The sequence below is a fragment of the Alligator mississippiensis genome, chromosome 2, assembly GCF_030867095.1.
Source record: "Alligator mississippiensis isolate rAllMis1 chromosome 2, rAllMis1, whole genome shotgun sequence".
NCBI lineage: Eukaryota > Metazoa > Chordata > Crocodylia > Alligatoridae > Alligator > Alligator mississippiensis.
Window position 1 is genome coordinate 141,007,616 of NC_081825.1, and position 71,822 is coordinate 141,079,437.

The window sequence follows — 71,822 nt, forward strand, 5'->3', positions numbered from 1 at the left end:
TTTCCACTTTTTATGTGCTCCCCTTTTGGCCCTTAGGCTGCCCTGGATTTCTCTGGTCAGCCAAGGAAGCCTCCTGGCCCCTTTCCCTCTTTTGCCTCGCTTGGGGATCGTCTTGCTTTGTGCCCGAAGGATCGTTTCCTTAAGGCACAGCCACCCTTCTTGGGCTCCCATCCATTCAAAACTCCTACTCTGCAGTGCTTCCTTGACTAATCGCCTGAGTTCATTGAGATCAGCTTTCCTAAAGTCTAGCACTTTCACCCTACTAGTTACCTTACCCACTCGCCGTCTTATGTTGAATACTATTATTAGGTGATCACTGTCTCCCAAATGGCTACTGATCTGGAGGTCCCCTACCATGTCATCCCCTGTTGCCAATACCAGATCCAGTATGGCATTCGCCCTAGTGGGACCATGCACCGCCTGTGTCAGGTGGAGGTCCTGTACACAGGTTAGAAACCTGCGTGAGCGGTGGGACTGTGCTGTCTGCGTCTCCCAGCAGATGTCCGGGTAGTTTAGGTCCCCCATGACTACCGCCTCTTTAGCTTTTATGGTCTCCGAGAGTTGCCTCAGGAGCCCCGCATCTATTTCTTCCCCTTGGTGTGGGGGTCTGTAGCAGACCCCTACCACCAAATCCCTTTCTCCTTGCCCCCCATGTAGCCTAACCCACAATCCTTCTATTTCCTCAACCTTGGATTCTGTCTTGATGAGGGTTGATGTATATTGCTCACTGACATAAAGTGCAACCCCCCCCCCCCTTTCTTCCGCAACCTGTCCTTTCTGTACAATCTATAGCCCTCAATATGTACCGCCCAGTCGTGGGATGAATCCCACCAGGTTTTTGTTAGCCCCACTAAGTCATAAGTGTTAAGTGCAAGCAGGAGCGCTAGTTCATCCTGCTTGTTCCCCATGCTCCTAGCATTAGTATATAGGCACTTGAGCCCTGTGACTGGTGCCTTTGCTGCCCCCCCGCTCCGAGTCCCAAGGGGCCCATTGTTTCTTACCTTCTTGTTTCTTACCTGTGCTGTAGTGCTGGTCTCCTCATGGCTTTCAGGTTCCCAATGCTCTCTTTCTTCAGGCTGGGCTGTCCTTGTGGGTGCCACATGGTTTGGTGGTCCACAACTTCCCCTGCCCTCGTACTCCCCTCCCCCCGACGAGCCTAGTTTAAAGCCCGTTGGAGGAGATCCGCCAACCTAGAAGAAAACACATGCTTACCTTTGGGGGACAGGTGAAGCCCATCCCAGCTGAGCATGTCCCTTGTCGTGATGTGCAGGTCATTGTCCAGGAAGCCGAAGCGTGCCTCGAGACATCACTGCCGAAGCTGCCAGTTGGTTTCTCTGATGCAGTTCTTCTGCCATCTTCCTCGTCCGCTCACTGGTAGGATGGAAGAGAATACCACCTGTGCACCGAACTCCCTCAGCACGCCGCCCAGAGCACTGTAGTCCGCCATCAGATGATTGGGGGTTCTCCTGGCCGCATCATTAGTACCCACATGGACTAGGACCATGGGGTAGTAATCGGTGGGCTTGATCCTGGCCTGGATTACCTCCGCCACATCCCGAATCTTTGCTCCAGGGAGGCAGCATACCTCTCGTGCCGAGGGGTCCTGGCGACAGATGGGTCCTTCCGTACCTCTCAGGATGGAGTCGCCTATGACGAGCACTCGTTGCCTCCTCCTCTGGGTCCTCGTGGATCTCTTGACCTGTTCGGAGTGTGAAGAACGTGGCGTTTCTTCTTGCCCAAGGGTTTCCTTCTCCCCTTTGATCGCAGGGTTGCCAGGGCCTCGTACCTGTTCACCAGTCGGACTGGAGAAGCTGGTACCGGTTTGCTGCGAGCTGCTTCGGTCCTGGCTGTGACCGTCTGCCACTCTGCTGTGGAGGGCACTCCCCGGGCTGCTTCTTCCTTGGGTGCCTGGGCCTGCAGGGAAAGGAAATAACTGTCAATTTCATCCTCCGCCTCCCTGATCCCCCTCAGCCTGCTAACCTCCTCCCGGAGCTCCCTCACCTGCGCCTCCAGAGCCCTAAGACGGGCACCTGCCGGACAGGTGTGGGGGCCCCCAATCTCTGCCCCCCCCAGCCCTGCTGGGGATCCCCCACAGGCCAGGAGGTAGGGGGACATCAGCTCCCCCATGGGCTCGGTCTGGGTGGAGGCCTCGGACCAGCCCCGGGTAGCCTTGTAGCCCTGGGTAGCCTAATCAGTGAACTCTGAGCTCACCAGGTAATTGGGGCAGGGTCTGACCAGAGCCCCTGCTTTTGCACGTCTCCAAAGCCTGTGGGTGAACATTGCTGCTGTTCAGCCATCCCCTTTCTCTCCCCCTTCCTTTTTGAAGCCAGCAACAGGGATAAGGAGGGGATGACCGGCAGGGGCAGCATTCCCCTGGTGTTGAGGGAATATGCCTCCCTCTTCCTGCCTTCTCATACTCTGAAAGATTGCTTCAGACAAGACATTTTTGGATACTTTCCTTAATTTATTTTTTAATATGTCCATCAGCAAGACTTTCATCCCATCCATTGTAAGATTAGACAGTGAAAACATTCTTACTTTTAAAATGTGGGGAAGGGAAATGATTTTGCCTCAGTTAAAGTTTAAGGAGGACATTTGAAAAATATGTAGCATAAATAAAAGACAGCCCCACAGTGGGCTGAGTTATGCATACCCTCTCAGGGCTCTGCTGTTCCTTATAAACCATGCGTGCTGTGCCCTTAGTGTTTATGATGTCATAACAGTCCCTAAAGTGAATCACAATCTTGTGTTCACTCCAGGGCCACCAATTATCTCCTACATATTCATTTCCCTGTACTGAAAAGAACAACCTTGCAAATGCAATGCCTTAAAATTGCCATTTTGAGAGAGCCCATATACATAGCTGTCAATTAAGCCTTAAAAATAAAAATATGAACCTAATGAAGAGGCTGACATTCTGGCAGATGGATAGAGAAGGCTGCACAGTAAAACCCACAGCTCTGCACTGGCAAGTGGGAAGGCGAAGTGACCGATGTGGTTACTGCTAAATTAAAGCTATACAATCTCCTTGTATTGAAAGGCAAAGACCAGGCTTCAGCTACCCTTAATTTATTAGCCTCTGTGGAAATCCTCCTGCACTTTCCCAATCATGCCTTGAAATCTCTGTTTTGAATGCTTAAGGCACAGAGCTGTGCTGCACAAAGGAGTAGTGATTACACCTGGGCAGGAATGATCCTTCAATCACATCAGCATTTTGTTGAAAATTCAGACAATAAAATACTTGTGGGCTTTTTGGATGGGCAGATCACTGGCTGTGTTGGATCCACACAGTTAAAAAAGAAACTGTAGTCAATGCTCAGGACATATGAAAAGAGCTGTGGCTGCACAGATGATCACTCAGAAATCAGAGCACACCTACTTCTTTCCCCTTCTGTGCATATGTTGCGAGTCTTTAATTATGTATAGTAGGATTAGAGTAGTGTAGCTGGGATGATCCAGAGAATATGTGAGAAATGAACTTTGGAGAGATGTTAGACAAGCTTTTGCCCATGAAAGTTCCCTTTCTCAGGTCTGGGGAAGAAGCAGATACAGGCCAAGCTAAGTACTAATTTTGCTAAACTCCATTATATAAATGAAAATGATCACTCAGAGAAGAGGAAGTGGACAGTCAGCTTGTGAATCAAAAAGAAGTTATTAGAACTAGCTCCAAACCAAGTTTTTTAATTGTCTGATCACATTTTTCCCCCTCACAAGGGCCCTACCTCTGTCAGCATACAGAATGGTTGGTACTGGCTACAAGAGGAAGTAGCACAATGTTTCTTTTTCATTGGCGGTATATGGGTCCCAGCCTCATTTGTCACCTGACACTCAAGAAGCCGTTGGTCACCTGCAGCTAAGCTAAATTCAGAGGCTACCTATATAAAAGGTATTGGGTTTGGCCATGTTTTTGCCCCTCTTCACTGCTATCCGCTTGTCTAGCTGTTACACTTTGCTCCAGAGGGTCTACACTCCTCAGCTATGCAGAGATGCAGTTTTGTCTTTGTCACTTTAATAATGTCCAGCAGAAAGGGACTAATTCCTAGCAGGGGCCTCTAGGCTGTACCCACTATTAATATGCTCTCACAGTCTTTTTCTGCATGCCCTGATGTCTTCACTGAACACAGAAACGCATGGGTTAATTAAGGTGCCCACCTCTGGAACTTGCATGCCCCACAAAGATCTTGATGCCTTTGTGAGATCATAGGGTAGCCACAGCACCATTTTTGAGGTTAAAAAACTTCAGTGGCTTTTCTGAAGTGTTGGGCACCTGCATGTCTTATTGAGTTTGGCTCTACTTGTGTGTGCTCAGCCCTTTCACAAATCAAACCTAGGATGCCTCAACTTCAGCACTCAGAAAACAAGAAATGCACAATTAGCAGCTTCTGAAGGAGTTTGATTAAAGTGATTTGAGCAACAGCATAGACAAAACTGTGATAAAGAAAAGGTGACCAAACGCCAGACATGAGAGCAAGTTATGCTCATGGCGTGGGGAAAGCAGTGGGGTGCAGCCTAATAGCCGCGTGATTGATTCATGCAGCAAAATCCCTGGCTTATGCAGCCCGTTGAGTGCGCGAAAAAGGACCTGATCCCATTGGCTATTGGGGCAGTATAAAAGGCAGACCCCGCGAAAAAGAAGGCGGGACCTACACAACATCGGAGAGGCTTGATCACCCTCACTGAGGTCCTGCGTCCACGGCTCCTTTTCTCCCCCGGACGCCCCCATATTGGTTAAGTGCATCTTTTGGATGCGAGAAGAGCTCTCGGGTTCCCTACGGTTTGTTTTGTTTTTGGAAGTTATTGTAAAAGGGAACTGCCGGCGCGGAATTGTGAACGGAGCATTTATGTGCTCCACGGTGTAACTCTTACTGAAGGTGCCTACACTCTGTACATTGACAGCGCGAGTCCGTGTACTTCAGTAGTGTGAGTAAAGTATTCATTTGTTATATTGCCTTCGGATTCTTGGGCGGGAAGAGTAAAGAAAAAGGGAAACAAGATTTCCAAACCCTTTCGTCCCCGGCCTGCTCGGATCCAGGGGTTAATCAATAACCCCCTCGTATCTGTACCACAAAAACCAGGGTCACAGCCAGAGCTCTCAATCCTCCTAAGACCCAGTTAATTGCTTGACTTCTCTTCACATCTGGTACCCTCCTTGCCTCAAAGGCTACCTGAAACCTACAGGAAGATCCTCACAAAGATCCTCAGCTGATCACTGGTCAGTGGAGACTCAAGCTCTCAGCCATCTACTAATTTGGGTTCCATGCCACAAGCCTTACTACATATCCTAGTTCCTCTGCTGCCGGTGGGGCAAGTGGTCCCTGAGCTGCACAGGGGCCCCCCAGGCACCACCCTCCTGCTGGTACCTGGCCTGGTTGGTCCGGGAGGGTGCTGCAGCTGCAGGGGGAAACCCCCTCCCCCGCACAGCAGCCGCAAAGAGAAGTACAGGGCCCCTGCACAGCTCAGGCAGGCAGGCAGGCTCTGGGTAGGGGGAAAAAAAGATCAGGCTGGCTGCTTTTCTATTTTATTTTGGTGGAGCCTGCCTGCATGGGTTGCTGCCGGGTCCCACAGCCCCTGAGCTGCGTGGGGCCCAAGCCCTGAGCACGTTGGCTTCCAGCGCCTCGTGCACTGTTATATTTTGTTAGGTAGACTAAAACACCTTAGAGGTGTTTAAATGGCTTTGGTATGTAGCAAGATAAAAGCAGAATACTCCGCCACGTGTGCAAACAGCAACACCATTAAAGCAGAATATGCCACTGAACATGCAAACAGCAACACCATTAAAGCAGTGCAAAAGGGCATCCAAGCTGTGTTAAAGGCCAATTTTGTGGCGTGTACAAAGGCCCACAGTTTAGGAGGCTCCATGGCCAGTTTCCCTTCTATTCCTTCCTTATGGGCCACGGCCTTGGTTACAACTATGCCAGCATCGCACAGTTGGGGGGAAGGGGGGGAGAGATGATCGCTTCACACATCCTGACCTGACACAGCTGTGCTGCCCAAAGTGTGAAGAGCTGACTAGGCCCAGGGGTGCTTTGACAGTATAACAGCCTGGGCAGATTGTATCCGAAGCACTCCCAGGTGAGTAAAGTTTAGAGGAGCAAAGTTTTGTACCTCTCCATGCTCAAAACCCATGCAACTCTGCCAACTGAAGCCTGCAAAACATAATATAAAACATAGGAACTAAGGTTACCACATTTCCAGTTTTAAAAAAGAGGACACCTGTGTGTGTGGGGGGGGTGGTATATGATTGCTGGGGGCAGTGATATGCTGGTGCCCTGCCCCTGCTCATTCTGTTGCCTCTCACTGCCAAGCCACAGCCCCCACCCCTGCTGCTGCCCCTCACTCCTGACCCACAGACCTCAGCCCTGCCAGTGCCCCTCACTCGCAAACCACAAGTACCCTGCAGCCCTGGCCCATGCTGGTGCCCCTCACTCCCAACCCGCAGCCTCCTGGCGCTGCCTGTGCCCCTCACTCCCGACCCACAGTCCCCTGCCTGCCCCCTCCAGTGCCCCTCACTCCCAAGTCACAGCCTCCCCCAAGTCCTGCCAGTGCCCCTCACTCCTGACCCACAGCCCCCTGCTCCCCCAGCCCTGCAGCATCTCCCAGCTGCCATACCCCTGCAAACAAGGGCACCAGCCCCAGTGCTGCCAGCCCAGCATGCAGCTCTCTGCTGCCCTGAAGGGCCCTCTTCTCCCACTGGAGGGGCAGGAGTCTTCCCCCTTGCCTTGCTGCAGCTCAGCGCTCAGATAGCTTCCCTCACCATCAAAAGGCACCCATACCCCTCACACACCCATCCCCTCACAGACCCCTGCAACACACATGCATGCACCCCCCCCAAAAAAAAACCCAAAACAAAACAAAACAAAACAACCAACCAACCAACCCCTGGATGCTCCCCAAGCCCTGACCCTCCAATCCCTACCCACCACAGACTTACCTGCATTCAGCTGCTAGGGCTGCTCCCACCACCCTGCCTGGCTGCACACCAGCCACATGCATGTGCACCTTGCCTCCAGTTGCATACCCCCCGCTCTGCCCAGCCCCATGCAGTGCCTTTCTAAGGCAAGGCAGGAAGTGCCAGGAAAAACTTTGAAGCTGAGCTGACCAAAATCCCGGACATTTGATCATATTTTTAAAAACTGTCCTGACAGAGATCAGAGCATCCAAAAAGAGGACATATCTGGGAAAACCTGGATGTATGGTAACCCTAATAGGAACTGCCATTTACTGCAGAGATCATAGGTCCTAGGTCAAGCCTAGTATCCCCTCTGTCAGCACAGAGAGCAATGCCAGACAGGGCATGTCCAGAATGTGCTAGCCCCTACTTCTCTCCCCATGCAGCTTCCAGCATTCAGAGGTTTAGAAAGTTCTGATTCAGGGCTGCAGCCCTATCTACCGCAGTCAGTACCTGCTGATGGACCTTCCCTCCAGGAATTTTAAACTTGGTTAAGCTACCAGTCTCCACAACATCCTGTGACAATGGGTTCCATGAGCTAATTACTTGCTGTGTGAAAAAGAACTTCCTTTTGTTAGCTTCAAACCTACTACCTAATAGTTTCATTGCTTAACCCTATAACAAGGTGATCTATCCCCTGCAGAGGGGTTAGCCAGTCCTAGTGAGAGCATTCAGCTGTAATCAGGGAGCCCACTGGGAGTTTAAGTCCCAGAGGAGAGCTTGCTGAGAGGTAAAGCCTGTGAAGGTACTTGCTGCTGGAGGGAGCCAAATTGCTGGGCTGGGAGGCAGAGCTAAAAGAAGTCCTCCCTGGGTGCCTGGAAAGTGGTAGGATGGTTTTGTTTATTTGCTTTGTGTGCACTTTAAGGACTGTGTTGTTACTGGGAGGCTGAATAACTTCTGGGGGGGCAAAGCCACCTGCAAAAGACAGCAGGCTGGATAATTTGCTTGCAGTACCTAGCTCTAGTGTTCTGAGAGACACTAAATCAGGGGCAGGCAATTATTTCAGGCGGAGGGCTGCTTACTGAGTTTTGGCAAGCCATCGAGGACTGCATGACAGGCAGCCAGGGGCAGCTAAATATTAATTTTCTAAATTTTTAGGGGCCCTGTGGGCCAGATAGAATGGCCTAGCAGGCCGCATTTTGCCCACCCCTGTACTAAATAATACATCTCTACTTATTTGCTTTCCACCATTTAATAGTTTGTAACCCTCTATTGTAGCAGCTCTCAACCTTTTTTTGTACCAGGACCCATTTGTAAACATTGATAGCCTGTCTTAACCCAGTGCCCTTCACTCCTGACCCACTGCCCCCTGACCCTGGTCCCCCAGTGTGTGGAGCGTGGAGGGCCCCAAGCAGCTCCTCGCAGGCTGGAACTTGATAGCCAGCAAGGGGAAAAAACCATGGTTTCCCATGATTTTCTCTTTCTTTAAAAAGAATTCATTTTTAAAGTTTGTTTGTGACCCTTTCATATATTCTTGTGACCCACTTTTGGATTGTGACCCACAGGTTGAGAAACACTGCTCTATTGTGTCTCCTGTAAGTGTTTCTATCTGAGCTGAAAAGCACTAGCATATGTAGTCCAAAGCCCTAGCTTATGGAGTCCTCTCTCTCTTCACTTCAGAAGTCCCCCCATACCCTTGTCATCTCTGCAACATGGGAATGACTGTAGGCTAAGCAGTGCCATGCTCTTGAGCAGTGCTTAGCAGATGGAGGTTTTCCTGAGAGATGAATTATCCAATAAATGAGGGCTGAAGTAACCTTACTGGCTTGCACTGGAGCCTTTCAGAGGTGTAACAACCAGGTCTGTGCCCTGGGCTACAGGAGTCACAGCAGGGGCTGGGCTAGGAGCAGCAGTGTCTGGATGGCAGTGGTGGTGGCTGCTATTCTTGTGGTGTCTGGGACTGGTATCCCAGTGGCCCATTTTGTATGCTACTGAACAGCAGGTTATTGTGTAATTGTGATATGGCATTGGACCAGACTGTTCCAGGATCTTTAGACATGAAGAATTTGGTTGCTTCACTTTTTTTCTCTGGTTGTTGACCTTGAAACAAACAGCCAGGTCATCTGAGATGGTGCAGTGAGTGCCAGAAACAGATAAGTACAATCTTGGTCCTTAATGCTCCAGGTTTTCTCTCTCTTTCTCAAGCAAGAACAGAAACGTGTCTTTCTCCCTAATTGAATCTCCTGCTGACTATGTTGAATCACAGTGGTTAGCTGTAAATGAGGTAGGAGATGAGAAATGCCTGCCTACCCACTCCCCACATCTTTGCTTGCACTGCTGGGGTGAGCTGGTGGGGATAATAGTAAAGCCAGATGCAGCTAGCAACGTGTAAGAGCCAGGAAGAAAAACGAATGGATTATCTACAAGGAATTTTTTTAGAAAAGATTTCCCTCCCTGGCTTACTTAATTCTGCTTCTAGGCTCCCCGTACCACCAGCTGTAATTTTGCAGGGGAAAGATTCCATGCCCCACCAAAGCACTCTCACAGACAAATTTGTTGGAGGGAGTTTACTAATTCTGTAACGTTTACTCTTTGGGGGTTTCTCAGTGCCTTTACACTAGAGTCTTTTTGCAGATCTTCATTTCCTTTGTTGCAATCTAGGTCTGTTCTGTCCAATGTCATGCTTTGCAATTAAAACTGAGCACACGGAGATCATGTGACAAGGCTCAGGAAATGATCTCCAAGCTCATCAGTGGCCTCTACTGCTTTTCTTTTGAGTTTTCTGGCGGTGGATACAGGACCTTCTTCAATTAACAATTGGATTAGGTGCTCTAATTATCTAACTCAACCAGTCTCAAGTAATTTGTGCTGGTCTTAGAACCTGGCAGTGTGACTTATAAATCCTATACCTTTCACTACTTTCTTTCCATTTGTAACTCTTCTCTAAATGAAAGAACATTAGGTGTACTTTATACCTTAATCTTGAAAACCTTAACCTTTTTTTAAAAATGTTGATCCCACTAACTGGAACTATTTCCATGAAGAAAGTCCCCAGATGTGTAAGGACTAACGATTAGATTTGTACCTCTGGGTTTGTCCCTCAATAGGCAGTCCAAGGACATGGCTTTGCTAGCAATCTAGCCACATGCACAGAGGCAGTGTTTGGTACTGGGGTTTACCTCTTTGTCAGGGCAAACTCTGCTTCCACCACTCTCGGACTCAGGCTTCCAGCTCTTCATTCTGCATTGAGTGGGGTCTGATTTTAAAGTGAAGCATCCTGGAACACTTCTTTGTATAAGACCTTTTGTTTCCCATACACTTGTATATGACCAATGGTTAGTTCTAGAAAAGGGAAATTAAACATTGCACTGCTGCCCAATACCTTGTAGGGTGAAATCCTCTTCTGCCTTTTGGGTGTCAGCTGGACTTAAATAAAGTTCTATTCTTCCCTTCCTGAGTCCATTAATGCATCTGCTTTTGTAACACACTGTTATCTTAGCCTTGGGCTAGATCCTATTCCACTTATTAGACGGCACAGTGGATTGAGACACACAAATATAATTCTCTTCCAATCTACTCTAGTCCTTGAAAATCCATTGGTGCAAGGGGGGTGGGGGGAGTGTCTCAGTCTCCTTGTTTCTTTGTAGGTTAGTCTTAAGACTAAGGTGGTGGTGATGATACACTGAAAAAAGTCCACTAAGATGCCTAGGAGATGGGATAGGCCTTTAGTGCCCTACCAGAGCTGTTGGGCACTGAGGCTCCAAACAAGATCCGTGCAAGCCAGAATGCCAAATGGGGAACCATCTAAGCTGAACAAGAAGAAATGCTGAGGGGGAAATTTAGTCCTTCTAAGTAATTTGGTTACCCAGCTTAGGCCTTCAGGGGGGCTATATCCAAGAACCCTGTCCATCCAGGTCTTCCCCAAAATGCAGCCAGGGGGAGGTGGTGCTGCTCTCTGCTCTTTTCTCCTCCCTCGCAACCTTTTAAATCCATAGTAGTTGGAGAGCTCTGCTGTTTGGGAGAAGAGGCTTGAACCCAGGTCTCCTACCTCAGAAGCATGCCCTGACCACACATGGCATTGCACATGGCATTGTAGGATGGCCTTGATACTTTACATGAATGAATGACTACTCACTGGAGCCAGAACTTGAACCTGGAGACATCTGTTATCTCACTCTACAGCCAATTGCTGAACTTCTGCTCTGGCGTGACAGTGATATGCCTACATCCCTGGAAAAGTAGCATGTAGGTGAAGTGAACAAGGAGCTGTGAGGGAACTTGAGAGTCTTGTCCCACAGATGCAACCAATTTATCAGGCCATGGTAGCCCTGGTCCTTCCGGCACAGTTATAAGGTGCCTATGGGTTAGTATCCCAGTGAGGTGAAAACAAGTATGTGTGTTGAGGAGCCCTTGCAAATCTGTGTGGTTATGGTTAAATACCTGAAACCTACTTAAGTTCACAGTTAACAGGCTTAATTTTCAGAAGGGCTAAGCCCCCTTATGCCCTGTGAAGTCAATGGGAGCCGGACGAGCCTAGCACTTTCAAATATTAGACTAACTTTGGTGGATGCCTTCAGTAAAAAAATAGATATAGATTCCCTACCTGATGGCCAGAAGGGGTGCTTTGTGGAACCAAAGATGACACTGGGACACCAGCATCTTTTCTGGTACCAGGGACCTAGAAAGGCTGAGCAAGTAGAGCTGGCAATGGTATTAGTCCAGTGTGCTGGAGAACAAGATTTAATTTATTTACTTATTTATTGGCACAATTTTCTGCCTCGTTTTTCCCCCCCCCCATCCAGAACTAGCTGAAGTGAGACATTAAATGCAATACAGGTGCCCCTTCCCGGTGCAGCACACACACAAATGCAATATTCAGATTGTGCTGAGTTTCCATAGCAACATGGCCACATGCTTGCACACCCGTGTTGTTTCCATGCATTGATTGCAGAGCTTGGTATGGAAATGCATGAAAAGATGCACCTTACACCCTGCACAATCTCAGTTGAGCTAGATTCTGCTCAGAGCCACATGCATACAAGCTTGGAATAACAGCCCAGAGCAGAATGTAGTTCAGCGCCTGCAGCAGAGATTAGTCTACGTGCTGAAAGTTTTCGCGTTTAGCAGCCTAACCATGCACTGTACATGCTGTTACTTCTTTGATCTGACTGGTTAACCAAATTTTGGGGTCCTGTAGACTACTTGCATTAGGAAGAGAAACTGATGATAGTCAACTGTTTCTTCGATACAGCCCTATTTACAAAGAACGTGCTAAATCCATTGGCCTTGAACAAAGAAAGAGTCCAGCTGGGATCATTCCCCTCTTCAGTTCCAAGCCTCTTTCAGCTGGTACTCAGGGCAGAAGTCTTTGCTCTGTCTTGACTTGTTCTCAGGGTCACCATGTCAGCAGTATGTGTGCAGCTGCATCCTCTGACCTGTGCTCTAGTAGTTGTCTCCTGCTATGTGCACACCTATAATAAGACAACACCCAGTGAAGCCCTGCTGTCCATACAGTAAAATTCATGAGTAGCTGTAGGTGTCCTTGTGTTTTTGGTTTGTGACATTTGTGGTCTGGTTGGTTGGAGGCTCCTATTGTTTTTTTCTCTCTTTCCAAAAAAAGGTGCATAATGGCTTTTAAAATGAACTGCAGTTATCCCCCTCCAGCTTCAGTGTGGTTTCCCTCTGTCCAAGGCCTTGCAATCCATATACAACATAGGCTTAACTGTGTTATGGAAACCAGAGCACTTTCATTTGCTGCCATCCTTGGCTTAAAATGAGCCTTAGCATAATGCAAGGTTCTGCCACTGAATAATACTGTGTAAACAGATATTTTTTTGCAGGATGTTTTCATTAGGAGAGGACAACAAAGAGCTTGGATTTACTAAAGCAAGAGAGAGTGTGTGTCCTTTAGCAATTCTTGGCTATATTCTTCTGCTGGGATCCTAATGGAAGGAAGTCCATTTCACACAGGATGTAAACAGCACACCAGATGTTACTACAAAGTTAAAGCAATTAGTTAAACTAACCAATCATGTTGCCAAAGCAATTAAAGATGGCTCTGGGATTGTAAGCTTCTGTTCTCTTCCTGCACAAGAAGAGGGCTCATTATTTACTGGAGCAAAGGGCATAAGGAGGGGTGGGGGGGCTGTTGCTAGGCAGAATGATGCTTGGGGGGAGGGGGAGTGGGGGATGTTAAGTGAAGGTTTTGAAAAGCTGCTGTTTAAAACAGTCCTTGCCCTTTCTGGCTCCACTGTTAACTCTTTACTATCACTGGGTGGGTATCAGCCTTATCTCTTATTGTCTTGATTTCCATTTGCAGCTCCAACAAGTTAAGGGAAACTGGTGGGGGGGAAGAGGGAAGTGTGATTCAGTAGTGGTTTTTGCATCTTCCCATTGCTTCATAATTGAGTGCTACTTTGGCAGATTGCTGATTAAAATGTGTCCTACATGGAGTTGCCATTGACTGGTGTAGAGCCCAGACCTGTTAAATGCAGTAAGCCTCGTGGCAAAACTGATTTAAGCTGTTCTGTTTTTTCTGCTCCATGGTGTGAGATGATAAGGATGGAAGTGGAAGGTATACTGATATGTATGATTTGTCCTACCTCATCCATGGAAAGATCCTAGACCCAGGGTGGTCATGCCATGGAATGCATGCCACAAATGGCACAGGGTCCCACTTCTGGGGGCACCATGTGGCAGATCAGGGAGGGAGCAGGGTGAACAGTGACAGATAAGGCAGGGAGCAGAAAGCAGAGCAGAAGACTGGGCAGAGGAAGGGGATTAGAGTAGCACTCAATGAGGGTGTTGGCTTAGCTTGTGTCACATGCCAAAAAGGTTGAACCTCACTGTCCTAAATCATTCACTTGCTCTTTGCCCTGATAGCTGGCAGGACTCCTAATTTGGGGGCTCATTTCCCAAGCCCCCAAGACTAGGTGTGATGGATACTCTGCCCCAGGCTGGGTCTGGCCTACTGATTATGTTACTAAGTCCCGCACAGCATACTCAGGCTAAGATCTAACCATCCATGTTTTCCTTTTAAAGATAAAGCTGTACTCCTCTCAGAAGCAAGGAAGCTTTCCAAATGTGGCCAATGTACAGGGTGGCAACCTGAGGATGTAGGCAGCCTGTAACAATGGCATGGAGGTGCAAACAACACGAGGGATTCATCTCAGAGTGCCATTAACTCTTAATGCTGCAGGATGACCCTCTAATATCTGTTTTAATGATTTAATAGCCTGCCATCTTAGTGGGAGGCAAGGGAAAGTGGAAGGAAAAACCCACTCTGGGGAGGAACTTGTGACTTTCTACCCAGAAGTAGAAGGAACAAGAAGGACCAAGCAGACACATGCCTGTGGAACAATAGAGAAGAGGAAGTGACACAGAAAAGACTGGGTAGAGAAGCAGTGCAAAGTCCCACACTTCAGAATTATACTAGCAACCTTTGCCTTGTATAGATATTCAGTTTCTCTTGGGAGAGTTGCTGCTCTCCCAGGAGAAGTCATGACTGTACAGACATCCAGGTTTTTTCTCCCAGAGTAAAAATGGCCATGCCAGAGGGAAAAAACCTGGGAACAACCAGGGTTAAATCACTGTCTGTAATGTCTGCACATGCCATGGCTTCTCTCAGAAGAGAACATAGTCCTCCAGCATTTTCCTTCCCTCTAAGGGAGACAGTGTGTCACTGGCTGGACTCTGCTGCTCCAGTGTTCCTTTCATAATCCCCACATTGTGCTGCAGGGAAGCACTAGCTAAGTCAGGTTGACCATGGTCTATCCATCAGGAATGCTCTACACACTGCTGCCATCTGTTGCCAGGCAGACTAAGGGAGCCTGCAGAGCCTGTTGAGATGTACACTGTGTCAGCACTGCAAGCTGTCCACTGTTCAGGGCATCAGCATTTGGATACCTGTACAGGAGGCTCTGGGGAAGTTTCTCTATCAAAAGAACAAACCAGATTATTTAAATGTATGTATGCAGTAGGGCTGTACAAAACACTTCCGATCCACTCCTGGGTCCACCAGGCAGCACGCCGGGGGACCACCCCCTCTGCACCCCCCGCCCTCCCGGTTCCAAAACTGGTGTCTCTTGGGTCTGGGTGGGGCACCCAGAGTCCCCCCCCTCGACTGATCACCGAGCCAGGGGGATACAAGGGGGGGGGGGCCCACACACTCCCCAGTGGACTTGGAAGTGGACCGGACGTACTTCTAGGTTCACTGCCAAGCATGTGGAGAGCCCCTCTGTGCTTCTGTGGGATGCTCCGTCCACCCCAGCACTGCAGCGATCACGAGCTGTCTGCTGGTGGAGGGGCTCCAATTTTAACTTGGCTGGCCCCACCCCCCGCTACCTAGTCCACACAGCCAATTGGCTCATGTGCAGTTAGGCAAAAGTGTTATAGACAGACAGACAGACGAAGCCTTTTATTATATTAGAATTGGGGAATTCTTGGAGTAGCAATTTGAACATGCATGCCATCAGGTGTTTGATAGCCCCAAGACTGGGTTGAAAGGGAACTTGATCTCCAGTGTGGACTGCTTGCATAGACTACGGTGTGTGGTAATCCCAGGCTTCAGGACTTTGGAAGGTTGCATACAGGGGCCAGGAATATTTTCTCTCTCTTTCCTCCCCCCCCCTCCCCCCCCCACACACTGAATGCATTATCTATTTCTGGGAGAGAGAGTATTGTCTTCCTGTGAAGCACTGGAGATAAACTAGAACTGAATTTTGTTTAGATGTGTTGGTGTTCCATATGGAACAGTGCAAGCTTTTCAGTGTCTAGTTGAAGGCAAGGTAGAGGTGCCCCTTACAGACAAGTTTATGGGAGTTTTGCTTATATGCTCAGGATGAAACCAATTGCCATATTTGGGGGGCAGGGGAGACTTTTCCCACCAGCTCAGATTGGCAAGGAGGCTTGCTTCTCCACTTGCCCTGGATCTGGGCCCTGCCCTCCTGTTACCATGATTCTCTTGGAACACTTTACCCAACAGCACCTGTGCCATTGCATCAGTCCAAAGCAGTGGTGACAGCTGCTCTCTCCCATTCTCTTTTTGTGGCATGTTGTGTGTTTGTGGTGGATGTTGATGTGCTTTTTGGCTCCAGTCAGCAACAGCAGCTTACAGACCCTTTCGGACAAGTGGTTGCCTGCACACACAGGGGACTGGGCTTGATGGACCCTTTCAGTCCTGTGTTCTTAACAGCAGTGGTCTAAATGGGGGTAGATTCTCCCTGTGATGCTGAACAGGGCAATAAGGTTCTGAATGAGTACCAAAATAGCAGCTACACAGCTGGCTGTTACATGAAGACTGGATGCCCCTTCATTCTTGCTACAGACTCCCCCAGGACATCTGTGGGTGTTATGCTCTTCATTCAGGCCAGTGATGAGTCTTTGAGGCTGGGTCCCACTTCTAGGGGCACCATTGCCCATATAGCTCTCCCTGCCTTAACACAAGCCAACTGGGCCAAAAGCCCTGCAGGAAGGGTGGAGCTCTCCTGGAGTGGCACAACAGCTGCCATAGCAGTTCAGGCAGGGGCCCTTCTCTGACACTTTTGGTTTGTACAGTGCACACAGTGTGGGGGCTGGCTCTTGGCAGCCCCCAGACCCCATGAACCACAGTGGTAACTGCTGTGCCCACTAAAGCCATTAGCTTCCCTTGATTGCTACCCCTGCTAACACACCACTGTTAGACCCCACGGATGAGTGCAGTTCTCCAAGTCTGTGTCCCTATTTTGGAGCCAGGGGGTCCTGTTACTTGGAGAGAAGCTGCTGCAGGGATGTCCCTGTGGCAGAAGGCCACCTCTGTTTCTCCCCAAAAACTCTGCTCTGTGACAATTTGGTTAAGATGGGCCCTGAAGAGGGTACACACCTTACCCTATCTCTTTAGGTAACCTGAGCTGGATACGTTCCTGAGGGAGGGGGGGAAACCTGCTTCCTCTGCCTACGTGACTGGCATCAGATACCTGGGTGAGGGGCTTGGACTACCTAGGGAGCTAGGAACTGCCAGTCTGCCCAGCAACTAGTGATGCATTTCAAATTGTTTGGCTAACAGCCAACAGGTGCTGGCCTCCATTGGACCAGGTAAATGAGGTCATAAGGTGCTATACAAGTTAAGGACTGTCCAGGAGGAGGAGGCAGCAACCATGAGAAAGACTCAGAGAGAGAGAAGAGCTGAGCCATCTGAAACTTGCTCTCTCTCTCTCTCAAAACTCATGATCAAGGAACTGCCTGCCTTCAGAGGGAATCTCCACCTGCCTCTGGATGATACTTGTGAGTAACTACCTGAGATCTAACTAGATATATAGCTTACAGTAACTCAGATGCGTGATCAAAGGCTACCCAGCCATGCCAGTTTGCTTTTTGGGATTTTTCTGATATTGCTCTATCCTGTACCCTATTGCAACCCTACCCCTTGTAACAAAGTTCTCCTTTGTACCTAGCATGGGAGACTTATTGGGAGTTGGGTCTAGATTATTCCTTGGGGTCCCCTTGGTTCGGCTGACTAAGGGAAACCACTGCTTGTGCTTCCAACTGAGAGAAGCACCCCCGAGTGCTTGAAGTGAGTCAAGTACCCTCAAGGGCTACTAGGCCTGTGTTTCCCAGGGTGTACAGAGCCAGAATAAAGCCCAGCCCTGAGTGGTGGCAGTTTTTACCCCAGGCTAGCGGGTGTGCTCCAGGAAAGGGGTCGGCCAGACATGAGGTGCCCCCAGGGAGGCACTCGGAGCCTGGAAGGTGGCCGGGTGCAGTGAGGTGGGTGGCTCAATGCAGGAGCACCCCCTACTGGCCCGATACAGTCCCCACATGTGGGGAACACAGCATATTCTGGGCTAGCTGTAGGGTACTAGGCAGCTAGGCTGTAAGTTCCTATTGCAGGGCTAGCTGCCTAGCAATAGGACAACAGATCATTTGACCCCTGCTGACTGCCTGCCTTTTGGGCAGGGGGCTGGACCCAATGATCTTGCGAGGTTCCTTCCAGCCCTAATGTCTATGAAATAGGACAGTGCTCTGGTTGGACAACAAGGGTGCTGCTATGGTTTCATAGATTTCATAGACATTAGGGGCTGGAAGGGACCTCGTAAGATTGAGTACAGCCCCCCCTGCCAGAGGCAGGAAGTCTGTAGGGATCAAATGGTCCCAGGAGGATGAGCATCCAAATGCCTTTTGAATGAGTCCAGAGTAAGTGCTTGCACCACCTCTGCAAGGAGTCTGTTCCAGACCTTGGACACTCGGACTGATAAGCAAAAACTTCTTTAATTGAGTCTGAATCAGCCTTCTAGAAGTTTATGGTCATTAGACCTAGTTATCACTTGGGGCGCTCTGGTGAACAGCTGTTCTCCCAGATCCTGATGCACCCCCCTTATATACTTATAGGCAGCCACCATGTCCTCCCTTAGCCTTCTCTTTGCCAGGCTGAAGAGTTACATGTCCCTCAGCCTCTCCTCATAAGGCTTGTTCTCTTGGCCTGTGATCATATGGGTGGCTCTCCTCTGGACTCTCACGAGCTTATCCACATCATTCCTGAAGTGGGGGGCCCAAAACTGGATGCAGTACTCCAGCTGCAGCCTCACTAAGGCAGAGTAAAGCAGGAGGATGACATCCCTGGTTTTGCTTGAGATGCATCGATGGATGCATGCCAGTTTGGTTTGCTTTGCTGGCCATGGCATCATATTAGTGGCTTATGTTCATCTTGTGGTCAATCAAGACCCCCAAGTCTCTTTCGGTCGTGGTGCTAGCGAGCATAGCACTGCCGAACCTATAAGTATGATGCTCTTTTTTTCTCCTAAGGTGGAGTACCCTGCATTTCTCTATGTTGAATGCCATCAGGTTTTGGTCCACCCACTTTGCAAACGTGTCCAGGTCAGCCTGTATCCCCAGCCTGTTCTCCAGCATGACTGCCTTCCCCCATAGTTTAGTGTCATCCGCGAACTTTGTCGGTCTGCATCTGACACCCAAATCCAGATCATTATTGAAGATATTGAAGAGTACTGGTCCGAGCACTGAGCCCTGGGGGATTCCACTGGTAACCTTGCACCACATTGATTTGTTCCCATCAACTAGTACCCTTTGGGTCCAACCCCGGAGCCAATTCCCCAGCCATCAGACCATGAGATGGTCGAGGCCACAGTTCCCCAGCTTGGTCATGAGGACATCATGGGAGACCAAACCAAAGGCTTTCTTGAAATCCAGATAAATGACATCAACCTCGTCACCCTTGTCTAGGCAATGCATCACCTGGTCATAGAAGGAGATGAGGTTGCTCAGGCAAGACCTTCCAGTAATAAAACCATGTTGGCTGGCATTCAGTAAGTTGCCTTCCATTAGCCTGTTGCAGATGGATCCCTTGATAATTTTCTTCCAAGATCTTTCCAGGGATGGATGTCAGACTGATAGGTCTGTAATTCCCTGGATCTTCTTTCATCCCTTTCTTGAAGATTGGGACTACGTTGGCTCTCTTCCAGTACATCACCCATGTGCCATGAGCTTTCAAATATCTTGGGCATAGGGCATACTATGATGCCCACCAGCTCTCTTAAGACTCTCTTGAGTGCAATCCATCCGGGCTTGCAGACTTACGGATGTCTAGCCTCTTGAGGTGTTCTCTCACTTGGACCCACAATTGATGTAGATCATCTCCTGAGCCCTGGATGCTTTGTGTCCTTTCTGACAGCGTGACCCCCTTGGTTGGGTGGAAAACTGATGCAAAGTAATCGTTTAGGAGATTGGCCTTTTTCTTGGGTGTTAGACGTCAGCTGCCCCATTTGATCTCGCAGGGGGCCAATGTTGCTTTTGTTCTTCCTCTGACTTCCCATGTATCTTTTTTTGTTATCCTTGATTCTGGTGGCTAGCCTGAGTTCAGTTACTGCTTTGGCTTTTCTGGACCACTCCCTACAGGTATGAGGTAGTGCTGAGTAGTCCTCCTTGATGAGGATTCCAGTTTTCCATCTGGTGTAGGCCTCTCAAGTTTCAGGAGACCCAGAAGTTCCCTACTGAGCCAAGGGGGCTTACCTGCCCTCTGACTGCATTTCCTGTGGGATGGGATGGACTTCCCTTGCGCTTTGAGGATTGAGTTCTTTAGGAACAACCATTCCTCATGGACTCCCCTTCCTAGGGAGCCATTGTCCCTTAGTGCCTGACTGACCAGTCTTCTGAGTTTGTGAAACTCCCCAAAGTTGAGGATTTCTGTGTTACTGAGGGATTTGCCCGCCCTGTGTTGGACAGAGAAAGTAATCAGTTCATGGTCGCTGTCACCAAGTCTGCCCTTAATCCTCAGATCACTCACCAGATCATCCCCTTTGCCCAAAACTAAATCCAGCAGTGCCTCTCCCCTAGTTGGCCCATAGGCCTCTTGTGTCAGGTACAGGTCGTCAATGCAGGTGAGAAAGTTATGTGACCTATTAGACTTGGCCGTGTGCTCTTCCCACACGATGTCTGGGAGGTGGAAGTCATAGAATCATAGAAGTAGGGTCGGAAGGGACCTTGTAGATCTTCTAGTCTGACCCCCTGCCTGGGCAGGAGGGAAACTGAGATCAAGTGACCCCAGCCAGGTGTCAGCCCAGTCTCCCTTGATGATCATACATTGGGAACATGCGGCCTCAGCCAGTTCCCTATTGAATTTGAGATCCAGGTCTTCTTGGTTAGGAGGTCTGTAATAGACTCCTATGAGTATATCCCCTTCCTCATGCTCCCCCCCCCCATTTTTAACCCAGAGGGTCTCAAGATGCCCACCATGGTCAATGAACTCAGTTTGAAGGGAAGTGTACTGCTCCTTGATATAGAGAGCTACACCCCAACCCCTCTTCCCAACATGATCTCTCCTGTACAGGGTATAGCCTTCTATACCTACTGACCAGTCATAGGAGGAGTCCCACCAGGTTTCCATTATCCCTACGAGGTCATAATCTTTATCAGTCACGAGAAGGGCCAGCTCCTCTTGCTTGTGACCCAAGCTCCTGGCATTTGTGTACAGGCAGTTGAGTCTGCCATGGGAAGCCCTAGGCTTCCTTATGTGATGGAACATGACCTTTCCTTGGACTGTCATCAGAGTGGGTTCCCTTGGGCTACCTAAGCTGTTACTACTGTGATTGGCATAACCAGGGCTAGAACTGTTGATTGACCTCCCATCCCCCAGTGATCTTAGTTTAAAGCCCTGTCAAGTAGGTAAGCCATTCTGGCTGAGAAGAGCTTCTTCCCTTTCCAGGTGAGGTGGAGGCCATCCCTTCCCAACAGTCCACTACCTCTCTGACTGAAGTGTGGAGTGTGGTAAAAAGCCAAATCCCTTGCGATGGCACCATCGCCGGAATCTTCTGTTCACCTCACCGATGCACCTATCCCTCTGGGGCCTGTGACTGGGAGGATTGAGGGGGGGAAAAAACTACCTGAGCCCCCAGGCCCTTAAGCCCAGCTCCCAGAGCCCTGTAGTCACACATAACCCAGCTGGGATTGCTCTGAGCAGTGTCATTTGTGTCCACGTGGATGAGTAGCATGGGATGGTGGTCCAAGGGCCAGATGAATTTGGGGAACCTCTCAGTCGCATCATGGACACGAGCCCCAGAGAGGCAGCAAACCTCATGAGCTATGGGGTTGGGGTGATAGCTCGCACCCTCTGTCCTCCTCAGGAGGGAATCGCCCACCATGATTACTCTGTTTTCTGGGCGCAGTTGCTGGTGGCCTTCCTTCCGCACAAGCTGGGGCCTGGAGTTTGGCCGGCTCAGCTGATGTGAGGAGTTCGAAATGGTTGTGCAGCTCCAGGGAAACAGTCGCCCTCGTGCAGTGCCTCGTAGGGCCGGAGACTACCTCCGTCCAGGCAACCCCTGGCTGGACCTCATGGCAGCTCTTTGTTACTGCCAAGGCATCGTCTGCTGTTGGGTGAAGTGCCTGGAAGTAGGTGTCCAGTTCCTGCTCTGCATCTCTAATGGCTCACAGCCTTTGCACCATTGCCTGGAGTTCCCTAATCTGGCACTCCAGGGCCTCCACTGTTGAGCACATCCCACAAGGGGAGGTGTCAGCGATCCCAGACCTGGCTGCTTATATCCGTGCCAGGTAGCCTCCACAGGAAGCCATGGGCTCCATTTGAGTGGAGGCCGGGTGTCCCAGCCGCCTGTGGAGGGTTCAGGATTGAGGGTATGGTTGGGGGTAGAAAGGTAAGAAAGATTTATTGACTTAACAAAAACACAGCTACGCATAGTAACAAGACAAACAATGACAGACAAAAGCAGTTTGTGTCGGCAACTTATCAGCAGTCCCCTCTGATGCCTGATACGCAGCAAGCTTCTATTTCCACAAAGTTCAGCGAAGTCAGGTGTCCCTGAATAACGCTGTCTGAAGGGGTACTGGGAAGGACCCTGGAATGCAGTCCTTGGGCTCCTCGAGGTCCACGGGCCCACTGATCCAGGCAACAGCTGACTAATCCTTTTTACAGAGCTGTATCTTCCTTCTGAATGGCTTCCAGATACTCCAGCCAATTTAAAGCTTCTGAATGATTCTGATAACGTACAACCACTCAGATTCCTTTTACTTCAACTGTTCTTAGACTGACCAATTAGCAGTACAAGCCTTACATTTCTTTGATAAGGTAATTTTAACTATGCCCCAGGGCCTTACTACTTCAAGGCTTTGCTAAATTTACTAGGCCTTACTTTATACAAGGCCTCACTACATCTTAATCTTTAATTAGGCTTTTAGCAATAACATATAGCTTAATATCTAAACAAATACAGAAAAACACTTAGTTTAATCTTCATAGAGCCTTCAGCAAGCACCTTTATCACACAGATATAATTTCAGCTGTCACAGCCAGGGCCATGGGTCCTGCCTGGGTGGGGGTAGGGACCGCAGGCTCTGTTTGGGTAGAGGCTGGAATGGGTTCTGTTTGGGTGGAGAACCTGGTGGTACCAGAGCAGGAGGGTCCAGGTGCAGCGGGGAGCTTTGGGGCGTGATGTGTCCCTCGCACCATTGTCCTCGTAGTAGTTTGGGCTACTGCTGTGCAGGCCCTTCCCTTCAGGCTCACCACCCGAAGCCTCGTGCCCCTCCTGCTTGCCCTCCTACATGAACTCCCATGCTAACTTGCACACCGGGCCTAAAAGCACACCTGTTTGTGCGCTCTGTTTGCAAGGCTCCGGCCACGTGGCTCCCTGGGGAGGCTGGGTGAAGTAGGAGTTGGGGGGGATGTGACCCTCTTCGATTCCTCTCAGCTGCCCCGCAGCTTTGTTAATTCCCTCCCACTGTGGGCCCCACCTACCTCCCAGCTGCACTGGGGGTCAGGGTCTGCCAGGGTCCTCTTGGGGATCTGGGGGTCCCAAGGCTCATGGGGGTGCAACGGGGTTCTGCCTGTGTGTCTTGTGCCAGAGGCAGGGACAAGCTGTGGCTTCTGCCATTGGTGGGCCCTTTTTGGTTAGAGAAATAGCAATCAGATGCTCTGGAGGCTAAGGCACACCTGCAGCCAGGCAGGAGAGTACCTGACTGGAAAGGGAGGAGCCCAAGGGATATAAACTGGGGTCCCTGAGGCAGAGGGGTAGCAGTCCTGAACTCCTTAGGGAGAGAAGGTCTTGTCAGCTCATGTTTTGGGGGGGGGGGGGGGAGGGGGGGGAGTGAAGAGGAGGGTAGGAAAGCCAGACTCCCATTGCTAAGAGAGATCCAGAGAGTGGGGAAGTGGTTTGACAGTGGCATGGGGTATGGGAGGGACCTGCTGGCCAAAAGTAGACTAAGGCTTACTCTGGGACCCAGGATCAGCCTCCCTTATACAATAAAAGTAATCCCATCAAGGTGAGGCAGGTGAGAGGAAAAGGGAGAGTACCCTGAGGAGCCAGAGTTGGGCAGGAGCCACATGGCCACCAGGGGGGTGTCCTTAGGGCCCAGTCCTATTATAGTTCCCCCACCTCTGAGTACCTGGCCACAGCCTTCACTTCCCATAGGAGTCATGGGCATCCTCCCTAGAGTAGGCCGGTGGTCCCCACCTCAGAGAGGGGGCAGCCCTTGACTTACACTGGGATTCTGCTGTTTGTGGCGCTGACCTGGCCATGTCACGCTGACCGGTCTGGAGCCATGTAGATGTACCCATAGAGTCTCCCTATTGACTTTGGTGATCAGGAGATTGCACCTGTGGGATCTGACTGTGGTCCATTGAGGTCTGTGTCCTTGAATTATGTCCTTGACTAACAGAAGCAGGCTTTGGCCCATCATAAAGACTGCTTCATAAGGAGAGTATATCCATTGAATTAAAGCTCTTGTCCTAGCGGGGTTGGAGTATTGTAGCCACAGTGGTCCAGGAAATACATAAGAAGCCAGGTTTGTTAGCTCTTGTACTTGCATGCTTTTTTTTCCCCTTCTTCTTTTGCTTGAAGAGTCAGCTAGTAATAATTGTGGATTTCATGGGGGGAAAAATAGAGAGCTTTCAGCCTAATCAAAAACATCCCCAGCACCTTGAGCATTACCGGTGAAGCATAAAGATGCAGAAAATCAACAGCTCTTTTGGGAAGAAAGAGAATCCTGGATGAGCTGAAACTTGAAGCTGTGCAAGCAATAGCAATTTGGTCTTTTTAACAGACCCTTTTCTTGTAGGAAAACCAGAGCTTCGCTGCAGGACTCACAACACAGAAATAATTGCTAACATTCTGAATGTCAGTTCTGTCGGGCCAGTAAAATAAAGCTCTCCTCCTGCAGTTACACATAAGCCATATAAGGTCCAGTTGACTTTTAGCTCCAGGCAGCTGGGAAATGCACTCATTTTTCTTCAAGGCTCATGTGTTTCAACTGTAACTCTTTCAATCAATAGCTCCAGGGGTCCAGGATTTGTAGGATTATCAATACAGGGCCCAGAGTATATAATTCATGGTAATGTATACTGCAGACAATACAAATAGGAAACATTCATGTGCACCCAAGGCCAGGAGACTAGGGCTTCTACCAGGGTTTGAATTACAACGGAGCTTTGAGTGGGGAGGGCTGAGCCCCTTCATAAGAGATGGGAGCCTCCCTGTAAGATTTGAAAATCATAACCTGGGAGGGTCTCCGATTTTTTCTGTTAGTGCATTGTGATGGGTAACACAATTTTTTTTGCAGACAGCCCCAAGAGTCAAAGTGTAATTCAAGCCCTGGCTTCTACAATATTTTATTTATGGACCTAAAGAAGGTGCTAAGAAAGGCCTTAAATACCGCTCCCCCGTGCTCTCTTCTCTTTGAAAATGCAGTAGTGCAATCTGTAGTCTGTATTTTCTTAAGTGCAAGGCTGCCTTAGTGCAGTAAACTGGATGCCTTTGTCAGTACTGCATAGCATTCATGTTGGCATAAACTTTTCATTTGTTTCAGGTCTGATGCATCCTGATGGATGTCTAATTTACAGATGGGCTAAATGATTTGCTGATAACCTGAAACCAGCAAACCCAGCTTGTTTTTTTTTAATCTGCCAAGAACACAGACTTAAGATGGGTTTGCAGTAATTGCTTCAATCCTGAATGCAGTCTCTGGTGCCACTTGGGGGTATTTTCATTGTCTACCAAGTTCTGTTGTATTCTCCAATCACTGAAATTGTCTCTGTGTCCTTCCAAAGACTCATCCCAACTGTAGGAAAGATGCAGACCCAGAAGAAATTAATATTGAAGCATGCTCAGTCTCACAGGAGGCCTTGCAATGGGGTGCCTGAATAGACTTGATCAGACAATGAATCTTTCAACTTGGGGATAGATTTAGGCGGAGGCTGGACATTAGACCATCTCCTAAAATCTGTTCCTGCCACCAAAACTGCAGAAGGGCATTTGGGACACTGGGTCTATAGATGGCTCCTACCTTTGCGTGCAAGCTGAGGTATGCATCCTCAGTGCTTCTGGCAGGAAAGCATGCATGGAGCATGGCCAAGTGCGGTGTGGGCTTTGGGGACTGCTCCCAGTCGGAACACACTTGGATTTGTGGCTCTGAGTATCATGTCAAGCATAACAGCCCAGTGGCTCGGCTCAGGTTGACCTGTTGTCTGGATGCTGGAGAGCAATCCAGCTCAGCAGGGTTGAGCACCTGGGATTCATTCTTGGACCCCTTTAGAGTGACCCACCTCTGAAACGTAAGGCAGGGTGCCTGGGTGCTGACTAGAGTAATGGGATGTGTCTAGCTCAGGGAGGCAACTTCCCAGAGATTTGTCACTACCTGAGATCTGACAGAACAGTCCAGTGGCTGGGGAAGTTGCTCAATGAATGAGAGACCTATGTTCTAGGCCTTCCTCAGCCTGAGAAGATTCAAACTTAGATGCCCTCAGGAGAGGGCCCTTGCCAGCAGGCAGAGGATGGGGACACCCTCCAACTGCTATTGGAGCTGAGCCAAAGAACAGAATGGAGGGCAAGAGTCATGGGGCTAGAAAGAGAGGACACATGACTCTGTTGCCCAATGAGGTGGGCTTTGATTTTACACTAGGTACTGGTTTAAACCTGGCAGCAGGGGCTGAAACCTTTACTCCTCAGCTTACCTCAAGGAACATTCAGCACAGGCCAGGAGCTGGGCAGACTAATGAAAGGTCATCCCTTCTTTGGCTGGGCTTTCTGAGGCTCTTCTTTGCCTCTCCTTAGAGGACTATCTGCTCCTTTAAGTTTTTCCTCCCATCTTAGTGACATGCTCAGACTGGAATGGGGGTGCAGGGGGGATGCCTCTGTGGATGCTCTTGGAGTCAGTGCAGTCACTGTGACTGCCACAGTCTGCAGCTGGTCGAAAGCTCCAGCTGAGGAGGTGAGTCTGCCATCTTCCCCTTGAAAAGTGCTGCTTTTCACAGGGAAGACCACTTCAGGCTGGTTCTGCACAGTGTTTGTTGATGCTATTTCTACACACACTTTACACGAGAATTTTGAAGTTCATTAAGCCTTATGTACAGTAGCACCTACGGCCACAAACAGGACTGAAGTGCATTGTTTTATGCAGGGCCCAACACGTTTTCTGTTTGCCAATATTTCAGACCAGGACTGATATGTGGCTTGCATCTTGTGAACTAGAATCTGGCTTTCAGGTCAGTCTGTCACCCTCTGCCTGAAGAATGTTTTGGAGATGGCTGAGTCTGCAGAGAGCCTGGATCCAGACCTCTGACATGTGCCTGGTGCTAGTGGGAGGGAGGGGGGGTTGTGAAATCGGGAGCTTGGTGGACATTTACATGATCTTCACAATATCAAGCTACCTCTGTTTTGCTCAGTGAGCACTGACGTGACTAGCCACACTACGAAGCCCTGCCTGAGTTACTGTGCCTCTCTGGAATGGAGAGGGAAAGTGCCTTGTCCATCGCCAAGCATCATGACAGTAGCAGAGTCAGGAGTTGAACCCTGGGGTCCTGATCCCCAGCCTCATACCTGCTCTGCTATGTCATGCTGCTACCTCAATGCCTGCAGCAAAACTAGGAAGGCAGCTTCTGCTACCCTTGCCAGTACCTTTCAATACATCCCCACATTCCTGACATTAGTTCTTCTCAAGTTGTACTTCCCTGTGGCTCCTTTTAGACCAAAGGTGCACTCATTCCATTAAATTTGCACTGCATTAATTGGTCCTTCTATGAGGTCAGTGGAAGTGCAGGAGAGGCTATTAGATTTTTGTTGAACCCACAGCTGCAAAGGATACAGGACACTGCAAATGTTTCTGATTTCCCAACTCCCACATGGCCCTGTGTTGAGAAATAGGTGCTAATGAGTGATGATGGAAAGGTGAGTGATATACACAACTCTTCCAAGTCAGCATGCATTTTTTTTGTGAGGCCTGCAGAAGTTATTTTAGTGCCTAAACCTGGAGCAAAGGAGGATCCAGACAGAAGGGCAATTATATCTGTATAATTTTCATTATGGAGCATTTGGCAACCTTTGGAGCCCTCTGGGAGAAGAGCAGTCCAAATGTGTGCCCCTTTGTTCACACTTGCTAACAACTATGTCTGTCTCTTTTCATCTGCAGAAGGAAACCTGTGAGCACTGTCCAGGTGGATTAGACAAAAAGTGCAGGGTCTTCTTGGAAGCAGTGGGAGCCAGCTACCACTGGTATGGAAATATCTGCACTTCGAACAGGACAGGTTAGATTTCCAGCATGGAGTTCACACTGCAGAATATGGGGGATTCCCAGATATATAAAAGGTAGTTTTTCCTGCTTTGGGGAACCTGTAGCTCCTTCCTCTTCCCCTTCCTCCAGTGAGATCTGCACTGCTGCATGCTGCTAACACAGCTTTGTCAGCTAGTGTGCGTGAAATATCACTTCCCCTGGACAGTATCTTGATGCTAGCAAAACCCTTGATGTGGGTAGAGCTCTGCTGACAGAAGAGAGCTCCTGACCATTGTGCTAATATTGTACAGGGAAGTGGCATAAAGACACCAGTCAAAAACCCTTTCTATGTTTCACTAGGTGGCCCTGCCAGCATAGCAATAGCAGCAGAGCATCCCTATTGGAGGTAAGTAGAGCAAATGACACGTAGGACTGGGGCCAGAGGAGGACATGGCAGACAAAAGGGAAGGGGGAGATTCTCAGTGGTATGCAGCATTAGCTTGCCTCTGTCATCACCTGGAGTCTCCTGTCAGGGTCAATGAGGGCATATTTGGGATGATTGCAGAGCCCAGCCCAAGTACTTTGCTTACTTGCAGTACCTGTATTGCTAGCAAGTTCTTATGTAGAAGGACTCTTCACTGTTGCTGAGCCTGAAGGTATAACTGTCCTAGAAGCCTAGGAGATGCAGCATAAGCCAGTTCCCTGAATGGAAAGAAGTCTGCACTTAGAGCTCAGCCTGTTTAGGTCAATCAACCAACATAGCTATGGAGATCCAGTAGGACCAGCACAGAAGGCCCTTGGTCTAGATAGTTTATCTGTCTTGGGGAATGAGTTCTGTTTGGACCAGCTGAAGAACTTCACCAGTATAGGCTGCATGTACCCTACAGGTTGGTCAGGGAGGCTACTGGTTTGGATTGGCAAGACCTTTGTTAAATGTGGACAAGCCCTGAATCTTAATGTACGGGGAGTGCTGGGCAGTTCCAAGTGCAGAGGACCCACTGTGCAAGTGAAAGGAGACAGGAGTCATGTCTGCACATGATACTCTAATGTGCATTAGCCTAAGTTAATGCACATTAAAGGTGTGCATCTACATATGCTCACCCTTAATGCACATTTAGAATGGTGAATGTAGGCTTGAATAGTTAAAGCGCATTAATGCATATGTAGATGCATTAAGGCAGATTAACACTGTGGGAGTGTGTGGTGTGTGTGGACTGATTTAGGACTAACTTTAGTCCCAAGTCAATCCACACACAGTGTTAATGCACTTTATCACCTGCACATGTAGATGCCTGTCTAAACCCATTTAATGTGCATTAAGGCATGCTTAGATGCACATGTAGACATGCCCAAAAAGCAGTGGAGCTAAGTGAGTGGGCAGATATGGGGGCCCAGCTGAGAGAGGGAGCTGTGACATGGGCATTTCAGAGGTGTACAGGTCTATGGAGATGGGCAACGAGTGTGAACTTGCTACCCAAATACATTGTGTTTGCACACTCATTTCACATATTTTCCCCACCTTCCCTCTTTACCAGCTACCTCTAGTGCATGCCACAGGTGCTTAGGGAGGCTGTATCTTGCTGGAGGAATTGGGAGAGAAGAGAGGCTAGGGTGATGGAAACAGCCATATATGAGGAGAGAGGCTTGTATCACTGGGGCAGGTGGGTGGAGGGGGGCCCGGTATTAGTAGGCATGTATCACTGGGGTGAGTGGGGAGATTGTAAGGCACAGCTCTTAGGGCATCTCCTAATGCTACATGAACTTCACCTGAGCCATCTGGTCTACTTCCTCTGTGATGTATTCTTTCTGTGCCCTGGCACTGTGCCAGTCTTCAGGAAACCAGCCCTCCCTCTGGTCAGTGTGTATGTGTGCTCTTGCCCCAATCCAGTTCCTAGAGAGTCAGTATTGCCCCAGTGAGCAGCACAATTTTGGTGGTCTCGAGGCAAGGCTTTGGAAATGGATGCTGCCCCATGCCCTTCTCCTCAGTCACCCCGTTGTCTGTGGCTGTCAGAGGGCTTCTCCTGGACTGTACTGCTCAGTTCAGAGTGGGTGACAGAGCTGCAGTGCAAGTTGTTCAGTGCCTCTGTGCTGACCTTCTGCCTGTAGGCCTTGAGTTCAATCAGCCCTCCAGTCAGACTCACAGCTCTTTAATGGCAGAATTGACTAAATGGATGTGCAGTCTAAATTACTCCCTACTCTATCTTCCCCTTTGATATTGCCTACCCTAGCTCTTTAATTAATGGCACTTTCTGCCCTCTCCCTTTTCTGCATGATAAGAAAATTGTGGCTGACAGGCTTGTGAAAAGCCATTAGGCTGTTAACCTTTCTCTTCTGCTGTTGGCGTTTTCCAGTCCAGGAGTGCTCTAGGCAGTCCTGGCTGAGGCTCTTGGCTCTTGTCACTTGTCGAGGAAATGCACAGATGCCCCTGAAACTTATTCTCAGGTGCCAGTTTTGAATAGGGGTTGCAAATGGTGAGGTGTATCATCACATGGAGAAAACTATATGTTGTTTTTATAGAGTTAAAAATAGATGAAAAGTTCTACTAACATGCTATGGGCCTAGGGCTGTATTATTCCATTTAAGATTGAAGTGAAAAAAACATAATTTCATGAGAATGGGTTAAAACTGATCTGCAAGCCTGTGAAATAGGAGTTTCAATACCAGGAGCTGCAAACAGACAGCAGAATGGCAGAAGAAAAGTTATCTTGATTGGTGGAGCATCAAGACAATTACAAAGAGGAAAAGGTCATTATCACCTGTGGATTGAAGAGTTTTTGGAAGGGATCAGGTAGATTATAAAGAGCCATGAAGTCACATGACTCCCTCAGCACTCTGGCTAGAAATGCTGTTGCCACTGCTGAGCGATGGGTTTCAAACTTTGGGTGGAACAGGAATCAAAGGCAGGTGCAGTGTGCTAGTGTACCTGCCCTGGATCCATTCCTGACTCCAGGTACAAACCTCTCCCTCCCATTAGGGCTGGTTCTCTCTCTCCAGTGCAAGCCCCTGCTGGACAGTGAGGGAAGATCTGTCCCTCCCAAAGTCCATGGATGCCACTTGGCCACTGCCTACCTTGACCCAGCAAGAATCTTATCTTTCCCCTAGCTGCATGAGCTTCCTTTTGTCATTAGGTCAGCAGCAAGGCAATGGCTGTTGCACACAAACACCTCATTTTGGCTGCAGTAGGTCCCCATGTCCACACCCATGCAATCATGCCTGCAACACAGTTGTAATAGACCTTTCCCCAAGGACCCTGCATACACTGGTGGATGAGCACCAGAGGCTTAGTGGGGGTTGGCATTAGGATACAGCCTCCCTGGGCATTTATAGACATGCTCCAGGAGGCAGGGGAGGGACAGGTGCTTTAATTGGAGTCACTCTGAGAGCTGCTTTAATTAAAGTGTCCCTGCACTGAAAAATGGGGGTGAGGGTGCTTTAATTAAACCTCATCAAACCAACTTTAATTTAAAATGCCCCCGTGGCCATTTTTCAGCATGGGGACATCGATGCACGTGACACTGGAGTGAGGTAATTACCATGCTCTAGCAGAGCTCTGACATGTTGTCATTGTAATGCGCATAAGAGCAGCCTCCCAGCATGTATATAGGCATCCTGAGTAGCTGTTGATCCAAGTGTGTTACCAGCAGGTTGAAATGTGTCATTTAGAAGGGAATGGAATGGAAGTGAAATGCTTTGGCCATTAGATAATGGATGGGGTGGATTTCACCCTACATCAGCATTCAACCAGCCCCCCAGCTCCTTATGCCAGGCACTTTCACTGCCTTACCAAAGTTCTTGTCTGTAGTAGAGCAGCACCTTTCTAACCAGGCTTGATCACTGCCCTCGCCACTGCTGGGTGACACGTGCTCCATTTGTTGTTCTTCATTATTTCCAGGCCATGCTGGACTCTGGTGCTCCACAGCCCGTCACTGGAGGGAAGGGAGCAGATTCTGACATAGTACAAGAACCACCTCTTCTTTTTGCCTTATGCATAAAAAAACATAGTGCAACAAATTCCCAATGGGGCTCCTGTGTACTAGCCGGTTATAACCCTGCACCAGATTCTTAATCCGTTTTGCTTGCAAAAAGCAGTTTAAGGAAAATGCCTTGCCTTGCAGGGACTGCAGTGATGTGCAACATAGTGAAATATAATGTCATCTGACAAAAGCCAGTCCCCCATTGGTTTACTTAGCTATTGCTTTGCCTGCTGCTCTCTGAGGAGTGCTAAATGAGGGCTCCATGCCCTTTACTGCACATTGAGTAATTTCCCTTTACTAAATTAATTTTCATATTTGCGCAGGGGGAAAAATCCCTTCCCTCCATGCTCACCCGGGAAGTCATTAATTGCTTGTAGGCAGAGGTCGATTCCATTACCAGGGGCTGAAATGCTTTATGGAAAAAATAAACTGATGCCTTAGGACTGCAGCTGACCTTGAAACACTGTGGAGGTAAAGCAGTAGTGGCTGAGGTTCATCATCTTTTTCTAGCAGAGGGTTGTTTTTGTTCTAAAAAATGTTTTCATATTGATCTAGTTTATTCCCCAGATAATAGGTTAATGTGTTATACTAGCCTAAGGTACCATGGGTATAACCATGTCCCTGTGTGGTGCTGTGCTGATGGACCTGTGGTGGTCCCAATCACGCCTCTGACTGAGAAGTGCTGGTACTAAACCTGTGTCCAGACGAGGCCAAAAACTGGATTCTGCTCCCTTTTCAGGTGGTGGCAAAACCTCATTCAGAGCAGATATAGGCACAATATAGGGGCGTCAGCACTTGCAAAACCATCCAAGTTTTGTTTACAAGATGCTGCTACTCTCACAATTTTCTGCTATACAAGCTGTGTGCCAAACTGGCTCTTCATTGTTTTATATGCATCTGTTCTCCTGCTTTCTTCCAGGAATGGGTGGTCTCTGGCTAGAACAGACAAGTCCATCCAGTAGCAGTGATGCTCTTTTTACTTCATAGAATCATAGAAAAGCATGGCTGGAAGGGACCTCCATGGTTCACTTAATCCAACCCCCTGCCTGAGGCAGACCACCACTATCCAAACCATTGGATAAAAATCCATCGTCTACCCTCTTGGCAACATTGCACAGTCAACCCTGACATAATACAAGACATAATGCCTTAACCTGCCACAGGTAAATCAGAGGGACCATGGCAGCCATAATCCTGCTTCTGTAAAGGTTGTGAACATATACTCAAAAGATCCCAGGAAGAAGGTTATGCCCCCACTACAGAGGAAGGCAAAACCCCCTATAGTCTATGCCAATCTGACCATGGGGGAAAATTCCTTCCTGACTCTAAATATGGCCATCAGTCTGACCTTGTGTGGAAAGGCAATGCCAGCATCTAAATCATTAATAAACATGCTGAACAACCACAGGGCCTAGGATAGATTCCTGTGGGACTCCACTCAGAACTTTCTGCCATTCTACTGTGGATCCATTTATAATTCCCCTTTGCTGGCAGCTATTGAGCTAGTTGTCTATCCACCTTATAGTAGTTTTGTCCAGCTGACATTTCTCTGATTTGTTTATGAGAAGGCCATGTGGGGCCTTATCAAAAGCCTTGCTGAAGTCCAGATACACTATATACTAGAGGTGCACTGATACCATATGAGCCGATGTAATGGGACCAATAAAAGCAAAATTGATATTATCAGCAATTGGCTTTTTTTTTGGCTGATGTGGCCAATAATTCATAGATTCATAGATGTTAGGGTCAGAAGGGACCTCAATAGATCATCGAGTCTGATCCCCTGCATATGCACGAAAGAGTGCTGGGTCTAGATGATCCCATCTAGATGCTTATCTAACCTCCTCTTGAAGACCCCCAGGGTAGGGGAGAGCACCACCTCCCTTGGGAGCCCGTTCCAGACCTTGGCCACTCGAACTGTGAAGAAGTTCTTCCTAATGTGCAATCTAAATCTGCTCTCTGCTAGCTTGTGGCCATTATTTCTTGTAACCCCTGGGGGCGCCTTGGTGAATAAATACTCACCAATTCCCTTCTGTGCCCCCGTGATGAACTTATAGGCAGCCACAAGGTCGCCTCTCAACCTTCTCTTGCGGAGGCTGAAAAGGTCCAGTTTCTCTAGTCTCTCCTCATAGGGCTTGGTCTGCAGGCCCTTAACCATACGAGTGGCCCTTCTCTGGACCCTCTCCAGGTTATCCGCATCCCTCTTGAATTGCGGCACCCAGAATTGCACGCAGTACTCCAACTGCGGTCTGACCAGCGCCCGATAGAGGGGAAGTATCACCTCCTTGGACCTATTCGTCATGCATCTGCTGATGCACGATGAAGTGCCATTGGCTTTTCTGATGGCTTCGTCACACTGCCGACTCATGTTCATCTTGGAGTCCTCGTGGACTCCAAGATCCCTTTCCACTTCCGTGCCACCCAGCAGGTCATTCCCTAGGCTGTAGGTGTGCTGGACATTTTTCCTCCCTAGGTGCAGCACTTTGCATTTCTCCTTGTTGAACTGCATTCTGTTGTTTTCTGCCCACTTGTCTAACCTGTCCAGGTCTGCTCACAGCTGTTCCCTGCCCTCCGGCATGTCCACTTCTCCCCATAGCTTTGTGTCATCTGCAAACTTGGACAGAGTACACTTCACTCCCTTGTCCAAGTCGCTGATGAAGACATTAAAGAGTATCGGTCCAAGGACCGAGCCCTGCGGGACCCCACTGCCCACACCCTTCCAGGCCAAAACCGACCTATCCACCACAACTCTCTGGGTGCGACCCTCTAGCCAATTCGCCACTCACCGGACTATGTAGTCATCCAAGTCGCAGCCTCTTAACTTGTTCACCAGTATGGGGTGGAATACTGTATCGAAGGCCTTCCTGAAGTCTAAGTATACGACATCCACCCCTCCTCCTGTGTCCAGGAGTTTCGTAACCTGGTCATAAAAAGAGACTAGATTGGTCAGGCACGATCTGCCTGCCATGAACCCGTGCTGGTTTCCCCTCAGCATAATTTGTCCTGCCGGGCTCTCACAAATGTGAGCCTTGATAATTTTTTCAAAGACTTTGCCAAGGATGGAGGTGAGATTGACTGGCCTATAGTTGCCCGGGTCCTCCTTCCTCCCCTTCTTGAAAATTGGGACCACGTTGGCCCTTTTCCAGTCCTCCGGGACTTGGCCCGTGCGCCACGAGCGTTCAAATATTCCCGCCAGTGGCTCTGCAATGATGTCAGCCAGTGCCTTCAGCACCCTCGGATGGAGCTCATCCAGGCCTGCCGACTTAAAGGCATCCAGTTCTTCCAAGTGACTCTGCATCATCTCAGGGTCTACGCATGGTAGTCTGGCGCCTTGCTGCTGCCTCTCTATAACCCCAGTGAGAGACTTGTCGTGCCCCTCGCTTAGGAACACTGAGGCAAAGAACTCGTTGAGGAGTTCAGCCTTCTCCCCCCTGTCCGTCACCAATTGCTTTTGCCCATTTAGCAGGGGTCCTATTGCACCCTGGGCCTTCCTTTTACTCCCAATATATCTAAAAAACAATTTCTTGTTGTCCTTTACTTGGGATGCCATCCTCAGCTCCATGGTAGCTTTGGCCCGTCTAACTGCCTCCCTACAAGCACGAGCAGAGGAGGTATATTCGTCTTTGGTGATCTCTCCCTGTTTCCACTTTTTATGTGCTCCCCTTTTGGCCCTTAGGCTGCCCTGGATTTCTGTGGTCAGCCAGGGAAGCCTCCTGGCCCCTTTCCCTCTTTTATCTCGCACGGGGATCGTCTCATTTTGTGCCCGAAGGATCATTTCATTAAGGCACAGCCAACCTTCTTGGGCTCCCATCACTTCAAAACTCCTGCTCTGCAGTGCGATGTTGCCAATAAATGTTGCCAATAAATGCTGCATGCATGTGCACAGCCTGCCAGCTTGGAGAGCAGCATCCAGCTGATAAGTCTGCAGATGGGGGGAGGGAAGGAGCATGGGGGGGTCCGATCAAGGCCCCTGCAGTGAGGGAGGGAGGGAGGGAGGGGGGGTGGGGCTGGGGCAGGGGTAGGGGCAGGCGATGCTCAGTTGGGGTAGGGTGGGGCATGGGTCGGAGCCACAAGTGGCTCACCCAGAGGTGTAGGTGGTGGCTCCTGCCACTAACGCAGCCTGGGGGAGGCATGGAGGGGCACATGTCCCCAAGCTCTGTGCACAGGGTGAGGGTGGGCTGCTACTGTGGGCTGGGGACAGCGGTGGCACCGGGCTCTTCTCAGCGGGGGGGGGGGGGGGGGGGGGGGGGGGCGGGTTGGGTTGGGTCTTTGCGTGGGGTGGGAGGCGGTGGCACTGGGTGTGGAGTTCGAGGGGCTATGGCAAATTCTGGAGTGACTAGCCCACCCTGTAACCTCCCTTCCCAGTGCCACTGCCCCTTGCCCCACGCATAGCCCCAGCCTAGTCTCCTGCTAGGAAGAGCCCAGCCACAGCCTGCTGCACCCTTGCTCCATGCACAGATCTGGGGGGATGTGTGCTCCTTCATGCCCCTGGGCTTGCACCAGCAGTGGAAGCTGCCCTCACCCCTCCTGCACTCCTCGGATGAGCCGCTCATGGCTCCATCCCACGCCCCACCCCAGCTGTACAGCACCTACCCAAGCCCCACTCCCTCCCTCACTGCAGGGGCCTCAATCTGTTCCCCCACATCCCTTTTTTCATTCCGCCCCTTTCCTCACAGACTTACCAGATTGACGCTGCTCTCCAAGGTGCCGGGCTGCATATTGGCAATCAGATCATTATCAGCCGATATGGCTCATTAATAATTGGCCATCAGTATGGACTAAAAAAATATTCATTGGTGCACCCCTACGATATACACATCATCCCTTCATCCCCCCCAAGTAGTTCATTTGTCAAAGAAGGAGATCAAGTTTTTGACATGATTTATTTCAGTAAATCCATGCTGGCTGCTTGTAATCTGCATCTTCTCCAGGTGCTTGCAAATGACCTTCCTTAGGATATGTTTCAGTAACTTTCCTGGTATTAAGGTGAGGCTAACCAGGCTGTAGCTCCCTGGCTCCTCCTTTTTGCCTTTTTTTTAAATTATATTTTAAAGAGGGGCATTAATTTGGCTCTTTTCCAGTCCTCTGGTACCTTGCCGGTCTCCCATGACTGTGTGAAAATCATTGCCAAGGGCTCCAAGACCTCCTCTGCCACTTCCTTCAGTACTTTGGGATGAAGTTCATATGGCTCTGTTGACTTGAATTCATTCAGACCCATTAAAACCTCTCTGACACACTCTGTCTCTGTCTCTGTCTCTGTATTTCATATCTCAGCTCTTCCCCTTCTTTATCCAAATAATCCTAATTAGGTGTCTGGCTGCAGCTTAATTTTTTTTCTGTGGACTGAGGCAAAGTAGCTACTGAGTAGTTCCATGTTGCTTTGGCCTGCCTATGCTGAATTGGGCACCACAGTATGGTATGTAGGAAATGCATTTATTGACAAGCTCTTTAAGACCCACCAGAAATGAGAGAGAACTCACTGAGGATAAAGAAGGACTGTGGGTAACTGTTATTTCCAGCCCCTACCAATGCACTCCAGCATGTCCCCCTCCCCCCCCCCCCCAACCCATCTTAAAATGGTGGCCACCCATGCATAGGCAGGGAATAGAGGAATTCTCTTTCAATGAAGCATTTGTGAGAGTTTGGCTAAGATGTAGGTGGTTGGGTCTGCAGTAAGCCACTGTGGGGGGGGGGGGGGGGGGTCAGCCAGGTGGGAGCATGGATTAGCTAAGTATCAGGTTGGGGTCTCTGCCAGGACAGTGGAAAATGTGGGGACCGAATTCCAGGAGAGGCAAAAGAGATCTGAGAGTTATAATTCAATAAGTGGGCCAATATCTGAAACCGGGGGTCAGAGAGCCAGTGCCAAGTTCCAAGGAGGATCCAAGATCAGGGTCAGGAAAAGCTGAAGTCAAGTTGGGAGCCAGGAGACCCAGAGAGCAGTGAACATGAGGCTTGCCGGGACAGACTGAGGCTTTGTGACGGCTTGCCTACAGACTGAGCTGCAGGTGTGCTTATAAGGGGCAATTGGCAGTCTTGGCATGGAATCCAGTTGCAGAAAACTGGAGCAGTTGTATTAACCAGGGATCAGGAGCAGGTGGGGTAACTCAGGCATTTGGTCTAATTGGCCATGATCAGAGGCCCTGACTGACAACAACTGTTATGCAGAATTGGGACTTGTGGTGGAAGGGTACATCCAGTGGATCCTTAAATATGTAGGTATTGCCCTACCACAGCCCTAGGGTAGGTGTTGCCAGAGCACAGTCTGGCTGGCATAAACTCTGTCCCCACTAGAAGCCCTTCTTGCTGTTATGGTTACAGTGAATCTACTGGAACAGCCTTCTAGTATAGATGTAAACGTTTCCCTTGGTTCTTTTAGCAAGCTGTCTGCTGTGAGACCAAGGGAATGATCCCCTTTGATGAAACGGTCAAGCAGAAGCTGCTGTTCATTCAGCACTTGGTACAGGTCCATTTGCTGCACATTATCTTCTGTGAGGTGGTGCTAGGACTGGTAGCATGAAGAATATTGCAGGTAGCTGTTAATACTGACAGTGAAGCTGGTTCAAGAGGGAGGAGAGGATGGAAATAATGAATCACTCCAGGGAGCAGCTGGCTCTGGCATGGTGCTATTATCAAAATGACCCCTGGAGTATCTGTGCTTTTTGCTTAATTGACCCACCCACCCATATGCACTTCATGAAGCCCATTCAGACTTATGGAGAATCACTAACATGAGGTCACCTTGCCCTGCTGGTTCCCTGTGACAGCAACGACAGGCATTGCTGGAATCTAAAGTGGGCTTACAAGGAAACTCCATCATAGTTTCTACGTACCCACACAGGGAAGGAATGCCTGCTAGAGGACTCTCTCACCCAGCAAGAGCGATGGCTGGACGTTGATGTTGGGCAAAAACAGACTTGGATTGAAGCATAACATTTTATCAGAGAGGAGAATTACACACTGGATTATTTTTTTTCCTGTGTTTTTTCTCTTTAATGTCTTGGAGGAAATGCCTCTTTCTAGAAGATGTGCATTAGCCAAACCACATGTTATTGTCTTGGAGAAGAACTATATGGTTATTTCTTCTGGCCTGTGCTACCGAGGAGGCCAGACAACTGAAGCTGTGACCTCTTCTGGCTTCCAGATCTATGCATGTATGATAAATTTGTGGACAAATTGGAGAGAGTCCAGTGGAAGGCAATGAAAATTGTTAGGGTTCTGGGGCACATGACTTATGAGGAGAGGCTGAGGGAACTGGGCTTATTTAGTCTGGCGAAGAGAAGACTGATGGGAGGGAGGGGGAGTTAATAGCAGCCTTCAACTATCTGAAGTGGGGTTCTAGAGAGGATGGAGCTTAACTGTTCTCACTGGTGGTAGATGACAAAACCAGGAGCAATGGTCTCAAGTTGCAGCAAGGGAAGCTTAGGTTAGATATTAGGAAGAATTTTCTCACTAGGAGGGTAGTAAAACACTGGAACATGTTACCCAGAGAGGTTGTAGATTCTCCATCTTGGGAGGTTTTTAAGACCTGGCTAGACAAAGCCTTGGCTGGAATGATCTAGTTGAGTCTGGTCCTGCTTTGAGCAGGGTGTTGGACTAGATGACCTCCTGGAGTCCATTCCAACACTACTTTTCTATGATTCTGTGGTGCAGGCAGATGCCCAGACTGCAAACTTGTAAGTAGGATCAGGGAGGGGGCAACACTCCCCCCATTCACTGTTCTTTGTCTGGATACACATTCTTACCAGGTGAGACTTGGGAGCAGGTAGAGTGCAGAGCACCTGAGTGGCCATGCCAGGCATTATGGCCTGGATCTCATCCATTCTTGGAAGTTCATTAATTAATTATTGGACTTCCATTAATCCATTAATTTCATCCATTAATTTCTCTAACCCAGTCATGATGTATATTGCATGCTAGCAGTAGCCCACGGCCTTCAAAAGTGCCCATATCCGTTTGCTTACCTTCATACACAGAAGCTTGGACAGGTTCAGGATTCTGTAAAGGAGGGTGCAGGAGCAGAGACTGATGCTGCAGGGGTGGCTGTCCTTACTTAGTTTCCAGCTTCCCACTACCCCTCCCAGGCTGGGCAGACCATGCAGAAACAGCACCTGGGAACTTTTAAGTCCCCAAATCAGGTAAGAATTCCACCCCCGGCCCTCTCTCAGAACCCCTCCCTTCCCTTCTGTGCTCAGTGGCACCTTCCCTTCCCTCCCCCTCATTCTCCTCCTCCCCTGCCTCTCCTGAGGACAGGAGGGTCTCCAAAGCTGCTCCAGCCCGTTGGAGCTGCACTGTGTGACAAGCCAGGCTCAGACAGGGACAGTGGCAAGAGCAGGTTTTCCCTCCCTGCTCCTGGGCTGATGGGGAATACCCACTGAGACCACGCAAAGAAAAGAAGCCCACCATCTGCCACCACTGCCTCTTTCCTGGGCTGAGTCTGACTGGGGCAGGGCAGGAGCAGCTCTGGAGTTCCCCCCCAGCCCTGAGACAGCCAGAGACAAGGATAGGAGCAGTGATGGATGGAGTGGGAGTGGGAAATGGGAAGGGAGGGGATATGTTGCTGAGCACAGAGGGGAAGGGCCAGGGTGGGAATCATTACCTGATTCAGGGACTCGGTAAAACCTCCCTGGCTGTTGCCCCCCTGGCATGGTCTGAAAGGGGGTGGTCAAAGAATAACTAAAAATCCTGTATTTAAAGAAATACTTTTGCAATAAAAATTTAATCGCAAATGTTTTGCGAGTTTCAGCTATTATTTAAATATTTTGTTGCACCAAGGTAGCTTGCTTGTTGAGGTATTCTTCTGAGAAGTAGGAAACCTGTAAATCAGGCAGAGAGTCAATTTGAACTTGGGCCTCTGGTAGCTCCTAGAAGAGTTTCCTTCCCCCCCCCCAACATCGAACTGCTGGCTGTTTTGAGGTGAGTTTTTTCCTCAGTTTTTCCTATTGGAATTGTTCTACATTGTATGAAATAAATATTCACTGAACCAGAGAGAAAGAGCAGGCCTCCATAACTTAATGGGCCAGGATGCCTGTTCCCCTTTTCTAATGAATGTAAAGTATGTCACACAACACAAGTGAGTGTGAAAGCCCTGCTCTGGAATAGTTTGTTGCATGATGCTTTCGTCACTCTTCTGGGCAGTAGATGTGTGGGTTCAAATCCCCTGAGGTGCAATAGGGATCTGAATCTCACAGGGCCATTGGCTAAGTTTATGGGCCAGTGAACAAAACCCTTCATTTCCATTAGTTGATTGTATTTCGCTGGAAACAAAATGTTTTATTGGGGGACAAATGAAACATTTCATTCAACCTGAAATGGGAGGAGAGTGGTAGTGGCAGGGGGAGTTGCTCTGGCAAGAATAACACCACCACCACCAACAAAAATCCCCAGAAAAAAACAAACACAGAGAAGTAACAATTTCTGGCTCAGAGCAAATCACATTCTTTTTCCTCGGGGTTTTTTTTTTGGTTTGGCCACTGAACTGAATAAAACAAATATTCATAGCACCGTTATCCCAGTGAAGTCTACAGGACTCAGCATGTGAAGTTACATATGTCTGCTATCCCTTGAAGCAGGGTCTTTGCATACAGGCACCAAGGTTAGGATTTCTTGGAATAAATTTAAAACATCAGCACAGGAAGCTGCTGGCGTTTGGCTTGGTATGGTATGACCTGGCATTTCCTAGGCGCTTCAGTCCTGTTGTAGGGGATGAGACTAAAGGCCCTGTGGTCCTTCATCATCAACTGCTCCGATGTCCTTAGCCAAAATGACCTCTTGCTTGTATGCAGTGCCCTATATATGCATTTATTGTGACCTGGCCACCGTGTCACTGCATTTCCGGGCAGCCATTTTTTAAAGATGTGAAAGCCTTGAGATCCCTTGGGACAAAAGGTGCTGTAGAGGTGCACAGTGCAGTTGTTTGTTTTTGGCTTACCAGCAGTGCAACTTTTTTTCTTCCTTCCTCATTTGCAAGTCATAAATATGGTGAGGATAAAAAGAGCAGTCTAAGGAGTAGAGCTACCACATGCCGCTTTCTGTGTTAGGAAAACAGCATTGAGTCACACAAATAATTTTAGATGCTTCTAAATACATTCTGCTCCCTGCAGGCAGCCTTTCCAACTATAATCTTCCTGCTGCCCCTAATTCTAGTCACACAGTGCTTTCTGCATCCTGTGGAAGTTGTTTCTTGTTTCAAGTGAGTCAGAATTTATCTCTGTCATTCACCTGAGTCAAAAGCAGCTTGGTAGTTCAGCAGTTGGCTGATTCAGATGGAGAGATTTTTACCCCCCACCCCCCTTGTAAGAACCAAGACAGTCATCATCAGTGAGTTCTGAAATACAGCCAGTGCCAAATAGTGATGTTGATGACTCTGTGCATTTTCTGGGGGCAAATAATCTTCAAACACTGATACATTTGTTTTATAGCAAAAAATAGCTTGTAGCACCAAATCTATTTTTTTTTCTCTTTGGTCAAGAAGCAACTACTGCATCATTTGATTATATTCCTCAGTTCTGTTCAAGGTGTGCTTTGACATCAGGTTCTGTTTCAGATGCATAGATGATGAAGTGTTGCTACATGTAATTTCTGAAGAGAGTCAACTGCATTTTAGGGGAACTGCTAAAGCACATGGAACTTCAATGCAGATAAAACACAAGCAGGGATGGATCCAGGATTTGGCAAAGGGGCTGCAGGAACAGCCACACTCGTGGTGATCAGTGGCTGTGCCCCCTCTCCCAGCCTCCATCTCCCAAACCACTGGTGGGGAAAACTATGCAGCAGGCACCTCTGGGGACTTCTTAAAGTTCCCAAAGCAGGTAAGCACCTACCCTCCTTCCCCTCCATGCTCAGAGGTACGTCCCCTCCCCTTCTATTCTGTCCCCTCCTCCTCCTCCAGTCACTGCTGCTGCTTTTCCTGCTGTCCCAGGGAAAACTTCAGAAACTGCTTCTGCTTTTAGAAACTTCAGAGCTGCTTCTGCCCACTCCAGCTAGGCTGTGGAGGGGCTAGGCTTAGCTGAGAACAGTGGCAGCAGCAATGTGGGGAGAGGGTGAGTTCCCCAACATGGCCCAGTCCCCTCAGAAGCAGACACAGGTACTCACTGCTGCTGCCACTGCCCTAGATGAGCCCAGCCCCCATGCAGCCCAGCAGTTCAGAAGATTCCCTCCCCACCAGGACCCTGGGGAAAGTAGTCATGTGCCTCTGAGCATGGAAGGGAAATGGGGATTCTCTTTCACTTTGGGGACTTCTTTAAAGAGCACAGAAGTTTCAGCAGCATGGTTCAGCCTGAAGTCGGGATACAGCTATGCTACTGCACTCCTTTAGATCTGCCCCTGGACACAAGTGAGCTTTATCCGTGCCAAATCCAGCACGCACATGTTAAATTTGATTGAGGATGTCACTCCGTAAAGTGCAAACAAACTTGGGAGCATACAAATAAACTAGCATCTATGAAACAAAATATCAGTGAAAATACCTACAGGAGAGGTTGTATATAGGTATAGAAATAAATCCTCATACACTTCAAGGAAAACATTGGCAAATGAGAAAGAGGCAAGGGGAAAATAACAAAAATAATTAGGGGACTGGGAAACATGACTTGCAATGAAAATCTGAAGGAAGAGAAGAGAAAACCAAGAGGGGAGATGTTGATAGTCTTCAAATACCTGAAAGGAGCTTATAAAAACGATGGTGATAAATTATTCTCCACGGCTATAGGACAAGGCATAATGGTCTCAAGCTGCATGAATGGAAATTTAGATTGGATATTAGAAAGAACTTTTTTACCCTGAGGGTGGTTAAGCATTGAAACTGGTTAATGGAGAGACTATGGAGTCTTCATGCTTGGAAGTTTTTAAAAGCAGGTTAGACAAGTGCATGACTGGGCCATTTTAGAGATGTACGGTCCTGCTTTGAGCAAAGAATTGGACTAGATAGCTTCCTGAGGGCCCTGCCAGTCTTCTCTTTCTATGACTCTGTGTAGAGCACAAAGAAGTTTGGGTCTGCTTCCTGAACTGGCTTGTAATAGTGTCCTCATAATGTCAGTGAAATCAACAGCAAAATCCTTAAAGAAATTTACAAAGTACCCTGCTATGTCAATCAAATTTACCTGTGGAACATTTAATGATTACATCCATGGGCTAACACCTGATGACCCTGAAACACAGGAGCGTAGATTTCCACTTGTTTACCACAGTGTTACACTCTTGTAATTCCATTTACTTCATTGACCTTTATGACATTATCTCTAACACTAGTGTAATTGAAAGGAAGGTTAGGCCTCACATCCACCTTTACGCACACAAACATGTGCACATGTATAATGTCAGGGTTAGGATACCAGGCTCAGACCTCATAAGTATCAGTAAATAAGTGAAATAACCAGGTGTTCCGCTGAGTTGGGATATGGGAGGTGATAACATCATTCTGCTCAGCTAGAGGAATGTGCTCAGTCTGTGTTTAGGGCACTGCATCACAAGAAGGATGTAGACTGCAGGGGTATCCAACCTTTTTGAATGTGGGGCTGGATCATGAACTTTTTATCACCCAGTGGGCTGGCAAGCCATATTCAAAGACCTCACAGGAAGTGGTATCACATCAGGAAGTGATGTCACGTGACCTTTGACACCAATGAAGTTGCAGGAAGTGACAATGAAATGGGTCTGGAAATGTGGTTTAAAATCCAAAATAAAAACAATATAAAAGCAACAATGAAATAATACCAAATATTTGACTAAAATAAACACTTTCACATGAGGCATAATGAAAGCAGCATAATGCAAGTCAACAGATAAATGTGGAAAAGATATCAGCCACAGTGGAAACTAATCAAAGGTGGAGGGATGTGTTTTGGCGGGAGACGCCTGCACAGCACTTTGTAGCCTCCACCACTCACTGCCTTGCAGGGGGCGGGCAGGCGGGGAGGGAGGAGGGAGTGGGGGCTCCTCAGTGCATCCGAGAGGCTGTGAGAGAGACTTGCGGCTCAGCTGGGCATGGAGCAGAGTGGGGTGGGGAAAGCCTATGCCATGCATGGGCGCCTCAGTCCAGGCTTCTTCTCATCCTCCCGGCTGCAGCCTCCCCAGGATGTGCGGGAAAGGCACCCTCTGCTCCTGCCTCGACCCCACGCAGCTCTGCCAGTGAGCCCCAGCCCTGTGCTGCCGCCTCTGCCTGCTTTCAAGGATGTCCAGTAAGTCATCTGGGCACCAGGGAGCGCAGGTGTGCCCGGGCCCCGCCATGGGGCACTGCTCGTTGCAGGCTGCGTGTGGGAACCTTGTCCCTTCCCCAGCCCTTCAGCAGCTATTAGGAAGCTGCTGAGGGGCTGGGAGAAGGACAAGGGGTGGGAACGAAAGTAAACAGCATTTACTTTCGTTTCCCGTTGCAGCACCGCGGGGCTCAGAAAATGGCTTGGTGGGCTGCATGGCAGCCCATGGGCCATATGTTGGACAAGCCAGATGTAGAGAGACTGGAGGAGCAGCAAAAATGGTAATGGGGTTAGAGTGGAAGCTGTATGAGAGAAGGATGAAGGAACTAGGTTGGTATAGTTTGGAGAAAAAGAGATCAAAGGGGGATATGAAAACAGTTTTCATGTATTTGAAAGGTTGCCATAAATAAGAGAGAGAACTACTATTCTCCTTTGCTGTATGAAGCACAATGAAAGGCAATAGGTTTAAATTACAATAAGGCAGATTTAGATTATATCTCCAGCAAAAAAAAAATCTGAGCAGTAGGATAGCTGGCCAGGGATGTTGAGAAATCTCCTCCCTGGAGATTTCAAGAGACTGGAGTAGACGGGCATGTGTCTCAGAAGGTTTAGGGTACTGGATTAATAACACCTGAGGTCCCTTCAAATGCTCTGATGCCAGGAGCACTGTTCACAGGATTTGTCTATTCTACCAAGCCCATGCACTTAGCAGGCTTCATCAGCACTTGGCTCTTCTCTAGCTTCTCTACCTCTGTTTTGTAAGATTAATAGCATAGGGAACTCCCATCCCTGGTGATCCCCACAGCTGAACCGGAGTAATATTGTATGAGCAGAATTTATGCTTACAGACAGTAGAATCCAGATGGGGTGTGTGGGGGAGAGGAGGAGCACTCTGGGTTTGTCTACATTCATGTGGTACCAGAGTAACTACTGTATGTTGGGATGACATGGCCCATTACTTAGATGAGATACAGGTGACAGGCCATGTATTTCATTCAGACATTTTACATTTTCTTTTTAAAGAAGCAGGCTCTAATTACTCCTTTGTGGGGGAATTCCTTCCCTCCTCCTCATCCTTCCCTGGTCTTTACATCACCTGGAATAACATAGACTTCTAAGTTCAAAGCAGAGCTGCACATTTTGCTGCATGCCCTCAACACGACTAAGTTATTTGAACAAAGGTGTCTTTAGCACTGGGGATGAGGGCTACTTAATTCCTTCTGCATCAACATGCCGTATGGGGAGGGGGAGGTAGTGCCCTGCCTTTCAGGCTGGAAGTTACAAAGGATAGGGTACAAGCAGGTACATACCATGCATTCATCTAGGCCAATATTTTGCACGTGCCTATCCTCCAAACTCAGTGATTCAGAGAAAGCAACAGCACATAATAAAGGGATGAGTTGTGCTCAGTGCTACACTTTGTGTGGGAGGCACTGAACACCATATGCTTTCAAGTGCCATCAGCAGTGTTTAGGAACATCTGTAGAAGCGATCACCTAGAACTGCATCAGTGCTGTTTTCAGGAAATGGTCAATAAACCCAAAGTGACTGTATTTATACACTAAAGGGAAAGTTTTACATTTGGTAGCTTAGAGGGGAGGGGAAAGTTTAGACAGTTTCAAAGGTTTTAACTTCTTTCTCCTTTTCAAGCCTTCCAAGCCCAAAAAGTCCCCGACTTATGTATAGTGCTGTCTAATGGCAGATCCCTGCTGGGGGTGTGGGGGGCAGGGTGCACCAGTACACTGGCACCACACCCCTCCCCTTTGATTCTTGTCCCACCCAAAGCTTGAAACCAACTTCCTGGCATTGGCAGTAGCATTTCTAGTCAAGCAGCACTGAGGGAGTCACTTGACTTCATGGCTCAATGTCATCTTCCCAATCCGGTCTAAACTCTTCATTCCATAGGTGTTAATGACCTTCTCTTCTTTTTAATGGTCATGATGTTCCACCAATCAAGCTAGCCTTTGTTCTGCAATTCTGCTGCCTGTTAGCTGCCCCTGGTAGTGAAGCTCCTATTTCACAGCCCTGCAAATTGGTTTTAACTCATTCCATTAAAGTTATATTTGTTTTTGCTTCAATTTTAAATGGAATAATACAGCCCTTGGCCCTTAGCATATTAGTAAAGCTTCTCATTTATTTTCAACTAGAGAAAAACAGACCTGGACAGGTTAGACAAGTGGGCAGAAAACAACAGAATGCAGTTCAACAAGGAGAAATGCAAAGTACTGCACCTAGGGAGGAAAAATGTCCAGCACACCTACAGCCTAGAGAATGACCTGCTGGGTGGCATGGAAGTGGAAAGGGATCTTGGAGTCCTAGTGGACTCTAAGATGAACATGAGTCGGCAGTGTGACGAAGCCATCAGAAAAGCCAATGGCACTTTATCGTGCATCAGCAGATGCATGACGAACAGAACCAAGGAGGTGATACTTCCCCTCTATCGGGCGCTAGTCAGACCGCAGTTGGAGTACTGTGTGCAATTCTGGGCGCTGCAATTCAAGAGGGATGCGGATAACCTGGAGAGGGTCCAGAGAAGGGCCACTTGTATGGTTAAGGGCCTGCAGACCAAGCCCTACGAGGAGAGACTAGAGAAACTGGACCTTTTCAGCCTCCGCAAGAGAAGGTGGAGAGGCGACCTTGTGACTGCCTATAAGTTCATCACGGGGGCACAGAAGGGAATTGGTGAGTATTTATTCACCAAGGCGCCCCCAGGGGTTACAAGAGACAATGGCCACAAGCTGGCAGAGAGCAGATTTAGATTGGCCATTAGGAAGAACTTCTTCACAGTTCGAGTGGCCAAGGTCTGGAACGGGCTCCCAAGGGAGGTGGTGCTCTCCCCTACCCTGGGGGTCTTCAAGAGGAGGTTAGATAACCATCTAGCTGGGGTCATCTAGACCCAGCACTCTTTCCTGCCTATGCAGGGGGTCAGACTCGATGATCTATTGAGGTCCCTTCTGACCCTAACATCTATGAATCTATGAAAAACATATGTTGTTTTTATATATGTGATGATACAGCTTACCTTCTGCACCCACCTTTTCAAAATTCTATATCTACTCATGGTGCCATCACTAAAGAGAAAACAATTGTTCAGGAGAATAAGAGGAAAAGAACAAGAACACAGAACTGCAGAAACAAAGGGCTTGAACCACGGAAATGTATATATGAAAATGGTCATATTAGCTCTTGGTGAAGGAATAATCCAGGGCACAAGCAGCTCCAGGGGTGGAAGACTAGAGAGGTCTCCAAAAGATGCAACAGAGGTCATTGGTAGTGCCAGAGCTGCACAGTCACGTCAAATGCTTTTCCCATAGCTGACTTACCTTTGATCACTTTGCTTATGCCTTTGCAGTATCTTTCTCTAAATATTCTAGCCACTGACTTTGCCTGCTGGAAGCTTTCACAAGGAAGGCACATTTTAAATGAAGACAGGAAACCCTTAGCTAGGAGCGAATTTCCCTGGGGAACATCTTGCCTTTTTACCTATTGTGAATCTCATGATGTTGGGCCATCTTGTGCAAGCCCATCTTGGATTTGGATGATTAAGGGGGAAGCTTAGCTTTCACAGTTTCCTGAAACAGGCAGTTGTTAAATCCCCTGGCTGCAGAGAAAAGCTTGATGGGTAAGCAGAGATGTTGCAGGTATTTGCCCTCAGTTCTCAGTGCAGAGAGTTAAATTTACCCAATCCATGAACAGAATCAGCAGCAGAATTTGGCCTGATGTCAAGGGCTCTGTTTGCCAAACAACTTCCTTGATCTTTAGGGAGATGCAATGTTGCTTTTCATTATGTTGCTGCATTCATTTGTTATTTCTGTTTCTTCACCTGCTTGGTGTTAAACATCCATTCATCTTTTTTTTTTTTCTTGGGTTATGGATTTAGCTAGTTCAAATGGGATCTTTAGCTTGGTTTAGTCTCATTTGTCCCTGTCTGTCTGTTGTATTTAAATCATTTGTATTGCTTTTGAAGGGAACCAATAAAAAGTTAATTACCAAAAAAAAAAAATCCCCCCCCAAACCTAACCAAACCAAACAAAAACAAACAAAAACTCCCTGTATCTTAAACCTATTGTGCTTTTTATTTTGTGTTGCTTAAGAGGTGAATCAAAGAGAGAGAAATAAAGAGATGGAGTGGATATGATGTAATGAATGGAGGAACCTAAGCTGAAATAAGAAAGAAAGAAAAAAGAATGGTGTTATGGGTGAAAAAACAGGGAAAATAATGAACAGTCCTCAACTGGTAATAGGATCATTACTTAGGGGATGTTGCTATCTCCAAACAGAAGACGATAAACAGGCAAGAGAAGAAGCTGAGCTGAACAATAAGACATGGCAATGCACAGAAGGAACAAAAGGCCAGGGAAGGAGACAGGAGTGCCTTCCAGAGATATCGAGGGTAATTCATTCAGCAAAGTAGAATTCTCTTTCAAAAACAATGACAAAATGAAATGTTGCCCAAGTGTTCTCAGGGGAAGATGGAAGACAGATGGCAAGTATATATACCAGTTCCCCAGGGGAGGATGGAGAAATGCTGATGGAAATCACAATTATGCCAGAGCAGGTGATGAAGAAATTAAAGCTTTTTAAGACAGACGCAGCTCCAAGAGCAGATGGGCTGCTGTGCAGCACGTGGAAGGAGCTGGCAAAGAAAGAAAGAAAATCTTCTTTGACTAGGTCCATCAGTTGGCTGGAAACAAGGGGAGTTGCAATGGACAGAAAAAGAGCTCATGCAATGTGGGCCAGATTCTAACTTCCAGTTACACAGACACGGGAATGGAATACTGTCAGCATTATTTATACTGCAGTAGTGCCTGAGTGCCTGAGTTGTGGTGGCCTTGTTGTGTGAAGCACTATATAGACACAGACTATGCAGTTGGAATTTGTGGAGTTGTTATAGTTATACCTTGTAGTAAGTAAACAGGATCATCTAATCTAATTCATTTAAAGCTGTTGTAATTCTGTTTTTCACAACATACACTATAAAGTTATTTCCAACTCAGAAACAGTGGGAATATCCCATCAGTAGATACCAAAACTGACAGAAAAATTCTATATATTTGCCCAAAAAAAACCAGACAGAAAAAAAAGAAAAAAGGAATAAATTGTAGTATGTATGTATTTATTTATTTATTTAAATATTATATATAAAAATAATTGTGTGTATATGCATGTGTGTGTGTATACACGTACACACACATACACACACAATATGTGTATAATATATAATATTTTCATGGTATTTTAACATGGCATACATATCTAATATTTAATATATGGTTATATATTACATGGTAAATTAAAACAAAAGTGTGTGTGTGTGTATATGTATATGTATGTATGTATGTGAATATATATATAGAGAGAGAGATATAGATATACACACATCCTGAAAACAACTGGCTTGGCAATCCCAGATGGACTCTCCTGTCAATGCATAAAATAGAGGTCATGGTTGTCATTTGTAGATCATGGTTACACTTGGTGGTTTCACATAAGTATCCTTGATTCTGCCACTGAGGCTGAGCAGCTCTTGCAAGAGGCTGAATACTCAGCTTTCACTGAGACTGCCTGGAAACTTCTGAGAGGAACAGCAGTACAACTGTCCCATAAATACAGCTGTATTAAGCAGGGGCGTTGCTGCCACTTGGTGGGTCAGCAGCTGAGAAGTTGAGGTGCTTGTCTGCAGTGAGTAGTGCCTGTTTGACTGTATATGTGTTTGTGTAACTGTGGGTAAAGCACATTATTCCAAACCTGGAACTTGTGTGGCTGAATGATATGTGAACCAGGATCAGGTGTGAACCAGGCAGGCTGTGCTCCAGGCCATCAGATTAGGGCAAGCAGCCTCATAAAAGGCAGGCCCTTGTGAACAGAGCCTGCTTGCTTGGGTTTCTTTGAAAGGAGCAATGGTAAGGGCTTTGGAGAAAAGATTGCAAGGTGGTGGGGTGAATATCTCAGTACTGAGGGATGAGGATAAAGAGAAGAGGCCTACATCTGCAAAGGGGCTGGGAGATGGCAGTACAGCTAAGAAAAAATTGATGCAAGAGGAAAGCCAGAAGGGAAGATGGCAGAGTATCCAGGGGCAGATCCATAGTGGAGGCAGGGGCCTGGTTTCCTGGCTGAGCCTGGTTTTCCACACAGCCTGATTGGAGTGGAGCAGGAGCAGCTCTGGAGCTCCCCCACCCCCAAAGAAGTCAAGAACAGTGGGGACAGTGGCAGCAGCAGTGGCAGGTAGGGGAGGGGCAGTGCCACTGGGCATGAAGGGGAAAGGAGTTATAAAGGATAGGAGTTGTCAAGAATGGGAGTGGGGGAGGGTGTGGGATTCTCACCATATTGAAAGGCTTCAGAGCAGCAGCCAGTAGGCTGTGTGAACCTTTGGGTGGTGTTTCAATTTGGAGGAGATTCAGCCCGATTCAGTCGCTGAATCTCTGAATCCGAATTGAATCGGGGACCAATTTAAAGGTCCGAATCGATTCAAGGTTCTCCGAATCTTCAGAAAAGATTCGAAGAACTTTGATGATTTGGGCAGTCCCTGGCTCCCAGCTGGTAAGTACTAGGGGTGGGGGAGGGGAGGCTGGGGGAGAGGACCATGGGGGGGACCCCTGCCAGCCCCCCCACCCCCTGCCCGCCCCAGCTCCCGTACTTTAAAAAAAAGCCCTGGTGCTCACTGAGTGCTGCTGGGCAGGGAGGCGATCCCCACTGCCCCACGCTGCATGGGGAGCTCTACATGAGCCCCCTGGACCCCCCCCCCCACTTCCCCAGCCCCCCCACAGGTGCCCCACCCAGACCAGCTCTGGCTCTTAAAAAAAAAATCAGAAAAATCCCCGGGACTCACCACTCCTGCAGTCTCAGGACTTCAGGGGTTGTGCAGAAGTAGGTAGCGGGGATTGCCCCCTGCCCAGTTTTTCCATTTTTTTTTTTCTTAAAGGGCCAGAGCTGGCCTGGGTGGGGCACCCATGGAGGGGCTGGGAGAATGGGAGAGGGGGTTGGAGGGCTTGTGCAGAGCCTCCCATGCAGCATGGGGCAGTGGAGGGCAGCAGGGATTGTCCCCCCACCTGGCAGCAACCTCTGAGTTAGGGCTTTTTTTTTTAACAAATGCTGGGAGCTGGGGAAACCATTGCCAGGCTGGGAGAGGGGTTGGGGATGGGCCTGGCCTGGCTGATTCAGAGATTTGGAGATTCAGCAGCAGCCGAATCTCTGAATCAGATTTGGCTGAATCGAATCAGGACAGTGCAGAGGCCTAGCAGCGAGGGACTTTTCTTAAGGCTTGGTTTGTCCACCCTGGTGTGGGGAAGCTAGGAGTAGGAGTGCAGCTACCCCTGCAGCACCAGTTGCAGCTCTCCCCCTCCCCACTTTACAAAATTCTGGATCTGCCAATTGAAGTACCTTCGTTGTATCTTCTACAAAGTGTCTTCCAGCACAAGGTGCATGGGGAACAAGCAGAATAACCTGGAAATCCCTATGTGTAAAGATCATGATGACTTACTTCACATTCCAGAAACTGGGTGGGATAGTTCATATGATTGAAATATCTGCATTGGGAGCTATTCCTTTTTTTAGACAGATAGGTTTTGTGGAAAAGAAGATGGTACTGTACTCTGTCAAGGATGTATGTGCCTGTTCCCAGGTCTGAAAGGAAGAATGCAGCAGATCTCAATGTATCTGGTTGAAAATAAAGGAGGAAAAGCACAGAAGTGATCCCATGATGGGGGCTTACTGTAGACTGCCACATCAGGAAGAAGTGGTGGAAGAGGTATTCTTTAAGCAGGTAACAAGAATATCTAAAAATTGTGATATGAAATGAATGAGGGATTTTAACTTCGCTGATATCTGTTGGAAAAATAGTACAGCAAAACAAGAAATGTCCAGTAAATTCTTAAAACAGGTAGAGGATATTTATTTATCTTGGCTTCTGTTCTGACCAATAAGAAACCATTGGTTGTGAGTCTAAAGGTGAACAGAAACTTAGGAGGAAGTGATAATAATATAACTGAATTCAATGTACTAAGATTGGAAAGGCATAAGGGTTAGCTGAAAAAGATAATGGACTTCGGAAGGTCAGATTTCAACTAACTCAGAGAAACACTAGGTAAGATCCCATGGGCAGAGAGATTGTAGAGATAAAGGAGCCCAAGAAAACTGAAAGTTTATAAAGTACATAGTATGGGAAACTCAACAAAAAGCTACCCTGACATGATGGAAAGATTAGAACCACAGGAAACCAATGTGGCTATATATGGAGTTTCTTAACTGTCTCAAGATCAAAAGTCAAAGGAAGGAAAGATGAGTCACTAAAAAGGTGTACCAAGGAACAGCAAGAACAGGAAGGGAGAAAAATCAGGAAAGCAAAGGTAAAAAATGAGACACAGCTGGCCAGGGATGGACAATAAGAAGGGAATGCTACAAATATGTCAGATAGAAAAGAAAGACTGGGAAGAGCATGGGTCCATTGCTGCATAATAGCCAAGGGCAGCTATTCCCAGAAGATAGGGCAGAGATGCTCAATGATAACTTTGCCTTTGCCTTACAAGAAATTAAACTGCAGCCAATCAGCCAGCAAAATTAATATAGAGAAAGAAGGGGAAGTCTGAGGATCATAATAAATAAAGGGCATGGCAGAGATCTTTTGGCAAACTTAAATCAATTTAAATCTGCAGGGCCTGAAGATATTCATCTCAGAGTGCTGAAGGAATTCGTTGAAGAAATCTTGGAGCCCCTTGGAAAAATATTTGCAAAGATATGGATGAGGCAAAGTCCCAGAGGACTGGAGATATGCTAACACAGTGCCCAATAGGCCTGTGCAAAACAGCTAGTATTCGCTTCGGATTCAGATTCGGCTGATTCAGGGAACAGTGATTCAATTCAGTGATTTGAATCACTGTCCCAAATCAATTTGGCCGTATCACCTAGGCCCATCCCTTGCCTGCTCTCCCGGCCCAGCAATGGCTGCCCTGCCCACCCTTGCTCCCGGCACTTCGGAAAAAAAAAGCCCCGACTAACCGGGTGCTACTGGGCAGGGGCGATCCCTGCTGCCCCCCACTGCCCCATGCTGCATGGGGGGGCTCTTCCATGAGTCCCACAAAGCCCCGAGGCCACTGCAGGAACCAGTGAGTCCAAGGTTTTATTTTTTGGGGGGTGAGGGCGTTCTTAAAGAGCCGGAGCTCGGGCAGGCAGAGCAGCCATGGGGGGGCTGGGGGAGCGGGTGGAGGTCAGGGGGGCTGGGGTCCCCCCATGGTCCCGCCCTCCCTCCTCTGCCCCCTACTTACTGGCATGGAGTCTGACTCCAGCTCCCTGCTGCAGTGGGCAGGGACTGCCCAAATCATTGAAGCTCTCTGAATCTTTTATGAAGATTCGGAGAGCTTCAAATTGATTTAGACCTTTTTATTGGACCCCTGCCTGATTCAAATTGGATTTGGAGATTCAGCCACTGAATCGGGCCAAATCTCCTCCAAATTGAATCACCACCCAAAGCTGTACACAGCCCTAGTGCCCACCTTTAAAAGGGAGAAGTAGGACTTGGGGAAAATATAGATCAGTCGCTCTCCAGTCAATCCCTGAGAGCCTGAATGAGATAGGGTGATCACTAGCAGCTATCATGGATTTGTTCAGAAGAAATCTTGCCAAACCCACTTCATCTCCCTCTTTGACAGGGTAGCTGCTCTGGTAGATGAGGACAGAGTTGTGGACATAATATAACTGGACTTCAGTCAGACTTTTGATATCATCCCACTATAAATTCTACAGATAAGGGGCAGACAAGGTTCTTTGGGTAAATGTGATATTTTTTATTAGACTGACTAAATAATGTTTGTACCCAAAGGCTTGCAAAGAACAATTTTTCCAACCATTTAGTTGGTCTAATTAAAGATATCACATTTACCCAAAGAACCGTGTCTGCCTATGTCCTTAGACCTACAACCAGCACCACAAAACAGATGAGTGGAGCAGGATGGGTTAGATACTGGTACCTGAATACTGGGGCTGTGCAAAACTTGGGCAGTCATTTCGCTTTGGAGGTGTTTCGGCCCATTTTGGCACCTGAAACACCGAATCTGAAATAAAATGGAAGGCTACGAAACAAAACCAAACCATCCAAAATGTTTCAGAATGTTTAGGAGGTGGGCTTGCAGGGAAACAAACTCAGAACAAGGAGGGGGAAGAGAGAGGGAAGGACTGCTCTGATATAGACATCTGTAGCTGGCCAGTGTCTGCAATTTGTCCCTGAGGTGCCTTCCAATCCCAGTGCTCTGGGGGAGGGACTGAGAAAGAACATATAAGGCTGTTTGTGGACTGCTCTCTGCCTTTTGTGAGATCTGTCTCTTGCAGCACGAGGAGTAGAGCACAGTATTTGAAGGGCCTAGGCTGGTAGCACTAGGTAGTCTGTTGCTACCAAGTTGTAGCCAGCCATTAGCCAATCCTTTGCCACTTACCCTTGTCTACCATCCCTATTGTTAATCCCTTTCAAATATATCTTCCCCAATAATCCTGTTATTTATTCTTGTTATTTTTTTTTCACCCCAAACAAAAAGAAAGCTGTGCTTTGCCTGGTAGTGTCTCATTGCTGTGCAGGAAAGCACTACACATATACAGCACACAGACGCACATTTTCCAGCACACCAAACATTAAGTGTGCTGGAAAGGCAGGTGTCAGGTCTTCTGGCAGGGAAGTGAGAGGGGGAAGAAGGAGAGCTGAAAGTCCCTCTCCCCAAAGATGCACCCTCTTCTCTAGCAGCCATGAGGCTTCTGCTGCTAGTGGCAGCAAGGAGGTGGCAGCAGTGTCTGCACCTGCACCACCTCCACTAACACCAAAAATAATAATAATCCCCTGCACCACCAGCATGACAAGCACCAGCATGACAGTCTCCTCTACCCCGATTTCAGTTCCCAGCCCGAGCCTTCCAGTGCCAGAGGAGGAGCTGGATGTGGAACCAGGGGAGCTCAGTGCCATAGCCAGAGAAGTTCTGGGGAAGGAGGGGAAATCTGAGTTTGTGCTCCACACCCCTCAAAGTTCCCCTAGAGCCAGATCTCCCTTTCCAGAAAGCATCTCAGAAGAGGTTGAGGTTATGGAGGCAAAATGGCTCAGCTGAGTCAGCTCCTCCTGTTGTTGTGCCTCTGCCTGCTGAGGAGGGGGATAAGGCAGGATCTGCACCTGCACCCCAGAAGCGAGGAGGTAGTGAGTGTAGTGTGGGATCATTCTGAGGTGGCAGATGATCCCACATATGATATCTGCCTGCACTACTGATGCAAGACCAGCCAGGGGAAGGATGAGAAACACTTCATCACCATGGGGATGCTGATGCATATCAGAAGGCACCATCCCATTACCTTTGCTCCTCCTGAGCCTGGCACCAGTGGGAGTGTGCCCAAAGGGAAGTGCCCCCTCTTGCTCCAAAGCCCCTATCCCCCAGAAGCAGAAGCAGGCCTCTCTGGACCAGTGGGGGAAAGGCAGAGGGAAAGGGGGGAATGTTCCAAAGGTGAGCAAGGTCACCTAGAGCACTGGGGAGATACTTGCTCTGGATGGCCAGCCCTTCTTCTTAGTTGAGCGGCCAGGGTTCAGGCAGCTCATGGCAGTTGTGGCCCCATCCTACCAAGTACCCACACGCATCGCCTTTAGCAGGATAATGGTGCCCTCCCTGTATGAGGGATGCAGGGAGTACTTGAGGGAGGAGCTGCACAAGGCAGGTCTGCAGGTGGCCTTGCACTTAACCTTGGACATCTGGAGTAGCTGAGGTGGAGATCATGGTTACCTCTCCCTCACAGGACACTGATACAATCAGTCAGACCATCGGTGGGCTCTTCTTCAAGCAGTGGTGATGGATGAGTCCCACACGGCAATGGAGATCATGGGGGCCATGAACCACAAAATGCAGGGATGGCTCATTAGGCAGGGTGAGCTCACTAAAATGGTCACTGACATTGGGGCCAATATGGTCAAGGCAGTTCATGAAGCCAACTTTGGCATCTACTATGTGGCACACAAGTTCCACCTTATAGTCATGGACACCTTGGAGGGGGACAGGGCTGCTGGTGAGGGTGCCATCACAACCAGCCAGCTCATTTCAAAATGCAAGAAGGTGGCAGGCTACTTCCACCGGAGCATCAAGCGGGGGCAAAATGCTGCGGGACAAACAGGCAGAGCTCAGCATCTCGCAGAACAAAATCATGCAGGATGTGGAGACTCAGTGGAACTCCACATACCTGACATTCAAAAGGCTGGTGGAACAACAGAAGGCCATCCAAGAGATGGCCTTGCTTGGGGAGCTTGAGATCAGTGGCCAACAACAAAACAGAGTGGGATACCATCTTCCAGATCTTGGTGGTCCTCAAGCCATACCTCAAGGCCACCAACAGCCTCAGCACTGGCGATGCCCTCCTTAGCCAGGTAATCCCCATAGTAAGGGAGCTTCAGAACCAAATGGAGAGGTTCCAAAGGATCGATGTTTCTGGCTGGGGCAAGCTGCTGTCACCAGTGGTGCAGGCACTGGTGAAGGGGCTGAAGGAGGGCATCAAGAAATGGCTGGATCCATTGCGGTCCATTACAGTCCACATGCTAGTGGCCATGTGCGACCTGAGGGTGAAGGGGAGTGTGTGCACCAGCAGAACCCTGGATCACTGGACGGAGGTGCTGGTGAACAGAGTCAGGGAGTCAGAAGGGCAGAGGCGGGGGGATGTGAAAGAGGGGGAACCACTGTCCCGTGCCAGCACGCCATCCACCAGCCAGTCTCCTCCACCACAGGTGCTGCCAATGTGGGCCAAGGGCATGGCTTCCATGTTGGGGTCCAGAGGCACCAGACCCCAGCATCGGGCAAGTAGCGCCGAGTCCTCAGTGCCTAACTATCTTGCCAAGGACATGGAGCCGCTGATCTGCGACCCCCTTTACCTACTGGGCAAGCCGCAGCCAGATGTGGCAGGATTTGGCCATAGTTGCCTGGGAACACCTATCCTGTCCACGACCAGTGTTCTGAGCGGGAGGGTGTTCAGCATTGCTGAGGATGTTGTGACACCCCACCACACCTCCTTGGATCGTGGTTTAGTAGATGAGCTGGTCTTCCTCAAGGTGAAACTCCCGCTGCTGGGCTTCCCCAAGCTCCACATGCAGATGGAGTGAGTGTGACCCTCCACACTCCATCCACACCTATTTCCTTTCTAATTTTTTTTAACCATTTAATGCCCCACTCTTAGAGCTGGAGGAGTCCCCAGGTCCTGGGAATGACTTAAAACTGCAGCCTGCCAGGGTCAGGAGGCCTGGTGGGACTGCTGGTGGTGCAGCAGCCCCCAAGAAATGCCAGTACCGCAAACCTCCCTGGTGAAAGGCGGGTAGGAGGCACCTTATAACCTCCAGCCACCACACGCATGCACAGTCCTGGGTAGGGAAAGCCCAGACTTGTAAGATCTTTGAGAGGCCTGAGGCTTGCTGGTTGCAGTGGAGTTGTGAGGCTCCAGGTGAGCTTAGCTGCCTGGGATGCCATCTGTGAGACATGGGCTGCAGTGTAGGGGAGGTACGGAGCTGTGGAATGGGTGTCACCCCTAGACATCAGGGGCCTAAATGGGCAGCCTACCACCTGAGAAACATCTGAATAGGTTTTCCATTAACGCATGGCAAGAGAAAGAGCAGCGGGTGGTTGGCCCAGAAACAGGTAGGCGGGCTGAGATCTAACCAGCACTGGGAAGGCCCCCTGTTACAGACTACCATCCTTGCTGCATTCATCCCGCTCTGCTTTAACACACACACGGCAGACAATGTTCTTTGGGTCAATCTGATATCTTTTAGTAGACCAGCTGAATAGTTGGAGAAATATATCTTAGCAAGCTTTCAGGTTTAGAAACCCTTCATCAGGCTGAGGAAGCATCTGGAGTTGGTGCATGCTCTTCCTGGATGGAAGAAATAGTAAAGAAGCCAGAGGCTGGCAGTCAGTGAAAATGTAAATTGAGGTGTCAGAGGGTGAGGAGCAGGCTGGGGGTGGGGGCATGTAGCAGGTAAAAGTGGAGAGGAACCTGTGGAGTCTGATGTCAGGCAGGTTATAGTGTGTCATAAATCCAATGTCCAAATGAGTCCATGAGTTTCTGTATCCAGGAGGCTGATGAAGTGAAGTTCATGGGCTCATCTGTGAAAAGTGGTTTGGAAATTCCCTTTGAGAATCAAGCCTGAGAGATTGGAGACAGAGTGGCTTTCTTGTGAGAAATGTGCCCCCACAGGCAGTTGGGAAGTCTTGTCTGTAATAGATTTCTGGTGTGCATTCATTTTAGTTGTTGCTTGGTGTCTCCTATGTATTTTCCATCAGGGTATTTGATGCACTGGATGAGATGTATAATGTTTCTGGAGGTGCAGCCGTAAGATCGGGGAGCTGTAGGATCAAGGAGTGGTGATGGTTCTGTTGTGGGGTGTAGTAATTGTGGCGGTACTGGAGATATGTTGGCAGGTTTTGCATTTCTTGTCATGGCACGATCTGGATCCATTTGGCGTGTTTTGGGCTGTAGGAAGTTTGCTTTTGGTGATGAGGTTAGCGAGGTCTGGTGCATGTTTGAATTTACAAACTACTTTTCACAGATGAGCCTGTGAACTTCACTTCATCAACCTTCTGGATACAAAAACTCATGGACTCAATATAAACATTGGATTTATGACACACTATAACCTGCCTGACATCTGACTCCCCAGGTCCCTCTCCACTTTTACCTGACTGTTACATCTCCCTCACCCCCTGACACCTCAATTTACATGTTCACTGACTGGCTTTCTTGCCTGCAGCCCAGCCTCTGGCTTCTTTACTATTCCTTCCACCCAGGAAGAGCATGCACCAACTCCAGATGCTTCCTCAGCCTGATGAAGGGTTTTTAAACCTGAAAGTTTGCTATATTTCCTCCAACTATTCAGTTGATCTAATAAAAAATATCAGAGGTACCCTCGACTGGTCTGTGCTGGACCAAAGTCAGGGTCAAAGGGCCACGGGCCCACTGCGAGGAATGCCCAGAACAAGAGGCTCAGGATTCCAACTGGCCTGAAAGCATACCCAAGACCTAAGGGAGAGCCAAAGGTCCCAGAGAGGGGACCACAGCTGGAGAGGGTGAAGGATGCAATGTGCAAGGCATGGGCTACAGTGTAGGGAAGTTACAGAGCTGCAGAATGGATGTCGCCTAAATGGGCAGCCTCCCACCTGGGAAACATCTGAATCAGTTTTTCATCAAGGCATGGCAGGAAAAAGTGGGGGCAGACAAATGGCTCAGAAACAGGTGGGCAGGTGGAAATCTAACCGGCACCGAGAAGGCCCCCTGTTACAGGCTACCATCCCTGCTGGTTTCATCTCGCTGCACCTTAACATGCACACAGTGTCACACATGTTATGAGTTCTGCTTTGAACAGTTTGAGGTGCAGTTTCACAGAAACCCCTGCACCTATCTCCTTGAAACTTGTCAGGTCTCATGCCCTTAGAAGGGGCTACCATACCTGCAATCTTCATCCAAATCAAGTAAGAAATGACAAAGTTATAGGCATTTTGGTGATTCCCCATTATAGCCTATGGCTGAATCACTGAAACAGCGTCGAAACTCTGAAATGGATTTGGTCGAATCGAAACGGAACAGTGATCCAAAACACTGAAATGAATCACTGTGCTCCAAAATGGCCGAATCCAAAACTGAATCAAAACGTAGCCGTTTCGCACAGCCCTACTGGATACATAGTTGGCTCAATACCTGTAAGCAAATTATAAATGGATCAATGTCAAAATGGCAGGTGGGATTCTGCAGGAGTCTATTTGGTGCTGCTTAACATTTTTATTAATGATTTGGAGGCAGGAATAGAGAGCCTGCTGATTAAGTTAAGATGACGTGAAACTGGAAATGATTGTAAACACCTTGGAGAATGGGCTTAGAAATTAGCCTGTCAAAGCCTGGGCATCTTCAGCAAATGTTGTAAGGCTTATTTTATTTGAGTAGGCTTTTACCAGGAGAGGTTAAGTTTTGGGACACTGGAGAATTTATTGTTTGTTGTTTATTACATACAGTAAAATCTTGTTAATTCAAAAACACAGGGGACCAAAGAAATCCCACCTTCAAAATGAACAGGTTTGAATTATCCAACTTACATAATAACAGTACATTGTGTGTATTATACAAAACCAATGTATAGTATCAATATAATCTTTTTCACTGTTTCTTAAAAAAAGAGTTTATTGTGGTCTGCATGACCATTGTCTTATATTGGTCATGAACAAATTCATTGATCTTTTTCCCTCAGTTATTTTCATTAATTCCTCATTCACAGCAGCACTGTCTTTCAGCACAGAATTGAGGACTGCAAGCTTCACATATGCCTCCTTCCATAGCACATGTGCTCACTCAGACTGCACCTCTTCATTTTCTTCCACTTTTTCATTTTCTTCTGCATCTTCCTCCATAGGGGTGTCTTGACTTGCTCTTTTACCATTTCCTTCTGCAAAAGTTGACACTTCATTGTGAAAATTGACAAACTCTTAGAAATCGGTGAGGCAATCCATTTCTCCTTGAAGCTCAGCCTGTCAGCATCATCTTGCTCATACACAATTTCTTCAGCAACTCCCCACTTTTACCTGCCAGCCTGATGCTTAGACTCATAGATATTGCTATAGGTTGTAAGGGTCCTGCTGAAAAAAACAAGTTCTCAAGTCCACAAGGGCTTCTCTTTCTGGCTGAAGGGCAGGGTCCACCCTGAGCCTTAAGCTTACAGCCATCTGGTTAGCAAATCAGCATACAGAACCCCAAGCCACAGAACACCTCCCTCTGTGATAGGCCCCCGTGCCCTTGAAAAAAAGGCTACAGTCAGCCACAAACTCCCACTGTTTACCTGCCAGCCTGATGCTCAGCCTCAGACAGTATGTAAGCCTGCAGGGATTCCAGTTCTTTTGTGGTAGGGCCTCAATGGTCTCTAGATTTTGGCAAGTCCAAGTCACCCATCCTCCGAGACATTCCCAGGGCTCTAATTGAAGCATGGGCTATCATCTAGGGCTTGGTGTGGCATGATAAAACCCCAGAGGGCTTTCAGCATGCCACACCAAACCCTGCATCTCTGCATCCCAGAGCCCTGGCACTGGAGCCCATCTGAGCTTGGCATATATCACAGGGGAAAGAAAGTGCACAAGGCCTATCTCTGACTGAAGCACACAGAGCCCACACCCAGCCTTGGCTTCACAGTCTTCCCTCCGACATCTGGGGACTCAGGCCCCTGAGCCACAGAATAGGCTAGTACACCCTCTTTCCTATGGCCTGGGTGGCCAAGCAACCACACACACACACCCATAAACTCCCCCCTTTCACCTGTCAGCCTCATGCTCAGCCTCAGAGATATTTTGCAAGCCTGCTTGGGTGCTTCTGAATTAAAAATGTTCTCAAGCCCACAAAGGCTTCTCTTTGTGGCTAAAGTTGGTGCAAAAGCCACACTTCCCAAAGCCATTTGCAATGAAATGAGGTGGAATTTCTACCATGCAATGACAACGTTTTTCAGTGTCAAAAATGTTCCAATTTGCAGATGTTGTGCTCCTCAAAACCTCCTGCAACAGGTAATGCACCATCAGATAATGCACCAGTTATTTCTGATATGCCATCTTAATGTGGCTTATTTTTCCCTGATCTAGGGGCTGCATGTAACCAGTGGTGTTGGCTGGGAGAAAGAGCACATGCACGTGCTTCAGGCCTAATCCTTCCCAATTGTGGGCTGCATAATTATCCATTAGTAAAAGCACATTTTGAATTTGACATGCTGTTCTCTATTCAAATTGAAGCAGCCACTTGTAAATCACCTTAATCATCATCCATGTGTTATTGTTGGCACTGTACAGGCGTGGCAGGTGTATCATGCCTTTTGTACACCAAGGGTTTTCAATTTTCCTCATCACTAGTGGCTGTAGTTTCTCACTTCCATAGGCATTACAGCAGAATAGTATAGTAAGCCTTTCTTTGTTTTTCTTTCCACCCTGACGTATTTCTCCTTTAAGTGCTACTGTCCTATCAGGCTGCAGGTTATAAGAAAAGTCTGGTTTCATGAGCATTGAACCTGTCCTTCGGCATCTATTTGTCCAGAATTGGCTTCACACTTTTATGCCAAGTTTCTGCAGCCATAACATTGAAGGAATATGCTTCACAAGGTACTTCTACATGTGCAATTACCCAGACACAATAAACCCTGGTGCAGTTTGTGCTGGAGTCAGCTGCTTCTGGGCACAGCATTTACATGTGCACCTGGGATTGCAGCAATTCAAGCTGGGGTGAGGCATCCCCAGGCTGGGAGGGGAACTCGGGGGTCAGCCCTGGTTGCAGCATCAGGTGGCAGAGGGGCTGACTCAGGCATGAGGGTACAACAGTGTGGGGATAGCCGGCAGGCAGCCTCCGCACCATAGAACCTTTGTGCCCCATCCAGCCCCAGTCACCATCTATATGTGTGGTGCAGTGGCATAAATACACCACCACAGAATAGTACTTGTCCCAGGCAGTACTATTCTGCAGCAGTTAATTAATTTATTGAACCCTATTATGGGTGCACGTGTAGACAGTGACGCTTTACCAGGGACCTAATTAGTCGATTGTAGTAAAGCACAGGTGTAGATGTACCCAAAGAATACAAAAAGTGAAACAATGTTGTGATAATGTTTGAAATCTCTGGAACCAACTATTAGAACACTAAAACTTGATTCTTTACTTCAATGCTATTTTGTCTGCTTTCTCTTTAACTAGATATTAGGATATTATTTGTGCTCATATCACAAAACCACTCAAATGGTTCTTTTTCTAAATCTGAATGCTTTGCACATTGTATTCTTTTTCTTATCCCAGTTTTATGTCCTTCCATTGCCATCTTCTCTATTGAATTCATTCTGAACCATCAAATAGGTTGAAAGTGTAGGAGGAGGAATACCATACTCTTTAGCATTTTCCATTTTGGATTTCACTTTCTTATCTACTTTGTATATCATTTTCAATGTCTGCAAAATTGTTAGCTCATTGTACTTTCTCTTGGTCACCATGATGCTCACCCTGCTGGACTTACACATGACTGAAAGGTACATACAATTCTGGCAATGTAAAATTACTGGCATGTTATTGAGCAGTGGTGTGCACACTATTGCTATGCACGGTATACAAGGTCATCCTCTCCTTGGACCGTAACCTTGTCTTGGAGGAGAGGCTTGTGTGTTCCAATGACCCTCAGAGCTATGTCATCTAGAGTCTTGTATTCCTGGTAGGGTCTCCCCTGGTGAACAGATCTGCGGTGAGGTCCCAAACCAAAATGGTCCCAAATCCTGAAGATCCCAATAGTGGAACAGACATACTTGAGGACCTGCTAGTTCTCTGTAGCTGTGAAGGCGGATGAGGACTGCAGTGGGATGGAGGTCTCCAGTTGTCTTGGATATCCTTGCCATTGGGTTCAGGGCTCTCTCCTGTAAAGTTCATGTGGTTATCACTTGTGCACTGCCTTTTCCACATTAAAAGATGTCATGCACAGGTGTCATGGCAGGGTCCTCGCGGAGGGCCGTGATCTCCTTGAGGTCCCTCACTCCGTGTCAGGCCGGCCCAAGACACCCTCTAATTCTCGCCCGCCACGTCTTTGATGGTAAATATAATGATGGGAGGCTGCCTTGTGTTTTCCCTGGGCACGGCTACTCGGGACCTCTGTCCCCGCGGTTCTTCCGGACCCCCTGGGGGTCTCCCGATATGGGGGGTGTTCCCCAGACACCCTAGCCTTGTGGGCTATGCGTGGCTCCTACCAGCCCCTAATACCACTCCCCAAGCCTTGCAGATGTAATGGACATTGTCCGGTCTGTACGCCCGCTTCTCGGGCCTCCTCTTTACTGTGGCCCACTCTGGGCTCCCTCTCTTGTGCCTAGCCTCTTGCTGGAACTCTCGTCTTGCCCACTCTGGGCCTCCCCTGCCGGTGTAGTTCCGCTCAGGGACTCTCTAGTGGGCCTCCGGTCCTATGGGCCAACCACACGGGCACCCTCTCTGACCCTGGCTCACCGCGCTGCTACTCCCTGTCTTCTCGGGGCAACTGCAGCGCCCTGCTTCAGTCTGAGGGGTGTTACCGCACTAGCCTGCGGCCGGGCTCGCTATGCCCGTCTCGGGCTTCTCAGTAATTGCCCCTCTCTCTAGGGCTCCTCAGTATGGCGCTCCCCCTCTTTGGGGCTCGCCGTGCCCACTCTGGGCTACTCAATAATACCGCCCCTTTCCTGGGGCTGGGGTCTACGTTCCCCCACATGCAATCCGGGGTCTAGGTCCCCGTCCGCAACCTACGGGTTGTGCCCACGACCCACTGGCCGCGCTCCTCGCCGCCAGTTGCTCACGCACTGGCGTGCGAGCTGCGCCTTCCCTGGCGCTATGAAAATAATGCGCCCTCGTGGTGCTAGGGCACCCCACACTCTCTGGGGTCCCTGTGATTGAGGCCTCCTCCAACCCCTACAGCCTCGCCCAAGCCTCCGGTTGTAATAACACAAACACAACGCAAAACCACAAGCCCCTAGTCTGTAACATAACCACAAGCCGCATGGCCATAACTCATTATCATAGCTCAAGCCTCCAGGGCTATCATGAGCTGTACTTGCGACTCAGGCTCCTTCCCATATCTCGGCTGAGGGAGCTCCTGCCTCTCTGGCTGCTGGCAGGGAACTGCCAGCCTGGCTTCGGCCCTGGGCTTTATGAGGGCCAGGCCCTGCCCCCTACAGGCAGCTGGCTCCCCTTAGTTGCTCCGGCAACCCACAGCTGTGCTCAATTAGCTCTGCCAGGGCTCTCTCCCTGGCAGTTTCTCCTCTCTAGGAGCAGGCACTAAGGTGCCCTGCGACAACAGGCCTCTGCCAGGGATGTTAACATCTCCCACAAACCAAGTCCTGTAGCGACGGACAAGTGGTGGTGGGGACAGGAACAGTGATTTCTGGGAGTCCCTAGTCAAAACCCTGTATGTAGGTGGTGGTTGTGTAATGGTCATTTTTCACTTGCCAAGACAGAAATACAATTCGGCAGCTGTAGCCATGACTTAGCAGTCCTTCTTAGGATCCCCTCTGCTCACCCTGAATGGGGAAGGGGCTAGAAAAGGTGCCTTAAACATAGGCTGTCTCAAACCACCCTGGCTGGATCCAGTAGGATCACTCTACTTGCAGCCAAAACCAACAAATTAAAGTACTGAAGTTCACCACATGGAATGTCCGCACTCTCAGGGACTCTCTGAACAGTAAGCATCCTGAAAAAAGAACCACTGTAGTAGCTAGAAAACTTGTGAGATATGACATCAATATTGCTCCGCTAAGTGAGACCTGCTAGGCAGATGAAGGTCAGCTGAAAGAAGGAGGAGGTAGCTACACCTTTTTTTTTGGAAAGGAAAGTTACCTGAAGAGAGGTGCATTCATGGGTTTGGCTTTGCCATCAAAAACTAAATTGTCAGCCAGCTTTCAGAATTCCCTGTGGGAGTTAATGAACACCTTATGACTCTCTGTCTCAACTGCAATAACAACCAGTATGCTACAGTCATCAGTGTGTATGCCCCAACACTTGACAATGAAGAAGTCAACAAGGAACAGTTCTACTGCACTCTTGACACAGTCCTGACTGCCACTGCCAAAGAAGACAAGCTCATCCTCCTGGGTGACTTCAACGCAAGAGTTGGGCAACACTGAACTCTGGAGTGGGACCATTGGGAAAGAGGGGGTGGGGACAGTCAACTCCAGTGGTATCTTTCTCCTCAGCAAATGGGCAGAGCATGACTTGCTTATCACAAATACCATCTTTAGAGAGAGTGACAAATATAAGACCACTTGGAAACATCCACACTCCAATCACTGGCACCTCCTTGACTATATTATTGTCAGAGCTCATGATCAAACTAATGTCCGTATTATCTAAGTCCTGAGAAGTGCACATGACTGCTGGATGAACCATCGTTTAGTCAGATCAATTATGGACATGTAGCTTGCACCACAACACAGTAAACAACCAAAAGGAATATGGAAAAGATATAACATCAAGGCACTCCAAGACCAAGCTAGACACAAGGCTCTTCAGCAATGCCTTACTGAGAGGCTCTCTGACCTACCTGATGACATCAAGGACATCAAGGCACATTGGGAAGAATTTAAGAACATTATTCACAAGGCATGCGCTAAATCAATTAGATACTCCATTTATCATCACCAAGATTGGTTTGATGAGAACAGTGAGGAAATCCTAGCACTTATACGTCACCACATATACTGAAGAGAACCACATTCTTCAGTTCACAAAATGAGGCCTCCAACCAGCAAAAATGAGAGGCTTACCACCGGCTCAAAGCTATAGCTGAGAGGAGGCTACAGGACATCAAGAACTAGTGGTGGCAAGCAAAGACCATGGAGATACAGAGTTTTGCTGACCAACATGACAGAATTCAAGCAATAAAAGCCATCTACAGTCCACGTACCAATGGCCAAGCCCTTTGTTATCCCAGGATGGCTCCACCCTTCTCATGGACAATGTATCTGTGCGGGCCGGGAGTGGTCCAAGGCCCTTTTTTCGCGCGGCGGGCTGTGGCCAGCAGCCTGGACACTCCGGGTCGGGGAAGGCAGGCGGCACGCTAGAATTAGGCACGGACGCTTAATGGTTGATTTAAGATTGTTTACTTACACCGTAGATGGTCACGGTGCAGGCTGGAAAACTTCCAGGAAAACTGCGCTTAAGTCCCAGTTTAAGGACTCGGACAGAGCTCTGGATTCACTCACACGAAGTTTGCTAGGCTCCGTGGAACTTGCGTGCAGGGAAGGGTACGTTGAGGGATCAGGCGGCGACGGGGAGAGGCGAGAGGCTGATCAGACCCCTATAGCCTTCTTGAAATACACGCTGGGTCCAATAGGCTCCTCAGTGCTTAGAGATCTTCACGAGATGTGAAGTCTCCTCCTCCTGATGTTCGTGGAGTCCTCCAACTTGGGCGGAAACCACTCAAGCCTCTTATAAGGCTAGCAAGCCAATCGCTAGCCGCCACGTAGGAATAATTTAGAACTGGCCAAGAGTGGGGCACAAATTTGAATACGAATGGTGGGAACTCCTTGCAATGTGCATTTCTGTGTTGCAACGAAGAAATGCACCCTGCAAAGAAAGCTACAAGTGGCGGGAAATAATTCAGCAGTGCCGAAGCGCACACAAACAAAAATCACACCCTTGGGTTGTGACATCCCCCCTTGCTGAAGGCACAGCTGAATTATGCTGCACGCTCGTCACTCGAGTAATCAAGAGCTTTTATCACGGGTCGTCGAACTAAACAGGTAAACACAAAATCTACCAACATAAGAAGTTCGTCCTCAAGGGATCGAACCAAATAATAACCAACACAAATACATATACACATAATCAGATTCACAACAAAAAACTGCACGATCAGGGCTTCAGTGGGCGTCATGGCGAAGTCGCGCGTCAGGCCCTCACTTCTTTCGATGATGTTATCCTTCTTGGGGCTTCTCTTCACCATGCACTTTGAATTCCGGATCTGTAAACAAAAACTCTCAAAAAATAAGTTAACGTATCTCAAAATATTTACAAAAATTCTTATGGTACTACACTATTAATTTCAAAACATATAAGTGTTTGCTACTTTAATCTATCCTCTCTTGCACACTCAACTAGATGAAATCGTCGAGGAGCCGTCATCTAATTCTTCTAGGTAACAGAAACCTAACTCATAGGCCAGTTGCCATTGGCCTGCGTCCCCTAAAATCCGAAGTTGCCGCTTATTGAGTCCAGAACGCTGTAGGAGAAATCCAAACATGTATCGTTCCTCTGGTGTTCTCTGTGGCAATGATGGAAGATCGGACTCGTGGTGACTTGTACCTTGAATCTCGGTCGGGTGTCGATGTTCCCGATCACCAGATAATCTTGGCTCCATCAGGATACGCAGTCGGGACAACTGATGAAGGAGGTTACTCACAGGCTGATTAACCATTGGGTTAAGCAGAATCTGGAAGACGACGATGTTCTTTCGCCCATAAACCTCAAGACAACTATCTATGCTGTGAACGGTCACTGGAACAGTTCCAGGATCTCGTAGATGACGGTGAGGCCATGGTCTTATTCGCTGGAGTGATGTCAGTCCCAGCGCACATGCTCTGGGGTTCCAGGCACAGTACGAGACTCCGATGATCACTAGCATAAGATGTTCTGCGCCGGTATGTTCTGGCCGTCCGTCATGCCATGCGTGGGCTTTCTGGCCGATCAGTCCTGCAACAAGCGCTGGCAGTGGAATACGCCAGTGAACATTGACCGCTACCATGTCGATGTCAGTGACATGTCCTCTACTCCATGAAGCTTGTCTGACCAAGAAGCTTGCTTCTTCCTGGTTCAGCAGGTCGGATCCAAGTTCCACGACCAAACGTCCCAACCATACAGCTAGAGTTTCTTCAGGTTGGATTCTTGATTCTCTGCACAAATCCTGTAGTTCAGTTCTGGTGCGAGCATAGTAGGCAGTAGCAACTTGGTTAATTGTTGTTACAGGCTGAACTACTGCTGCGGGAGTCACTGCAGCTGTTATTGCTTCAGGCAGGGGGGCGGATGCACTCCTCCGCTCGATTCTCCCTTCCGTTGGCATGAAGGCGTGGTCGCTGAAAGCGACGCTGCGTCGGTGGGCGGGATTGCCGGAAACGACGCTACGTCGGTGGGCGGGGTCGCTGACCGAACTCTCGCGGGTTCCTCCGAAGCTCCACCCTTCTCTTCCAGTTCTTCCACACGGTCTCCCTCTTGCTCTGTGCCATCTTGTCGTAACGTTTCAGGATTCTCTTTCGCAGCCGCTTCTTTGACCGCTTGAACGGCCATACGCAGCTGGGCTTTCAAACTTAAATTCTTTTGCATTAGATCAGTTACTGTACGAAAAGTTGCAGTTAACACTCCCCCCTTGTCGTATTGTGGGGCCACCCTCTCATCCGCGGTGCGTTCCTCCGTCTCCAGATCTTCACGGAGCTCAGATGGAAGCTCGCGACCCCTTAATCTAGACGCCAGCATAAAGGGGGCGAACCGGTCAATCGGCACCGGTTCTTCACTCTCCCGAGCACATCTTAGGCAACGAGCACACTCCCGGGTGAGGGTCGGGTTTACTTCATCCGCCGGGTTGACTTTGGCAAGGGACACAATGTCGAGGGGCCTGAACAGGACCCGCTCGTCGCTCATTATACACCCGAATGCCGCGGGGTGCAAATACACTTCCCTCTCTTTCGGGGCTCCGTCTTCGGAAGCTCCCTCTTCTCCCTTCAGCGAAAGGTGTCCGCTGATAAATCTCTCACCCGTTCCACCCGCCTGGTGGTAAGCGATATGCGCCTCCAGTTCCATAAAGTTTTCTACTTGGTGTTTTTCACTGCGCCAAGGGCAGTTCTTAACTAATTCTAGCTCCAACGTGCTTTCCCCTGATCCCATCCTCGTTGCCATGTGCGGGCCAGGAGCGGTCCGAGGCCCTTTTTTCGCGCGGCGGGCTGTGGCCAGCAGCCTGGACATGCCGGGTTGGGGAAGGCAGGCGGCACGCTAGAATTAGGCATGGACGCTTAATGGTTGATTTAAGATTGTTTACTTATATTGTAGATGGTCGCGGTGCAGGCTGGAAAACTTCCAGGAAAACTTCACTTAAGTCCCAGTTTAAGAACTCAGACAGAGCTCTGGATTCACTCACACGAAGTTTGCTAGGCTCCGTGGAACTTGTGCGCAGGGAAGGGTACGTCGAGGGATTAGGCGGTGACGGGGAGAGGCGAGAGGCTGATCAGACCCCTGTTGCCTTCTTGAAATACACGCTGGGTCCGATAGGCTCCACAGCGCTTAGAGATCTTCACGAGACATGAAGTCCCCTCCTCCTGATGTTTGTGGAGTCCTCCAACTTGGGCGGAAACCACTCAAGCCTCTTATATGGCTAGCAAGCCAATCGCTAGCTGCCACGTAGGAATAATTTAGAACTGGCCAATAGTGGGGCACAAATTTGAATACGAATGGCAGGAACTCCTTGCAACGTGCATTTCTGTGTTGCAACGAAGAAATGCACCCTGCAAAGAAAGCTACAAGTGGTGGGAAATAATTTAGCAGTGCCGAAGCACACACAAACAAAAATCACATCCTTGGGTTGTGACAGTATCCATCAAGCAACACTGGAAGGAGAACTTTAAGACTCTACTCAACTGTGAATCTGAAGTTTCAGCTGCCAGCATTGAGTCCATTCTTCATCACCCAGTAATAGAACTCTTGCTGATCCCCCATCCTTCAAGTCTGGCATGCCATCACTCAGACCAAGGACCAAGGACAATAAGGCACCAGGCCCAGATGTCATCCCCGCAGACATCTTCAAAGCTCATGGAACAGCACTAGTAAAAAAATTTCACCAACTTCTCATCAAAATATGGGTTGATGAGGAAGCTCCACCTGACTTAAAGAATGCCAACATTGTAACCATCTTCAAGAAAGGAAACAGGTCAGTGTGTGGGAACTAGAGGCATTGCCCTCCTCTCCATTGCTGGGAAGATTCTTACTCATATCCTTCTGAATTACATCTGCCCCCATGCCGAAGATCTCCTTCCAGAATCCCAGTGTGGCTTTAGACCATCTCGGGGTACCACCGACATGATTTTGTTGCACAACAGATCCAGAAGTGTAGAGAGCAACACCAGGAGCTGTTTATGGCATTCATTGACTTAACCAAGTGCTTCAACTCCATCAATCATGAAGCCTTATGGAAGATGCTGGCTAGGTTTCATTGTCCACTGAAGTTCATCAGTGTCCTCAGGCTACTCCATGATGGGATAACTGCCACAGTCCTTTGCAATGGATCAGAGACAGACCTATTTACCATCTGTA

The 71,822-nt window shown here is 48.5% G+C and overlaps 1 long non-coding RNA gene across 3 annotated transcripts; it reads left to right on the top strand.

The window, feature by feature from the left end:
* Positions 1 to 7,394: 7,394 nt before the first annotated feature.
* Positions 7,395 to 54,188, top strand: LOC109285865 (uncharacterized). Of its 3 annotated transcripts, XR_002093763.2 has the most exons (5): positions 7,395 to 7,774; positions 27,782 to 27,896; positions 28,223 to 28,268; positions 52,648 to 52,788; positions 53,678 to 54,188. It is a non-coding gene; the product is annotated as an uncharacterized LOC109285865 (long non-coding RNA). The 3 variants fall into 3 exon arrangements; XR_009459543.1 differs by lacking the exons at positions 52,648 to 52,788; positions 53,678 to 54,188 and adding an exon at positions 49,307 to 50,299 and having other exon boundaries at positions 27,782 to 27,957; XR_009459544.1 differs by lacking the exons at positions 52,648 to 52,788; positions 53,678 to 54,188 and adding an exon at positions 49,307 to 50,299.
* Positions 54,189 to 71,822: the final 17,634 nt, after the last annotated feature.